Source organism: Petromyzon marinus, unplaced genomic scaffold, assembly GCF_048934315.1.
Source record: "Petromyzon marinus isolate PM22_M1 ecotype Great Lakes invasive population unplaced genomic scaffold, UKy_Petmar_22M1.pri1.0 PM_G_Scaffold_2, whole genome shotgun sequence".
Taxonomy (NCBI): Eukaryota; Metazoa; Chordata; class Hyperoartia; order Petromyzontiformes; family Petromyzontidae; genus Petromyzon; species Petromyzon marinus.
In genome coordinates, this window is record NW_027422761.1 from 5,354,439 (window position 1) to 5,426,527 (window position 72,089).

Sequence of the window (72,089 nt, forward strand, 5' to 3'; positions counted from 1 at the left end):
ATCGCTGTTCCACCGCTCTTCACACGCACACCTGCACCACGCGTCACAACGTCAGTCTGTGCTAAGATTTATTTCCGAAAAGGGACCCCCGTTTATGGCTCCCTCCAGCCAGCACCCTTCGGACAGCGCCTAACCTCCTGTCACCTGGCCGTCGCAGAGTGCGTCTATCCCCCAAGCTCGAGCTGACTGAATTGGCCCCCCTCCCCGTACCCACTCACCTCTTCAGCTGCCCCATGGGGGCTGGGGAAGATGGTCGCCTCAGGTACTTTTTCTGTCCGACCGTTTCCAGCTCCACCCTGCATGCGTCGGAAGGACGCTGAGGATGGCTGGTCTCCTCCGCCGCTCCAGAACGACTCTGATTCAATCCGCCCCTCCGGCCCCCTTATGTCTCCAAAGCCCCCCTTAACCCCCGGGTCATATGACGTCATCCTTGCGCATCCAATCGAATCCTCTTTTCGGACGTTTTGAGCACTCTGGCCGTTGGGGGGGGGGGGGGTCGCGTCATCCCCCCCCTTCCGATTGTCTCTGTGCCTGCGTTCCTCGCCGTTGACTCATCGATAATCCCCTCGCTCCCTCCAACTTAAGTCAACTCTTATCTGCCTAGGGGCTTTTCCCTCCCACCCCACTGTTTACCTTGCCGCTGGGTGCTGGCCTTGAGGTCCCACCCCCCCGTGTTGTGTAGGCTTCATCAACACCCTTTGCTATGTCAGCTGAATTTAGCTTTTATAAATATTCCTTTTGTAGCCAGACAGCCGAAATTGTGTGCACGGAGTTTTGGGTGAACATTCATTTTGAAGATACGAGGGCTTCCAGGCATGTTTATAACCATTTGCCCTCTCATTGTGTGCCACAACAGCCCGTGTGATGAATTTTTGAAACTTTTTCACTATATCATGAATAAGTAAAGACGTGCAAGTGATATATGACTGTGTATATTTCCATTCCTCTGTGCCTCGATACTGACGTGTAGATGGTGTGGATATTCTTTTTTTCTGTCTGCAGCTGATGCTGGTCTGATGGAGCAAAGGCAGTCAGCACAGCAGCTTGGTACGACAAGTCAACAATGCGACCAACGTGCATACAGCACAGATCGGACTGTAAATTTTACACAGCACCAGAGAACTCGCACAGGAGAGAAACCCTTCAGGTGCACTGTGTGTAACAAGGCATTTGCATGGCCATCAGTTCTTGAGACCCACCAGAGAACACACACAGGAGATAAACCCTTCAAGTGCACTGTGTGTGGGAAGAAATTTTCAGATTTATCTACTCTTAAAAAACACCAGAGAACACACACGGGAGAGAAACCCTTCAAGTGCAGTGTGTGTGTGAAGGCATTTTCACGGTCATCTTCTCTTAAAACACACCAGAGAACACACACGGGAGAGAAACCCTTTAGGTGCACTGTGTGTGGGAAGACATTTTCAGATTCATCTACTCTTAAAAAACACCACAGAACACACACGGGAGAGAAACCCTTTAAGTGCACTGTGTGTGACACGGCATTTGCATGGCCATCAGTTCTTGAGACCCACCAGAGAACTCACACTGGAGAGAAACCCTTCAAGTGCAGTGTGTGTGGGAAGGCATTTTCAGATTCATCTATTCTTTAAAAACACCAGAGAACACACACGGGAGAGAAACCCTTCAAGTGCAGTGTGTGTGAAGGCATTTTCACGGTCATCTGCTCTTAAAACACACCAGAGAACACACACAGGAGAGAAACCCTTCAGGTGCACTGTGTGTGGGACGGCATTTTCATGGTCATCTGCTCTTAAAGCACACCAGAGAACACACACGGGAGAGAAACCCTTCAAGTGCACTGTGTGTGGGAAGAAATTTTCAGATTTATCTACTCTTAAAAAACACCAGAGAACACACACGGGAGAGAAACCCTTCAAGTGCAGTGTGTGTGTGAAGGCATTTTCACGGTCATCTGCTCTTAAAACACACCAGAAAACACACACGGGAGAGAAATCCTTGTGCAGTGTGTGTGGGAAGACATTTTCTGATTCATCTGCTCTTAAAACACACCAGAGAACACACACGGGAGAGAAACCCTTCAGGTGCAGTGTGTGTAGGAAGACATTTTCAGATTCATCAACTCTTAAAAAACACCACAGAACACACACGGGAGAGAAACCCTTTAAGTGCACTGTGTGTGACAAGGCATTTGCATGGCCATCAGTTCTTGAGACCCACCAGAGAACTCACACAGGAGAGAAACCCTTCAAGTGCAGTGTGTGTGGGAAGGCATTTTCACGGTTATCTGCTCTTAAAATACACCAGAGAACACACACAGGAGAGAAACCTTTCAAGTGCAGTATGTGTGTGAAGACATTTTCAGATTCATTTGCTCTTAAAACACACCAGAGAACACACACGGGAGAGAAACCCTTCAAGTGAACTGTGTGTGGGAAGGCATTTTCAGATTCATCGACTCTTAAAATACACCAGAGAACACACACGGGAGAGAAACCCTTCAAGTGCAGTATGTGTGTGAAGACATTTTCAGATTCATTTGCTCTTAAAACACACCAGAGAACACACACGGGAGAGAAACCCTTCAAGTGCAGTGTGTGTGTGAAGGCATTTTCAGTGTACACACACACAGTGACACACACAGTGACACAGCGACACACAGTGACACAGTGTATACACATAGTGTACATACACACAGTGTACACACACACAGTGTATACACAATAATGTCCACGTTGTTGTAGCTGAGCTCACACACCCAAGGGAAGGAGCAATGGAAAATGAATCTAAATCAACTTAAACTCCAACTCTGTGACGTCACCACTCTACATTACCTCATCGGCGTGAAACGCCAGGGGGAGGTGTACCTCGCTAGTGACGTCATGTCACCAAGGTATTCACCCGTCCCCCGCGCTCTTGAGCGTGACGTCACCTCCGCATTGGTCACTGCCGATATCGGTCCAGTGGCAATCCTTATTTGGGCAAAGCTACGGCCAGTAACTGGTGGCTCATTAACATAATGCTCCGTTAAAGCCGTTATTTCGACGGGTTCAGCGCCCACGCCCCCATCCCTCGACATATGGGACGGCTTCATTAACATAATTTATTCAGTTACAGAGCCGCTCGTGGGAGGCAAGTGACGTCATACTACTTCCTGCTGTCGCGAGGTAACAGGAAGCTGCCGTGTGCGCGCTTGCACTGAAATCCGAGGTGAGAAATTCTCATCGTTGTGGTGGTGGTCGTTGTGGTGGTGGTGGTTGTTGTTGTTTACCAAGGTAGAGCCTCGCTCTCTCTCGTAGGGATGTCAGTTGAGTAGCAGCGAGCATGGGAATCGATGTCCAGGTTGGAACTTTACAACGCGGGGCCTAGCCACGCGGGGCCTTGCCTCCTACCCTCGCCTGATTGCGTTTACTTTAATTATCTCTCTTTAAGTTTAATTTGTCTTCACCCGGCTCGCCACTTTGTAACTTTGTTTTATTGTAAATATTCACGCAGTTTTTATGTTTTTCACCAGGCCAAGCCCGCTTGAGCTGCTATACCGCTCTTGTTATCAGAAGCGACCTGCCCACAACAACACAAGGTGAGGCTTTGTCAACGTGTGTGAATGTTTTGACTTAAAACTTTGGTGACTGCAGGAATTAATATTCTTGGTTCTTTCGGTAAAGTCACGTAGATTGAAAATCAAATAAAAATAACAGATTATAAATTAAATGAAAAATAAAAAATTGAAAATAAAGCAAAAAACCCACGACGTTTCGATCGCAACACAAGTGGTCTTTATCTTATTAAATTTAATCTGTTATTTTTATTTTCAATCTACGTGACTTTACTGAAAGAACCAACAATACGTGCGTCAATGTATCTATCGGTCAAAGACGCTAAGCGTGTGCCGCTGTTGACTCTGTGTGGAGGGGAACACCTTCACCACGGGGAGAGAGAGACAGAGACATGGATAGCCTCGGCTATGTTGATTGATCCTCGATTCATTACTTGGTGGAGTAAGGAAGAATTAATGCTGAGCAGATGAAGGTGGCCAGGCATTGTTCTGGTCACACCGCCACCTGTTTACCCATGGCAGTGTGTAACAGTGTCAAGTTTGTGTTTGCAGTAAAGTCTATTAACTCTGTTGAACACGGAGGTTATATCAAAACAATAGTTTATTTTTGTTTTCCTCTTGAACTCTTTGTAAGAATGTAAACAGGAGGTGAACACAGCACACACATTCAGCTGAAGTCGGAACTGTTCATCCCCAGCATTCAAGGACATCTGAGCCTGGATTCACACCTCTAAGTTGCGATTGAACATTAATTTATGCATTTCTGCATAACACAAATAGTATTGTTTTCAACACCCTTTGCTATGTCAGCCGAATTGAACTTTCATAAATATTCCTTTTGTAGTCAGACAGCCGAAATTGTGTGCTTAGAGTTTTGAGTTAACATTCATCTTGAAGATATGAAGGCTCTCAGGCATATTAATGACATTTGCCCTCTCATTGTGTGCCATAACAGCCCGTGGAGAGAAACCCTTCAGGTGCACTCTGTGCGGGAAGGCGTTTGCACGTTCATCAAATCTGATGAATTTGGGAAACTTTTTCACTACATCATGAATATATTAATAAGTATAGACGTGTAAGTCACGTGTGCATTCCTCTGTGCCTGACGTGTAGATGGTGTGGATATTCTTTGTTTCTGTCTGCAGCTGACGCTTCCTCTGCAAAATTGGTCTGATGGAGCAAAGGCAGTCAGCGCAGCTCGGTACGACAAGTCAACAATGCGACCAGCGTGCATACAGCACGGACCGGACTGGAAATTTGACGCAGCACCAGAGAACTCACACAGGAGAGAAACCCTTCAAATGTACTGTGTGTGGGAAGGCATTTTCATGGTCATCTGCTCTTAAAAAACACCAGAGAACACACACAGGAGAGAAACCCTTCAAGTGTACTCTGTGCGGAAAAACATTTTCAGATTCATGTAATCTTGTAATACACCAGAGAACACACACGGGAGAGAAACCCTTCAGGTGCACTCTGTGCGGGAAGGCGTTTGCACATTCATCTGATCTTAAAGTACACCAGAGAACACACACGGGAGAGAAACCCTTCAGGTGCACAATGTGCAGGATGGCGTTTACACAGTCATGTAATCTTGTAACACACCAGAGAACACACACGGGAGAGAAACCCCTCAGGTGCAGTGTGTGTGGGAAGACATTTTCATGGTCATCCACTCTTAAAACACACCAGAGAACACACGGGAGAGAAACCCTTCAAGTGCAGTGTGTGTGGGAAGACATTTTCAGATTCATCTACTCTTAAAAAACACCAGAGAACACACACGGGAGAGAAACCCTTCAAGTGCAGTGTGTGTGGGAAGGCATTTTCAGATTCATTTGCTCTTAAAACACACCAGAGAACACACACCGGAGAGAAACCCTTCAAGTGCAGTGTGTGTGGGAAGGCATTTTCAGATTCATCATGATCTTCAAAGACACCAGAGAACACACACGGGAGAGAAACCCTTCAAGTGCACTGTGTGTGGGAAGACTTTTTCAGATTAATCTACTCTTAAAACACACCAGAGAACACACACGGGAGAGAAACCCTTCAAGTGCAGTGTGTGTGGGAAGGCATTTTCAGATTCATTTGCTCTTAAAACACACCAAAGAACACACGGGAGAGAAACCCTTCAAGTGCAGTGTGTGTGGGAAGACATTTTCATGGTCATCTGCTCTTAAAAAACACCAGAGAACACACACGGGAGAGAATGCCTTTAAGTGCAGTGTGTGTGGGAAGGCATTTTCAGATTAATCTCATCTTCAAAGACACCAGAGAACACACACGGGAGAGAAACCCTTCAAGTGCAGTGTGTGTGGGAAGACATTTTCGGATTCATTTGCTCTTAAAACACACCAGAGAACACACACGGGAGAGAAACCCTTCAAGTGCACTGTGTGTGGGAAGGCATTTTCACGGTCATCTGCTCTTAAAAAACACCAGAGAACACACATGGGAGAGAAACCCCTCAAGTGCAGTGTGTGTGGGAAGGCATTTGCAAATTCATCAAATCTTCAAGTACACCAGAGAACGCACAAGCACCAGAAGATCCACAAGGAGTGGAGTCTGAAATCAGCTTGTGAAAGTCAAAGTGCCACAATAAGCCCATCCCTCATGAAACACGAACCGGAGGAAAATCCCAGCTTGCACACTTTTAAAGGTATCGAGGTGAAATATGAAGAGGTGATGTTGAAATGTGAAGAAGTGAAGGTGAAATGTGAAGAAGTGATGGTGAAGAGTGAAGAAGTGAAGGTGAAATGTGAAGATGAAGATTCAACTCCAAAATGGGACCTTCACATCGATGGAGACAACGTGAAACAGGAGGAGAATTCTGACTGTGAGGCAGAGCGAGGCAACTCCCAGCAGTTTGTGGAAGTGGAGGTGTGGGTGGACTTCCTCCGAGGCAATACAAAGTCAAGTGGAGACCCGGTAGATGTGTAAGCCTGAGATGATGTCGCTCTAATAGATGCACCTTTGTCACAGGCCTTTAATGACAGGAATGTGTAGTTAGACACTCAGCTCCTAGGTTCAACCTGCAGAGTAAGGGCGGCCAGTCTTTGTGGACCTGTGGATTGGGTAGATCTTTAACCAGGAGTGAGAGACAATAAGCCCCCAAGCATTCACTATGTTATAATTGCATTTACTCGGTGCTTGCTTAACCGCCTCAGCAACTCGGACTTTTGTGTCGTACCTCGTCTGAAACACTCGAAGGAGCATCCCCAAGTAGCAGCTGCCCCTGTGTGGCACAAGGTGGTGGCCCTGCACCGGCCTGCATGTGACCAAGAGCCTGTCAGTAGGGGGCGATGATTGATGCGTCATCTCAGTTGTGTAGTTTGTAGGCAATCTTGATTCGAAGCTTTCGTGACTGCAGGAATCCACACTCTTGAGTTCTTTCGGTAAAGTCACCACGTGGGTAGAAACATAACAGATCACGGCGTTTAGATCACAACACGAACAATCGTCATCAGGTGGGACAACCACAGCAAGAGATACTGCTGAATAGGCGCCTACTCCAGCAGTTTCTTCTTCTTGCTGCTGTGCTTGTCCCACCTGATGACGATTGCTTGTGTTGCCATCGAAACGCCGTCATCTATTTTTTGTAGTGTAATGTTTTAAATTTGCTACATTTTGACCCAGACGCCAGCATGCAACGGTCTACTCGTTTTGAATGACACAACAATAGTACGTTGTGCATACACTGTTAAGCAGACGGTGCGTATTTGTTAAATAACTTCTTGTTAATACGATGTAACGTGATGCAGTCAATTTCGCTGCAGTAATCCAATGTTAATATGCCCGTCAATGATTTAGAATGAATACTTGTCTGATTGTGTGCGTACGTGTAACATTTTGTATGAGGAACAAACATTGAATAAGTGATGTTAGGACAATGTGTGTGTGTGTTTTGGAAGTAACCTGTACAGAGAACTCGATACCCGTTGTTCTTGTGATACAGGTCAAAGGGTACTTTTGTGTTTCACGAAGCGTCTGCCTCTGCAGCAACTCATTCTCTTTGAAATAGGAAGCATGCTCGGATCATTCATCAGTTACAAGGCATACCACTTGAAAGTTACACGTATAGGAGGAGGTACATTCTCTACAACACGAATTGTAGTTTTGTCTTACGTGTTGACGTAGATTTTATCTAACTGGGACTAGAAATGCTCCTTGCTGATTCACGTCTGGATGTTCGTAACCATCGGTTGAAGCAAACCCCACTGCTGTTGTTGAGACGCTGTGCACCAATAATGGTCCAACACATTGACGGCCTTCAGGCCAGGAAAGTCACAACATTTGCACACGAAGGACGCATTCACGCAAGTACCCCATGCTCCGTTTTGAAGTTTTAAAATGAAACATCTTTGAATTGTGTTGTGTTTTGAATTAGATGATTTTATTTCTTCATTAAAAGCTTGTATCAATTTACATCTGGAAGACTTCATTGAAAAGGACATTTCGTGTGAATTTTCTCTCGTCATTAAGTAGATGGCCTTGCCGGGGGTTCAGTTCAATGCAGACACAAACAGGGTACATACACAATGTACACACACAGTTTATACACAGTGTACACACAGTGTATACACACAGTGTACACACACACAGTGTACACACAGTATATACACAGTGTACACACAAAGTGTATACACAGTGAACACACTGTGCACACACAGTATACACAAACAGTGTACACACACACTGTACACACATAGTGTACACACACACAGTGTACACACACACAGTGTACACACACACAGTGTATATACATAGTTTACACACACACTGTACACACAGTGTACACACACAGTGTATACACATAGTGTACACACACACAGTGTACACACACAGTGTACACACATAGTGTACACATACACACAGTGTACACACACTGACACACACACAGTGACAGACACACAGTGACACAGTGACACAACAACAACCGCCATTCGCCACTAAGTGGTGGTGACGTCACCACGACGCTTGTGCCAGGCACAGTGACACACACACAGTGACACAGTGACACACACAGCGACACACAGTGCACACACAGTGTACACACACAGTGTACACACACACAGTGTACACACACACAGTGTATATACATAGTTTACACACACACTGTACACACAGTGTACACACACAGTGTATACACATAGTGTACACACACACAGTGTACACACACAGTGTACACACATAGTGTACACATACACACAGTGTACACACACTGACACACACACAGTGACAGACGCACAGTGACACAGTGACACAACAACAACCGCCATTCGCCACTAAGTGGTGGTGACGTCACCACGACGCTTGTGCCAGGCACAGTGACACACACACAGTGACACAGTGACACACACAGCGACACACAGTGCACACACAGTGTACACACAGTGTACACACATAATGTACACACACAATGTACACACACACAGTGTACACACACAGTGTAGACACACAGTGTACACACACACAGTGTGCACACACAGTGTACACACACACAATGTACACACACAAGTGTACACACACAGTGTACACACAGTGTATACACACTGTACACACACAGTGTACACACAGGGTACACACACAGTGTACACACAGTGACACACACAATGACAGTGACACAACAACAACCGCCATTCGCCACTAAGTGGCGGTGACGTCACGACGCTTGTGCCAGGCACAGTGACACACACAGTGACACACACAGTGTACACACACAGTGTACACACACACACAGTGTATACACAATAATGTCCACGTTGCTGAGCTCACACACCCAAGGGAGGGAGCAATGGAAAATGAATCTAAATCAACTTAAACTCCAACTCTGTGACGTCACCACTCTGCATTACCTCATCGGCGTGAAACGCCAGGGTGAGGTGTACCTCGCTAGTGACGTCAGGTCACCAAGGTATTCACCCCTCGCCCGTCCACCGCGCGCTTGAGCGTGACGTCACCTCCGCCTGGGTCACTGCCGACATCGTTCCAGTGGCAATCCTTATTTGGGCAAAGCTAGGCCCAGTGACTGGCGGCTCATTAACATAATGTATCCGTTGAAGCCGTCGCGAGTTTATTGCGACGGGTTCGGCGCTCACGCTCCCATCCCTCGCAGTTTGGGCCGGCCTCATTAACATAATTTATTCAGTTAGAGAGCCGCTCGTGGAAGGGAAGTGACGTCATGCTACTTCCTGCTGTCGCGAGGTAACAGGAAGCTGCCGTGTGCGCGCTTGCACTGAAATCCGAGGTGAGAAATTCTCATCGTTGTGGTGGTGGTCGTTGTGGTGGTGGTTGTTGTTGTTGTTTACCAAGGTAGAGCCTCGCTCTCTCTCGTAGGGATGTCAGTTGAGTAGCAGCGAGCATGGGAATCGATGTCCAGGTTGGAACTTTACAACGCGGGGCCTAGCCACGCGGGGCCTTGCCTCCTACCCTCGCCTGATTGCGTTTACTTTAATTATCTCTCTTTAAGTTTAATTTGTCTTCACCCGGCTCGCCACTTTGTAACTTTGTTTTATTGTAAATATTCACGCAGTTTTTATTTTTGTTCTTTTGTTAGCAAGCCAAGCCCGCTTGAGCTGCTATACCGCTCTTGTTATCAGAAGCGACCTGCCCACAACAACACAAGGTGAGGCTTTGTCAACGTGTGTGAATGTTTTGACTTAAAACTTTGGTGACTGCAGGAATTAATATTCTTGGTTCTTTCGGTAAAGTCACGTAGATAGAAAATTTAATAAAAATAACAATGAAAATAAATAAAAAATATTTTTTTAATAAAGCAAAAAAACTCACGTTTTTAACACAAGCAGTCTTTATTTAATGTAATTGTATTATCTGTTATTGTTATTTTCTATCTACGTAACTTTACCGAAAGAAACAAGAATACGTGTGTCAATGTCTATCGGTCAAAGACGCTAAACGGAGTGACGCGCAAACTCCAAATATACAGCAGGCGTCAGGGTCGGGATCGAACCCACGACTTCCTGTATACCAGGTGAGGTAGTTAACATCTCACCACGGAGAGAGACACGCAAACTCCAGTTAGCCTCGGCTATGTTCGTTGATCCTCGATTAATAACTTGGTGGAGTGAGGAAGCATTCATGCCAAACAGATTAAGATGGCCAGGCGTGATTCTAGACACGCCACCGCCTGTTTACCCAGTGACAGTGTACAGTTTGTGTTTGCAGTAACGTCTATTAACTCTGTTGAACACGGAGGTTATAGCGTAACAATAGTTTACTTTTGTTTTCCTCTGGAACTCTTTATATGAATGGAAACAGGAAGTTAACACAGCACACACATTCAGCTGAAGTCGGAACTGTTCATCCCAGCATTCAAGGACATCTGAGCCTGGATTCACACCTCTAAGTTGCGATTGAACATTAATTTATGCATTTCTGCCTAACACAAATAGTATTGTTTTCAACACCCTTTGCTATGTCAGTTGAATTTAGCTCTCATAAATATTCCTTTTGTAGCCAGACAGCTGAAATTGTGTGCTCGGACTTTTGGGTGAACATTCATTTTGAAGATTCGAGGGCTTCTCGGCATGTTTATGACCATTTTCCCTCTCATTGTGTGCCATATCAGCCCTGTGATGATTTTGGGAAACGTTTTTACTACATCCTGAATATATGAATAAGTATAGTATAGACGTGTAAGTCACATGTGACTATATATGCATTCCTCTGTGCCTCGATACTGTCGTGTAGATGGTGTGGATATTATTTTTTTCTGTCTGCAGCTGACGCTTCCTCCGCAATATTGGTCTGATGGAGCAAATGCAGTCAGCGCAGCTCGGTATGACAAGTCAACAATGCGACCGGCGTGCGTACAGCTCGGATCGGACTGGAAATTTGACACGGCACCAGAGAACTCACACAGAGAAACCCTTCAAGTGCACTGTGTGTGGGAAGGCATTTACTTGGCCATCTGTTCTTCAGACCCACCAGAGAACACACACAGGAGAGAAACCCTTCAAGTGCACTGTGTGTGGGAAGGCATTTTCACAGTCATCTGCTGTTAAAAAACACCAGAGAACACACACGGGAGAGAAACCCTTCAGGTGTACTCTGTGCGGGAAGGCGTTTGCACAGTCATCACATCTTCAAGTACACCAGAGAACACACACAGGAGAGAAACCCTTCAAGTGCACTGTGTGTGGGAACGCATTTTCAGATTAATGTAATCTTGTAACACACCAGAGAACACACACGGGAGTGAAACCCTTCAGGTGCACGATGTGCGGGAAGGCGTTTGCACATTCATCAAATCTGCAAAGACACCAGAGTACACACACGGGAGAGAAACCCTTCAAGTGCACTGTGTGTGGGAAGGCATTTTCACGGTCATCTGCTCTTTAAAAACACCAGAGAACACACACAGGAGAGAAACCCTTCAGGTGCTTTTTGTGCGTGATGATGTTTTCACAGTCACCACATCTTCAAGTACAGCAGAGAACACACATGGGAGAGAAACCCTTCAGGTGCACTCTGCAGGAAGGCGTTTGCACATTCATAAAATCTTCAAGTACACCAGAGAACACAAAAGCATCAGAAGATCTGCAAGGAGTGGAGTCTGAAATCAGCTTGTGAAAGTCAAAGTGCCACAATAAGCCCATCCCTCGTGAAACACAAACCGGAAAAAAATCCCAGCTTGGACACTTTTAAAGTTATCGAGGTGAAATATGAAGAGGTGATGGTGAAGAGGGAAGAAGTGATGGTGAATAGCGAAGAAGTGAAGGTGAAATGTGAAGATGAAGATTCAACTCCAAAATCGGACCTTCACATTGATGGAGGCAACGTGAAGCAGGAGGAGAATTCTGACTGTGAGGCAGAGCGAGGCAACTCCCAGCAGTTTGTGGAAGTGGAGGTGTGGGTGGACTTCCTCCGAGACAATACAAAGTCAAGTGGAGACCCGGTAGATGTGTAAGCTTGAGACAATGTCGCTCCAATAGATGCACCTTTGTCACAGGCCTTTAATGACAAGAACGTGAAGTTGGACACTCAGTTCCTTGGTTCAACCTGCAGGGTAAGAGCGGCCAGTCTTTGTGGACCTGTGGGTTGGGTAGATCTTTAACCAGGAGCGAGAGACAATAAGCCCCCAAGCATTCACTATGTTATAATAATTGCATTTACACGGTGCTTGCTTAACCGCCTAAGCAACTCAGAGTTTCGTGTCGTACCTCGTCTGAAACATCCCCAAGTAGCAGCTGCCCCTGTGTGGCACAAGGTGGTGGCCCTGCACCGGCCTGCATGTGGACAAGAGCCTGTCAGTAGGGGGCGATGATTGATGGGTCATCTCAGTTGTGTAGTTTGTAGGCAATCTTGATTCGAAGCTTTCGTGACTGCAGTGTATACACAGTGTATACACAGTGTACACACACACACAGGGTATACACAGTGTACACATACACAGTGTACACACGGTGTACATACAGTGTATACACCCAGTGTACACACACAGGGTACACACAGTGTATGTATACACACACACAGTGTACACACAGTGGCATACACCGTGTACACACACAGTGTATACAGTGTACACACACACACAGTGTACACACACAGTGTACACACACAATGTACACACAATGTACACACACACAGTGTACACACACTGTACACACACACAGTGTACACATACGCAGTGTACACACACACAGTGTACACACACTGTACACACACAGTGTACACATGCGCAGTGTACACACACACAGTGTATACACATAGTGTACACACACACAGTGTACACACACAGTGTCTGTACACAGTGTACACACACACACAATGTACACACACACATAGTGTACACACACAATGTACACAATGTACACACACAGTGTACACACACACAGTGTATACAGTGTACACACACACAGTGTACACACACAATGTACACACAATGTACACACACACAGTGTACACACACTGTACACACATACAGTGTACACATACGCAGTGTACACACACACAGTGTACACACACTGTACACACACACAGTGTACACATACGCAGTGTACACACACACAGTGTATACACATAGTGTACACACACACAGTGTACACACACAGTGTCTGTACACAGTGTACACACACACACAATGTACACACACACATAGTGTACACACACAATGTACACAATGTACACACACAGTGTACACACACACAGTGTACACACACATTGACGGCCTTCAGGTACTTTCCAGACTGTACACCGTGCAAACATTATACAAATACACTTTTGTGTTGTTTAACGGGGGGGGGGGGAGCTCAATAATGTATATATTTTTTTGCACGGCAAGTGAGCTGTGACGTCAGATCTGTCACGTGACCCTCGTATGTGGAAGCGTCACGCATTGTAGTGTAGCGGTTAGCGTTGTCTGTGTGTGTGTCTGTGTGTGTGTGTGTCTGTGTGTGTGTAAGCCTAACGCATTGTAGTGTAGCGGTTAGCGCTACGCTACACTACGAACCCGGCGACCCGAGTTCGATTCCCGCTCACGGCCACCACCGGTGACAATTATTTGAACCGGTCCTGGGCCTCCCCTAGGTCGACTCAGCCTCTAACGAGTAACTGCTGTGGTGTGTGAACATCGCCACTGGGGAGACAAAGGCGGCCGGGTGTGGTGAATCCAAGTCCCGGGCGAAGCCGGGTAGTAACAGCTAGTCCTGGATATACCTACACAGCCTACATACAACAGAATAAGTAGTATCTCTTGACCCTGTAGTTGTATCTACTGACTGTACAGTAGTATCTACTGAGCCAGTAGTAGCTACTGACTGTTTAGTAGTATTTACTGACTGTAGTAACTACTGACCGTAGTAGTATTTACTGGCCCTGCTGTAGTGTCTACCGACTCTATAGTAGTAACGACTAACTGTATAGTAGTATCTGCTGACTCTATAGGAGTATTCACTGACTATAGTAGTAACTACTAACTCTATATCAGTATCTACTCACTCTATAGTAGTGCCTACTGACTCTAGTAGCTACTGACCGTAGTTGTATCTGCTGACTGTAGCAGTATTTGCTGACTGTAGTGGTATAGTCTGACTGTTTTAGTATCTACTAACTCTATATAGCGGTATGTACCAACTCGATAGCATTATTTACTATTACTACAGCAGTGCATACCGACTGTGGTGGATCCTGCTCTCACTACAGCAATGCATACTTACTGTGGTGGTAACTGCTATCACTACAGCAGTGCATACTGACTGTGGCGGTACTTGCTATCACTACAGACCAATTTACTCAGACAGAGACCTACAGACTCACACATAGACCCATAGACTTGCACAGAGACCAATTTACTCTGACAGAGACCCACAGACTCACACATAGACCCATATACTCACACAGAGACCAATTTACTCTGACAGAGACCCACAGACTCACACAGAGACCCATAGACTCACACAGAGACAAATTTACTCTTACAGAGACCCACAGACTCACACAGAGACCCATAGACTGATAGACTCACACAGATACCAATTTACTCTGACAGAGGCCCACAGACTCACACAGAGACCCATAGACTCACACAAATATCAATTTACTCTGACAGAGGCCCACAGATTCACACAGAGACCCATAGACCCACACAGAGACCAGTTTACTCTGACAGAGACCCACAGACTCACACAGAGACCCATAGACTGATAGACTCACACAGATACCAATTTACTCTGACAGAGGCCCACAGACTCACACAGATACCCATAGACTCACACAGATACCAATTTACTCTGACAGAGGCCCAAAGACTCACACAGATACCCATAGGCCCACAGACTCACACAGAGACCCACAGACTCACACAGAGACCCACAGACTCACACAGAGACCCACAGACTCACCACACAGGCGGTCCCCACGAGGTGGTCGTCAGCCGTGCCCGGCGGCTGAGCATTACTCACCCCCCCCCCCCCCCCCACCACGTCGCTGTCTCCACAGCTGCCGTGACGAGTGTCGCTGTCTTCCTGCTGTCTCCACAGCTGCCGTGACGAGTGTCGCTGTCTTCCTGCTGTCTCCGCAGCTGCCGTGACGAGTGTCGCTGTCTTCCTGCTGTCTCCACAGCTGCCGTGACGAGTGTCGCTGTCTTCCTGCTGTCTCCGCAGCTGCCGTGACGAGTGTCGCTGTCTTCCTGCTGTCTCCACAGCTGCCGTGACGAGTGTCGCTGTCTTCCTGCTGTCTCCACAGCTGCCGTGATGAGTGCCGGTGACTCCAGGTTGTCTCTGGCCGCTGCCGTGATGAGTGCCGGTGACTCCAGGTTGTCTCTGGCCGCTGCTGGAGCTCACAGGAACATTCTGGTGAGTCGCTTTTAGGGGGGGCTCACCGGTGCTCTGTGTACTACTATACACTGTACACTACTATACACTGTACGCTATACTATACGCTATACTATACACTGTACACTATACACTGCACACTATACACTGTACACTATACTATACACTGTACACTATACTATACACTGTACGCTATACTATACACTACTATACACTGTACACTATACACTGTACACTATACTATACACAACTATACACTACATTACTATACACTACACAACTATACACTGTACACTATACACAACTATACACTACATTACTATACACTACACAACTATACACTGTACACTATACACAAATATACACTACAATTACTATACACTACACTACTATGCACTACATTACTATACACTACACTACTATACACTCACTATACCCTACACTACTATAAACTACAGTACTATACGCTACTATGCACTATGCACTACTATACACTACAATGTAATATACACTACTATACACTACAATCGGTCCTGGGCCTCCCCTAGGTTGACTCAAAAGAGTAGCTGGTGTAGCGGTGTGTCGTAGTAAACAAAGCCACTGGGGAGACAAAGGCGGTTCGGCGTGGTGCTGGCCACCCACCCCCTCATGTGCCACAGTGCCGGCAGCTTTGATAGGTGCTTCTCTTCGCTAACAGCACTTGCCCCTATAGCCTGCCGTGGCTACACGGGGGACCTTTGTGTCTGTGTGAGTGATGACATGTGGCTCCGTGATGCCTCTGTCCGCTGGGATGCAGCTGAAGCTGGTGCCTGCGATGCTTCGTCTGCTGCAGTCGGTCGGTGTCGAGGGCGACACATTCACGTGGGAGCAGGTGGGTCCCATCACTACCACCAACACCATCATCATCTGCGTGGCTAGGAGATGTTGACTACCTCGCCTGGTGTACAGGAGGTCGTGGATTCCATCGCGACCCTGACACCTGCTGTATAATTTGGATTTGCAGGATTATCACACATGGCTACGTGCGGTGCGAAAGAAGTTCAACATAGTACAGACGTTACACTCACCCACCCACTCACCCAACCACTCACTCTACTCACCCTCTAACCCATCCACTCACCCTCTAACCCATCCACTCACTGACTAGTCCATCTCTTCCGCCCATGCCACTAAATCACTGATCCACCCACCCACTCACTGATTCTCTCACTGATCCACACACCCACTCACTCACCTACTCACTCACCTACCCACCCACTCACCCACTCAATCACTCAACCACCCACTCACTCACCTACCCACCCACTCAATCACTCAACCACCCACTCACTAACTCATCCACTCACTCACCCACTCACTTACCCACCCACCTACTCACCCACTCAGTCACCCACTCGTGTGTGTGCATGCATGCGTGTGTGTGTGCATGTGTGTGTGTGTGCGTCCCACATAGGCGCACCACTACGTGGGACAATACATCAAGCGGAGACAACTTTACGATGTAGAGAGGCCGTACCTGGTGAGGTGTGGCGGGGACCCCCTGGGGGAGGTGTTTGGTGTGGAGGGATTCTCACTCAGAGATCCCAGGTGAGGGAGATACAAAGAGGGTGGAGAGAGAGTGGGTGGGTGAGTGAGTGTGGGTGAGCGGATGAGTTATTTAGTGAGTGAGTGGGAGGGCGAGTGGGGGAGTGAATTATTGAGTGGATGGGTGAGCTGTTTAGTGAGTGGGCGAGTGATTGAGTGGGTGAATATTCTTTGGTTCTTTCACTAAAGTCACATAGATAGAAAAATTATAATAAAAAAGTGAAATAAAAATAAACAAGCACAAGAGAGAGAGGGGTGGAGAGAGAGAGAGGGGCGGGAGATAGAGCCTGCATCCAAACCCAGCCTGGATCTCCCTGTCTCTTTCTTCCAGACACTCGGTGGCAGCGCTGTTCGTGAAGTCATTCTCCATAGTGACGGCCGACAGCAGGCGAGGTGAAGTTCCCCTCACTCCCTCCTTCTCACTCCCTCCCCGGGTTCATAGCGCGACGTAGCACTAACTACTACTACACTACCGCTACCCATATACAGTCACACACTCACTCACACACTCACACATTCACTCACTCACTCTCTTCTTTTTCTTTCCCTTCAGCCGGTGTCAACGTCACCACCACCTCCACCACTTCCTCTCCATCTTGCGCTCCAACCGGTGGCGATGCTGTTGGTGTGGGTGGTGGTGGTGGTGGTGTGGGTGGTGGTGTGGGTGGTTGTGGTGGTGGTAGTGGTGTGGGTGGTGGTGGCGGTGGTGTGGGTGGTGGTTGTGATGGTGGTGGTGTGAGTGGTGGTGGTGGTGGTGTTGGTGTGGTTGGTGGTGTTGGTGGTGGTGTTGGTGTGGGTGGTGGTGGCAGTGGTGGTGGCGGTGGTGTGGGTGGTGGTGTTGGTGTGGGTGATGGTGGTGGTGTGGGTGGTGGTGTTGGTGTGGGTGGTGGTGTTGGTGTTGTTGGTGTGGTTGGTGGTGTGGGTGGTGCTGGTGGTGTGGGTGGTGCTGGTGGTGTGGGTGGTGCTGGTGGTGTTGTCGTGGGTGAGTGCGTGGTGTGCCGGAGTGAGCCGCGTAGCTGCACGTTAGTTCACGGCGACAGCGGTCACCTTGCCACGTGCCGCCGCTGCGCCTTGGAGCTGCAGCGGCGTGGCATGGCCTGCCCACTCTGCCGCAGGGAGATCCACTCTGTGGTGCACACGTTCCTGTCCTGACACGACACACACACAGACACACACAGACACACACACAGACACAACAACAACCGCCATTCGCCACTAAGTGGCGGTGACGTCACCACGACGCTTGTGCCAGGCTATGTGTACCCTGAGGCAACGTGAAGTGCAGAACGCCCGCTGGCAGGTCACGGGGCAGACCCAGGTGCCACGGGTCGACTGACTGAGATGACTGGCTGATGCACCACCTGTGCCCCCTACTGTGCCAACCTGCTGTGCTTTAGCCACCCGGCGCTCCGCTCGTTGTTCTGAGCATCGCTCCTCCGCCCTCCATTGTTGTTGGAGTGCGACTACCTCCAACTGCCCAGTAGCATCCTTCACGAGCCTATTCCACAGAGGCCGATCTTGACACCGCTGGTACCAGTCATCGGCAAGTCCACTCAGCTCCACGTCCTCCTGTACCACATCACTCCATCTCTTCTCTAACCCGTGCCGCACCCGCTTAGCCCCCTCAATCCGGCCGAACAAAAGCTGTTTCGGCATGCGGTGGCAGGGTATGCGGGCTACATGACCCAGCCATCGCAGCCTTGCCCGCTGGAGGAGCTCACCGATGGGACCTTGCCCAGATCTTTCAAGGATTTGTGAGCTCCTCACACAATCCAGTCTGGTTAAACCCAGGATGGATCGTAGGCAGGCCAGCCTAAATGTTTCTAACCGGCGAAGATGTTCCATTAGGGGGGTCCACGTTTCGCAAGCGTAGAGAAGGGAGGGAATGACCGTGGCCGAGAGGACCTGAAGCTTAGTGCGGAGCGACAGACCAGGTAGCTTCCACACAGCGTTACGCAACCGATGAAAAGATATTGCCGCTCGACTGATTCGGAGTGAGACCTCTGCTGTTAAACTGGAGCCAATCATAAGCACACTGCCCAGGTATGGGAAACTCTCCACTCTCTCCACAACTGCCCCATCACCGATTGGGAGTTGTGGGGGTGGAGTGTCCGATGGTACAAAATACACAGACACACAGACACACACACAGACATGCACAACAATAACAACAACTGCCATTCGCCACTAAGTGGCGAATCGCGTCACCACGACGCTTGTGCCAGGACATGTGCACCTTGAGGCCACGTGAAGTGTCGAACGACCGCTGGCAGGAGGTCACGGGGCAGACCCAGGTGCCACGGGTCGACTGACTGAGATGAGATACACACACAGAAACACACAGAGAGACAGATACACAGACACACAGACACACACAGACACAGATACACAGAGAGACAGAGAGAGACAGATAGATACACAGAGAGCGTTTGTTAATTTATGTCTCCTTAAGGACAATTTAATGTTCATGTTTTTACCTCAGAATGTAAAAAAAATGTTCCTCGTAATCTTCAAAATATTTTTTTGTCTACCTCAGAATGTTTATAACAAAATTAACCTCAGAATGTTATTTTTTTACCTCAATGTAAAAAAGATTTGCTTTTACCTCAGAATATAAAAAAAATGTTTACCTCAATGTAGAAATTCTATTTTTTTACCTCACTCGCACTCTTGAATGCGTTTATTGCCGTTTAATATATTAAACTTTTGCACATTTTACCTCATCGTTTCCTGTCATCACTTTACGAGTTCACCGTGTGTGTGTGTGGGGAGCGGTGGTGTGGCAAAGCAAACCCCTCCAGTGAAGGCCCCCCGTGTGGCCCTCTAACAGACTGTAGGGGCAAGTGTCTCTTAGCAGCTCGCAGCAGCTGCGACCACCGTCACGACAAAATTATCTTACATCCACGTCCACCCTCTGTGTATGTTCACACGCACGTGGGAGATGCGCTAACCCATCCCTAGCGATCTGAGCGGTGCGTCTTAAGAGTGCGAGGATTATTCTCCTGGCCGCTCTAACGCCGTTTCCACGTGACGAGCGACCGGACGGAGCTGCTTTCACTTGGTGCAGGGCAGGCCGCTCGCGTGGACCAAGATTGGCACAGCAGCTCAGTGGGGGGCCCCTTACACCCTGGTGGCAATACACTTAGTTTAGTTTTACTTAGGGTCTCTGTTAGTGTGGGTCTCTGTTAGTGTGGGTCTCTGTGAGTCTCTGTGAGTGTGGGTCTCTGTGAGTGTGAGTCTCTGTGGGTCTCTGTTAGTGTGGGTCTCTGTTAGTGTGGGTCTCTGTGAGTCTCTGTGAGTGTGGGTCTGTGTGAGTGTGAGTCTCTGTGGGTCTCTGTTAGTGTGGGTCTCTGTTAGTGTGGGTCTCTGTGGGTCTCTATGAGTATGGGTCTATGTGGGTCTGTGTGGGTCTCTGTTAGTGTGGGTCTCTGTGGGTCTCTGTGAGTCTCTAAGAGTATGGGTCTTTGTGGGTCTCTGTGAGTGTGGGTCTCTGTGGGTCTATGTTAGTGTGGGTCTCTGTTAGTGTGGGTCTCTGTGAGTCTCTTAGTGTGGGTCTCTGTTAGTGTGGGTCTCTGTTAGTGTGTGTCTGTGTGGGTCTCTGTTAGTGTGGGTCTGTGTGGGTCTCTGTGGGTATCTGTGAGTATGGGTCTCTGTGGGTGTGGGTCTCTGTGAGTGTGGGTCTCTGTGGGTCTGTGTGGGTCTCTGTTAGTGTGGGTCTCTGTGAGTCTCTGTGAGTGTGGGTCTCTGTGAGTGTGGGTCTCTGTGAGTGTGGGTCTCTGTGGGTCTCTGTGAGTGTGGGTCTCTGTTAGTGTGGGTCTCTGTTAGTGTGGGTCTCTGTTAGTGTGGGTCTCTGTTAGTGTGGATCTCTGTGGGTCTCTGTGAGTGTGGGTCTCTGTGAGTGTGGGTCTGTGTGGGTCTTTGTGAGTGTGGGTCTGTGTGGGTCTCTGTGGGTCTCTGTGAGTATGGGTCTCTGTGGGTGTGGGTCTCTGTGAGTGTGGGTCTCTGTGGGTTTGTGTGGGTCTCTGTGGGTTTGTATGGGTCTCTGTGAGTGTGGGTCTCTGTGAGTGTGGGTCTCTGTTAGTGTGGGTCTGTGTGGGTTTTTTTTATGAGTATGGGTCTCTGTGGGTGTGGGTTTCTGTGAGTGGGGGTCTCTGTGAGTGTGGGTCTCTTGTGAGTGTGGATCTGTGTGGGTCTCTATGAGTATGGGTCTCTGTGAGTCTGTGTGGGTCTCTTTGAGTGTGGGTCTATGTGGGTCTCTGTGAGTCTGGGTCTGTGTGGGTCTCTGTGAGTGTGGGTCTCTATGGGTGTGGGTCTCTGTGAGTCTATGTGGATCTCTATGAGTATGGGTCTATGTGGGTCTGTGTGGGTCTCTGTTAGTGTGGGTCTCTGTGGGTCTGTATGGGTCTCTGTGAGTGTGGGTCTATGTGGGTCTCTGTGAGTATGGGTCTCTGTGGGTCTGTGTGAGTGTGGGTCTCTGTGAGTGTGGGTCTCTTGTGAGTGTGGGTCTGTGTGGGTCTCTATGAGTATGGGTCTCTGTGAGTCTGTGTGGGTCTCTGTATGGGTCTCTGTGGGTCTGTGTGGGTCTCTGTGGGTGTGGGTCTTTTGAGTATGGGTCTCTGTGGGTCTATGTGGGTCTCTATGAGTATGGGTATATGTGGGTCTGTGTGGGTCTCTGTGAGTATAGGTCTCTGTGGGTCTATGTGGGTCTCTGTGAGTATGGGTCTCTGTGAGTCTGTGTGGGTCTCTGTGAGTGTGGGTCTATGTGGGTCTCTATGAGTATGGGTCTATGTGGGTCTGTGTGGGTCTCTGTTAGTGTGGGTCTCTGTGGGTCTGTGTGGGTCTCTGTGAGTGTGGGTCTATGTGGGTCTGTGTGGGTCTCTGTGAGTGTGGGTCTCTGTGAGTGTGGGTCTGTGTGGGTCTCTGTTAGTGTGGGTCTCTGTGGGTCTGTGTGGGTCTCTGTGAGTGTGGGTCTATGTGGGTCTGTGTGGGTCTCTGTTAGTGTGGGTCTCTGTGGGTCTGTGTGGGTCTCTGTGAGTGTGGGTTTATGTGGGTCTGTGTGGGTCTCTGTGAGTGTGGGTCTGTGTGGGTCTGTGTGGGTCTCTGTGAGTGTGGGTCTCTGTGGGTGTGGGTCTCTTGAGTATGGGTTTCTGTGGGTCTATGTGGGTCTCTATGAGTATGGGTATATGTGGGTCTGTGTGGGTCTCTGTGAGTATAGGTCTCTGTGGGTCTATGTGGGTCTCTGTGAGTATGGGTCTCTGTGAGTCTGTGTGGGTCTCTGTGAGTGTGGGTCTATGTGGGTCTCTATGAGTATGGGTCTATGTGGGTCTGTGTGGGTCTCTGTTAGTGTGGGTCTCTGTGGGTCTGTGTGGGTCTCTGTGAGTGTGGGTCTATGTGGGTCTGTGTGGGTCTCTGTGAGTGTGGGTCTCTGTGAGTGTGGGTCTGTGTGGGTCTCTGTTAGTGTGGGTCTCTGTGGGTCTGTGTGGGTCTCTGTGAGTGTGGGTCTATGTGGGTCTGTGTGAGTCTCTGTTAGTGTGGGTCTCTGTGGGTCTGTGTGGGTCTCTGTGAGTGTGGGTCTATGTGGGTCTGTGTGGGTCTCTGTGAGTGTGGGTCTGTGTGGGTCTGTGTGGGTCTCTGTGAGTGTGGGTCTCTGTGGGTCTGTGTGGGTCTCTGTGAGTATGGGTCTCTGTGGGTCTATGTGGGTCTCTATGAATATGGGTATATGTGGGTCTGTGTGGGTCTCTGTGAGGTCTCTGTGGGTCTATGTGGGTCTCTATGAGTATGGGTCTATGTGGGTCTGTGTGGGTCTCTGTTAGTGTGAGTCTCTGTGGGTCTGTGTTGGTTTCTGTGAGTGTGGGTCTATGTGGGTCTGTGTGGGTCTCTGTGAGTGTGGGTCTATGTGGGTCTGTGTGGGTCTCTGTTAGTGTGGGTCTCTGTGGGTCTGTGTGGGTCTCTGTGAGTGTGGGTCTATGTGGGTCTGTGTGGGTCTCTGTGAGTGTGGGTCTGTGTGGGTCTGTGTGGGTCTCTGTGAGTGTGGGTCTATGTGGGTCTGTGTGGGTCTCTGTTAGTGTGGGTCTCTGTGAGTGTGGGTCTCTGTGGGTCTGTGTGGGTCTCTGTGAGTATGGGTCTCTGTGAGTATGGGTCTGTTTGGGTCTCTGAGTGTGGGTCTCTGTGAGTGTGGGTCTGTGTGGGTCTCTGTGAGTATGGGTCTGTGTGGGTCTCTGTGAGTGTGGGTCTCTGTGGGTCTGTGTGGGTCTCTGTGAGTGTGGGTCTCTGTGAGTGTGGGTCTGTGTGGGTCTCTGTGAGCGTGGGTCTGTGTGGGTCTCTGTGAGTGTGGGTCTCTGTGGGTCTGTGTGGGTCTCTGTGAGTGTGGGTCTCTGTGGGTGTGGGTCTCTTGAGTATGGGTCTCTGTGGGCCTATGTGGGTCTGTGTGGGTCTCTGTGAATGTGGGTCTGTGTGGATCTCTGTGGGTCTCTGTGGCTGTCTGTGTGGGTCTCTGTGTGTCTTTCCCTCCCCCCCCCTTTATCCCCTGGCCGTCGCCTCCCCCTCGGGTGCGGCCACGCCCACACCTCATCCAATCAGGAGTCCCTGGCTCACGGATGACGCGTCACCTCCGGCTTCCGGCGCTCAGCAGCACTTCCGAGGCGTGGAGAGTCCTGGGAGTCGGCGGCTGCGTCACGTGACGACTCCCACGTGGCTGCGTGCTGCCCGCTCCGTCCGTAGTTACCGTGAAAGACTTGAGACTTGCTGTATTTAGACTATATCGTGACATATTGAGGCGTTAAAACAATCACGGTTTGTTACTTGAACGATTTCCCTTCCCGCCGTGTAATAATGGACAGTGTTTGGTAAGACTTTGTTTTGTTTTTCATCATAACGGGACACATTTTTTACATTATTCCACATGCATAGCGGGGGGTAGGGTGTGAGCTTGAGACGTTTGGAAGCCGGTAAGCATGAGCACTTTTAAGATTTCGTCAATAATGTTATCGGTGTTGCTCAAGCAAATACATTATGAAGTTTGCACACGTGTCAATAATTGATTTTTTTTTACGCGTGGAAAAATGTGTTACTTATTTTTGCAAAAAATTGCAAATGTAGTTTCTTTTCCAAGTGTTGTGAAAATTCTGCCTTTAATCTTAATGCTCTGTTGAGCACGAAGTGTCCGTGGCATAACCTGTGGTAATCTCCATATATACAAAATGCAAAGTTGTGAATGTGTGTGTTCTCTGTACTTCTCCACATGCAACAAACTGGAAATTTGCCATGTGGGTACTTTCCAGACTGTACACCATGCAAACATTATACAAATACACTTTTATTTGTGGGGGGAGCTCAATGCATTTATTTTTTGCACGGCAAGTGAGCTGTGACGTCAAATCTGTCACGTGACCCTCGCACGTGGAAGCGTCACGCATTGTAGTGTCGCGGTTAGCGTTGTCTGTGTGTGTGTCTGTGTATCTGTGTGTGTGTGTCTGTGTGTGTCTGTGTGTGTCTGTGTGTGTCTGTGTGTGTGTGTGGAAGCGTAACTCATTGTAGTGTAGCGGTTAGCGCTACGCCGCGCTACGAATCCGGCGACCCGAGTTCGATTCCCGCTCACGGCCACCACTTGTGAACACTTGTGTGTACCCAGCACGTGCCTGTCCGAGTAATAAACTCCACTCGTGATCACTTGTGTGTACCCAGCACGTGCCTGTCCAAGTAATAAACTCCACTCGTGAACACTTGTGTGCACCCAGCACGTGCCTGCTCAAGTAATAAACTCCACTCGTGAACACTTCTGTGTACCCAGCACGTGCCTGCCCAAGTAATAAACTCCACTTGTGTGTACCCAGCACGTGCCTGTCCAAGTAATAAACTCCACTTGTGAACACTTGTGTGTACCCAGCACGTGCTTGTCCGAGTAATAGACACCACTCGTGAACACTTGTGTGTTCCCAGCACGTGCCTGTCCAAGTAATAAACTCCACTCGTGAACACTTGTGTGCACCCAGCACGTGCCTGTCCGAGTAATAAACTCCACTTGTGAACACTTGTGTGTACCCAGCACGTGCCTGTCCGAGTAATAATCTCCTGAGCACGAGGCGCGAGCGACGGACCAAGACATGGACAGAAGCGAGTGGTGGCAAGGCGAGTTGGCAGATGACATCTACCGCGTCCTTCGAGAGAAGGTATCCGCCTCTCTCATCAATAGGCCTCCTACACGCAGACGCAAATCCTACGAACTGATTTACACGGCACGTACGTTCGAGTGCTCGACTCGCAGCGAGGAGGTTGCAAGTTCAATCCTGGCCAGCGGGTCGACCCGGCCCCCTATCTCTCCGGGGACTATAACACGAGCGATACGGTACCTTGTGGAAGAATAAAAGTGGCTGTGCTTTGGAGGTACGGATCTCCACACCTCGTGGTTTTTTTTCATCGTAGGCTGAGGACTACCGAATGAGTTCTTCGCCATTTTTCACTCGCTTGAACAGAGAGACAATTTTGGCCGTGGCTTTTGTCATTCTTGGTTTGCGTGACGGCGAAAGTTAAATGCTGTGGCCCACCGTAACCGGGCGCGTCGCCTCCTTAGACCCCCAGAATAATCTATTATCGTTTCAAAACACCTCTTGACCTCTTGAACCAACTCCACAGCGTCCCAACTGCCCTCCCAACCCCCGCGTCCTCGTTTTTTTTTCCCCCTCGCAGGAGCTGTCGCTGCCTCGGTTTTGCGCACGCTCGCCCCAGCTGCACCTCCGTCGCCACTTCGTCGACCTCCTGGCAACGCTGAGCGAGTGCCTGCAGCTGGGTGTGGCCACGCACCACCTGGCCATCGCAATGTTAGACGTGTTCATGGACCGCCACGACATCACCGTCCGCTGCCTCTACACCTGCTCAATCTGCTACCTCATTATAGCAGGTCGGTCAATCGGTCACGTGCCCACCCACCCACCCACCCGATCACTCGCTCATCTCTCGATCCCCCGATCACCCGCCCGATCACTCGATCACTCGCTCATCTCTCGCTCGTACGCTTCGTCGCTTGTTCACCGTCGGCATGCGTGTCCCTGACACCCTGCGCAGCCAAGTTCGAGGAGATGGATGAGCAGGTGCCGCGACTGGACTGGGTGAACCGGCTGGAGGTGATGACCAAGCAAGGGTTGAGTCTGTCCAAGGAGGAATTGCAACAGACGGAGGTAGCTGCATGCCCCTATTAATTCGGCATGCAATGTTTCACCCCAGAACCGTTCCGTGCATTGTCATGATTCAAGGTCGCGATTTGATTCAAGGAACCAATTGTTTTGTCTTGTTACTTTACAATCTTACTCTGTGGGTCTGTCGGTAAAGTCACATAGATGGAAAAATAATGCAAAAAATCACGACGTTTCGATGGCAACACAAGCAGTCGTCTTCAGGTGATTGATTGTGTTGCGATCGAAACATCAAAGACCCAAAGAGTATGAACACATCATCTCTGTTTCATGCCAACTAATTATTCTGTAGACAATTTGAATGTACAGCCCGAATTTGAATATAGAAGCGTGTCTTCTTACTAGATAACAGGAAGGCAAAAGCTGCGGAATAACATTACCACAGCAGACCTGACAAATGAACGTGGAGTGGTGCTCATTTATTTGCACGACGCTGGAACAAGTGCAGGAAATTCTCCCTTCCTATGGTGGGGCTCAGTCTCTCGATAAAACAATCACCCCGTGACGATTTGCTTGCGTTGCGATGGAAACGTCGTGATATTTTTTATTAATTTTTCAAATCTACGTGGCTTTACCGAAAGACTCAAAAGAATATGATGGTCTTCTTTGGTTCTTTCGGTAAAGTCACGTAGAATGAGAATAAAATAATAAATTGATAAAATAAAATAACACAATAATGAGAATATTATTGTGTTATTTTATCAATTTATTATTTTATTCTCATTCTACGTGACTTTACCGAAAGAACCAAAGAAGATTAATCCTTGCAAGTCACGAAAGCTTCAAATCGAAATTTAATATGATGGTCATTGCAATTACCCGTGCAGACGAAGGGGCCGAGTTGACTCCTTGACCAGACATTTGAACTGTTTTGCGAGCCATGCACCAAACCCGACTAGTTAAATAAACCCTCCAGGCAACACACAGCAGCGTGGCGGACTGAATGCTTCACGGAGTGGTGGCAGCTGTGCCGTGCCAGCCCACTCTCCCGTCTGCCTCCCCCCTGCACAGTTCCTGCTGCTGCGTACACTCGACTGGAACCTGTGCACGCCCACAGCGGCGCACTTCGTGGACTACTTCCTGTGGCTGTCGCGGCGTGAGGACGCCCCGGCTGGAGGCTCGTCCTACCGGCACGCGTACACGACCAAGTACACGGCCCACTTCCTTCAGCTCGCTCTGCAAGGTGCTCGCAGAGCTGTAGAGGAGCGTTTCGTAGGCACCGGCCTTGCAGCGCTAAGGTGACCGGCGACAGAAGGGGCAGTGCCTGAAACGTCACCGAATATATATTTTTTTTGTCCAACGTCGGAATGTTGATATTCTTAGCTCTTTCGGTAAAGTCACGTTGAAGGGAAACAATAAAATAATAAAATGATATAAAACTATAAAAATTATCACGACGTTTCGACCATAACACAAACGGTCATCATCAGGTGTGTCGGTTTGCATTAATTAATTTATTTTTAAACAGTGTTTTTATTTATTAAAAAACGTCAGCGCCACGCGCAGCGATTTGGCAGTTTATTTAGAAGGACTAGTCCATCTATGTTCTGAAAAGAGGAGGGGGGAGACGAAAAATTAATGTATCTTGTCTGAAAGCCACCGTAAGCGTGAACAGGTCTTAATTGATTGTTCACGCTTACTGTGACTTTCAGACAGCATACATTAATTTTTCGTCTCGCCTCTCCTCTTTTCAGAACATAGATGGACTAGTCCTTCTAAATAAACTGCCAAATCGCTGCGCGTGGCGCTGACGTTTTATAAATAAATAAAACAAACACGTTAATAAAATAAATAAATTGATGCGAACCGTCACTTCTTTCAAATGTTTCTTGCCGTTGGTTTTCACACCTGATGATGACCGTTTGTGTTATGGTCGAAACGTCGTGAGAATTTTTATAGTTTTATATGTTTTATTATTTTATTGTTTCCCTTCAACGTGACTTTACCGAAAGAGCTAAGAATATGAATTACTGCAGTCATGAAAGCTTTAAATAAAAATTTTAGTCGGAATGTTGTTCAAATGTTCAGGGTGCCGTTGGCCCAACGTTCCTCGTTCACTGGGTGCTTGTGCGTTTAAGCGTCTGTGTGTGTGCCTGCCTGTCATTCCTGTGTGCAGGGTAGAGGTGGCGTAGCGGTTAGCGCTACGCTGCAGCTACGACCCTGGACACCCTGGTCCAACGCCTGCTCACGGCTATCACCGGTGACGATCATCTGAACCGGTCCTGGGCCTCCCCTAGGTCGACTCGGCCTCAAATGAGTAACTCAATGTGGTGTGTAAACATCGCCAGCACTGTGGAGACAAAGGCGGCCGGGCGTGGTGCTGGCCACCCACCCCCTCGTGTGCCACAGTGCCGACCTTCATAGGTGCTGCTACTCGCTAGCAGCACTTGCCCCAACAGTCTGTTAAGGCTAAACGGAGGGTTTTTGTCTTTGTTTGTGTGTATGCAGACCACGTATTCCTGAGTTTCCGTCCATCCGTGGTGGCGGCTGCAAGCATAGCATTGGCCCGTATAGAAGTGAAGCTGCCCTCTGCGTGGACTCTGTACATGCAACACTTCACTGGCCTTGCCTGGGAGGTGATCCTGCCGTGCGTGGAGCAGCTGATTTGGTGATTTGCACGACAAAACAACACAAAGCTCTCCTAAGTGACCGTTTAAGAGACCTATTAAGGCTGAGTTGTGGCTCACGAGGTAGCAACGTGCTCTTTTCTCTCCACAATTTATGTTTACAAACCAATACCGGTTACCCGTTAAAGCCGAATTTACCCAAGGGAAATTGAATACAGGTTATGCGTCGCTGCCCAAACCATCACTGCTGCCCAAACCATCACTGCTTTAAGATTAACTGTTAGTCAAAGTGAAAGTTGTCTCCCAGATCAAATGAGGGATGTCGGTGGGACCGAGGTAGTCGTGTCGATTCAACATTCACACGGTGGAGGCCAGTATCTCCAGAGGACAAATACTGTTGTCAAGTTGGCATGACGAGAGGCTACTAAAAACAACGAGTATGCCATTTTCTTTGGTTCTTTCGGTAAAGTCACCACCACCACGTAGAGTGAGAATAAAATAATAAAATAAAATAATAAAATTCTCACGACGTTTCGGCCACAACGCAAGCGGCCGTCTTCAGGTGAATGGTACAGACCTGTTTGCGTTGTGGCTGAAACGTCGTGATAATTTTATTGTGTTATTTTATTATTTTATTCTCATTCTACGTGGTGGTGACTTTACCGAAAGAACCAAAGAAGATTAATCCTTGCAGTCACGAAAGCTTCAAATCGAAAAGAGTATGCCATTGTGCAACAGATGGCAAATATTTTAAACAATATCCATGACGACTAAATGAAGCTGATATGTGGATTCCTGTGCGTGCGAATTTCACGTCCTAGTCCATCACGGATGCCCTGAGACTCGGTGAGGCGCTCCAGCATTACCCATGGTGCCTTGTGACTCATTCGTAGATGGGCCCTTATGGTTGAGGTTTCTCATCACCTTGCTGAATTAAATAAGCAGATGAACGCTAAACGATTAGACATTCTCACAGTGCTGTTGCTGGCTTCTTAGTATTTTGGGCCTGTGCTTAGCGACCGTTATTTAAACATAACAACATTAAGTTGCACGCTCTTAATTTTTAGAGATTGGGGAGTACGGTTTTCAGATTTTGCCCCAGGGTTGTTTCCACTTATGCTATATTGAGAACAAACTACTACAAACGACAGTACTATGCGGCGGTGTTAATTACTGCAGTACATCCCATGTGTTTTTATTGATGTTAAATAATTATATTGCTGTCAAGAGCACGGTGTGATATTGGGTTCAAGGATCACAAGATGGCTTGAACCTGTCAAGATGGGCTTGAACCTAACATGATTAGACACACAGGCATGGACCTGTGTGTGTCAAGATGGGCTTGAACCTAACATGATTAGACCCACAGGCATGGACCTGTGTGTGTCAAGATGGGCTTGAACCTAACATGATTAGACCCACAGGCATGGACCTGTGCGTGTCAAGATGGGCTTGAACCTAACATGATGAGACACACAGGCATGGACCTGTGTGTCTGTTCTAACTCTACGTCCTCCCCCTGTGTTCGAACTCTTCAGTAAATACAACTTCAACAGGAAGCAGGTCATGGAGCTTCAGGAAAATCCTGCTGTCCACTCTGAGCAGCCCTTCCACTCAGCCTCAGCCATACCACGTGTGCCTCTTCACCAGTCAACTCAACAGCAGTAGCAGCAACAGCCACAGCCACTACAGCAGCAGCAGCAACAGCAGCAACAGCAGCAGCAACAGCAGCAGCAACAACAGCAACAGCAGCAACAGCAGCAGCAACAGCAGCAACAACAGCAGCAGCAGCAACAGCAGCAGCAGCAACAGCAGCAACAGCAGCAGCAGCAACAGCAGCAGCCACAGCAGCAGCCACAGCAGCAACAACAGCAACAAATGATGCAGCAGCAGCAACAGCAGCAGCAGCAGAAACCACAGCAACAGCAACAGCACCCACAACAACAACAGCAGCAGGAGCAACAGCAGCAGGAGGAGCAGCAGCAGCCACAGCAGCAGCCACAGCAACAGCCACAGTAGCAGCAGCAGCAGCCACAGCAACAACAGCAGCAGCAACAGCAGCAGCCACAGCAGCAGCAGCCACAGCAGCAGCCACAGCAACAGCCACAGTAGCAGCAGCAGCAGCCAGAGCAACAACAACAGCAGCAGCAACAGCAGCAGCCACAGCAGCAGCAGCCACAGCAGCAGCAGCAACAACAGCAGCAGGAGGAGCAGCAAAGAGACCCTTGGCAACATTTGGGATGACCACGATTTGGCCGCGCAAGCCGCGTGTCAGCAGGAACCTGGCCATCGAGCCGCACAACAGATAGATCGGCAGGCTGTGCGGTGATTGCTGTTGCGTTTTCGGCAGGGCACCGATTTCAGGAATGCAGAACACGGAGCGAGTTGTCGGTCAAAGCTCAGCTCGTCAGAGCTTTGGTCGGCAAGCTGTGGGTGGGGGTGGGGGGTGTTCAAGGAGGCTGTAGATTCATACTCTTTGGTTCTATTGGGTAAAGTCACGTAGGACAAAAATTAAATAACAAAAATCACGACGTTTCGGCCACAACACAAGCGGCCTTCATCAGGTGAAGGGACGAGACTGTCTGGAGGACAGCGCTGGAGTCAGCTGTAGATTACCGGCAACGAAAGCGTCGCAGAATCTTCGCGATGGTTGCAAATTTCAATTAATGAGGCGTCGTGCCGCACGCAATCCCGCGAATATCGCAAACCGACTTCCGCTGGTCAAGTGGCCAGCCGAACGCCGACAAATAGTGGGTCGGCCTGCAGTTAAAAGCCACGCTGTTGGGGCCCGGCTCCGCTCTGGCCATTTTATGTTTGGCCATGAATTCAAATGGCCAAAGAGACATAGTAAGAATTGTCTTCAAGCCTAAGTGAGCATTGGTTGATGCTTATTTTCACGGGAGTTTCTCAGCTAATGAAGGTATTTTTTAAGGACATGTCTGTGAAGCGATCGTTGCCGTTCCACAAAGCGGTACTTACTGCGTCAATCCCGGAGGAATAATTGGTCGCGAAAGCCTACGTGTTAAACTGGAATAATTGTAGAATCCACCTCTGTGTGCGAATTGAACTGGCGACTATCTGGTTATAGGTTGGACACTTTTATCACTGCGCTACACTGAACAACATTACCAAATACACTGAACATAATGTGCCATCTGTTTAGCCGTTAAAATAATTGAGGAGAAAAAAATAACCATGCGTGGAATTTGTACCAATCTCATGTCTCTGTTGCGGGGCATAGTGTTAGCCCAAAGCCACCCAGACACTTCCATTAAACAGTGCGAACTGTGTCTGCTACTTGTTTTTATATATTGCGACCTTGTCACTTATGCATCTCTCAGAAAGAATGTGTATTAATGAAATTACGTGTAATTGTAGGGATGGCAAAGTCAAGTTCGCAGTTTTCTGCATCGACATGTGAAAGATGCTGCTACGGACAGGTGTACTGCTGTAATTTCATTGTGGATAATTATGTACACTTTAAATGGGCACATTTAATCCTGTGTGTGACTGGGTGACAGCATTTAGATTCAGAATTATCTCTTGCATGTGAGACAAGGGAATCATTCATTGTTTTAGACTATTAATTTAGAAAAAAATTATGTTACTGATAAAACTGTCTTCCTGCTCAAACGATCATGGCATGATATTCGTATTTATGGTCCTGATCCAGTGTTGGTAATTCCTTTAATATCACCAACAAATAGTATTTAAACCTGTAATTGACGAAAAAATCCGATCATAACAGCGCAGGTTGTAAAATCATGTTTTACTTGCAAATAAACACGAACGGTTTCTTCTTAAGCAGTGCATTGTGGTTCTCTTACCTTTGGTCACTGTCAAAATAAATCTGAGCAAATCTGACCGACTGTCAGGTAGCACCAATACAGAGATGGGTAACTCTAGGCCCATGTAGTCATTGATCAGACTCATCAGTGTGGTATCATCACCAATACAGAGATGGGTAACTCTAGGCCCATGTAGTCATTGATCAGACTCATCAGTGTGGTATCATCACCAATACAGAGATGGGTAACTCTAGGCCCATGTAGTCATTGATCAGACTTATCAGTGTGGTATCACCACCAATACAGAGATGGGTAACTCTAGGCCCATGTAGTCATTGATCAGACTCATCAGTGTGGTATCATTATCACCAATGCTCACTGCAGTGAAGACTGCCTCTGGCAAGCCACACATGTAGAGTTGCCACTTTCACACCGCGGGGTCAATTAGCTGGGCTAATTCAAAGCAGCTCGAGAAAAACACAATACAAACTCAGCGTCTGATGCCACGATACTGCTAAGGCAAGATGAGCCCATCATAATAGTAACACTGTGTGTCTGTGTACACCATGTTAATTACACTGTGTGTGTACACCATGTTAATCACACTGTGTGTGTGTACACCTATGTTAATCACACTGTGTGTGTGTACACCTATGTTAATCACACTGTGTGTGTACACCATGTTAATCACACTGTGTGTGTACACCATGTTAACCACGCTGTGTGTGTACACCTATGTTAATCACACTGTGTGTGTGTACACCATGTTAATCACACTGTGTGTGTACACCATGTTAATCACACTGTGTGTGTACACCATGTTGATCACACTGTGTGTGTACACCATGTTAATCACACTGTGTGTGTACACCATGTCAATCACACTGTGTGTGTACACCTATGTTAATCACACTGTGTGTGTACACCTATGTTAATCACACTGTGTGTGTACACCTATGTTAACCACACTGTGTGTGTACACCATGTTAATCACACTGTGTGTGTAGACCATGTTAATCACACTGTGTGTGTGTACACCTATGTTAACCACACTGTGTGTGTACACCTATGTTAATCACACTGTGTGTGTACACCTATGTTAATCACACTGTGTGTGTGTACACCTATGGTAATCACACTGTGTGTGTGTACACCTATGTTAATCACACTGTGTGTGTACACCATGTTAATCACACTGTGTGTGTGTACACCTATGTTCATCACACTGTGTGTGTACACCATGTTAATCACACTGTGTGTGTACATTTATGTTAACCAAATGCCAACGTTGGCTCAGCGTTGCATGTTTACTGGGTTTGAATTAAAATGTTGTGTTCTCGATGGAGTAATTTCTGCCCTTCTAAATTTTTCAACGCTTTTACCGAACTTGATTCCTCTGTCTGTCGTGGTCAAATTCTTGTAATAAAAATGTAGTCTACTACATTTAATACAGGCTATGACAATTCATATCCTGTATTAAAATCGGCATCAATTAATCAATTCATTGCCTCCTTTCCAGCAATTAAAAATAAGATTTATGGACGGCATCTTTAAAAATGTTTGTGCAGGTGGGAAAAACGCCGCGGTCCCTAAACTGCGGAATCGTCTCGCGCGACGAGCAGGCGCCGCGTGTCTGAGGCGCGCCTGCTCCGTGTGCGTGGTGTTAACGAGTTACGGACAGCATCACACACACAAAAAAAAGTAGCACGTTGAAGATTAATTTATAAAGTAAACAATCAATTAAACGGCTCTTTTAAAGCAATTACAATTTTTTTGTATGGACGGATTATTTAATTTAATGTTTTTTTTGGCTAGGTCAATGAAACGCCGCGGTCCCTAAATTGTGGATTCGCCTCGCCGGGGAAGTAGGCGCCACGTCCTTCTCTCACGGCGGTGAGTTATAAACTATTTAATGATTGTTATTATTATTAATCTTTAAAGCTTGTGATCAAAACATCGTCCACTTCCCGTTGCCCACTCGACTTCGTCTTCCTCTTCTTTACCTTTTAGCGCACTTTAAAATAAGAAGGCGTTGTTTAAGAATAAAACGTTGTTGTTGTTGTTATTGTGTGTAAGGCGTTTCCAGGGTAGTCCTCGACTTACGACGGAGTTGCGTTACAGCCACCAACACCGTAACTCGAAAATATCGTCCTTAGCCTATCCGGGAGTCTTACAGAATGGTGATAATTTAGCAAAAACAGAGAAAATTTACAGTAGTACTGTATAAACTATATACCGCATGTATTTATTAAAATACTGTATTGCACAGTGAAATGTAAAGTTAAACAAACAAGGTTAATTCTTAGACTATGAGCTGCAATTTAATATAAAGTTTTTTCCAGGAAACAATCCTATCTAAGCTATAACAACTTTAAACATGCATTGAACGTAGCGTATCGTATGTTGTACTGTACTCGCCAAGATTCGTACCTCGCACGTCGCTGCGTTTGCCTGCCGCGCGAAATTTAAAATATTTTAACAATTTTGTCTTATCGTAAGATCGTAAGATCGAAATAGCGTAAGTCGGGGATCGTCGTAAGTCGGGGATCGTCGTAAGTCGGGGACCGTCGTAAGTCGGGGACCTCGTGTGCTGCCCTGCAGGCTGTCACCACGTGTGATGTCACCACCACGTGTGTTGTCACCACCTCGTGTGTTGTCACCACCACGTGTGATGTCACCACCACGTGTGATGTCACCACCACGTGTGATGTCACCACCACGTGTGATGTCACCACCACGTGTGATGTCACCACCACGTGTGATGTCACCACCACGTGTGATGTCACCACCACGTGTGATGTCACCTCGTGTGCTGTCACCACCACGTGTGATGTCACCACGTGTGCTGTCACCTGTTAATGAACTCCGCGTTCAAATCCAATTAAAATTAGTTTTATACATTTGTGGCGGCCCATTGTAAAACCTCAACACACTGAGATGTCTCAGAATATTGAAGTCAGCAACCCCCCCCAAAGTCAAAATCCTGGCTCCTAGCCCACTGACCCTCCTCCACCTACAACACGTGGAGATCCCTTTATACAGCAGTGGCTTGGCAAAGAGTTGCAAATCATTATTGTTTTATATTTTTATTATTTTATTGTTTCCCTTCTACGTGGTGACTTTACCAAAAGAACCAAGAATATAATAAAACAATAGTAATATAATAATACAATATTATAATAACATTTAATATATAATATAAAATATATCATATATAATAATTAAATATTTTAATTAAATATTATTATAGTAATATAATAATATAATAACACATTTTGATTTAAAGCTTTCGTGACTGCAGGGATTCATATTCTTGGTTCTTTCAGTAGAGTCACCTGCACGTAGAAGGGAAACAATAAAATAATGAAAATATAAAACAATAAAATTGTTCTTGCTGTGGTTTTTCTTGCTGTGGTTTTCACACCTGATGATGATTGCTTGTGTTGCAGTCGAAACGTCGTGATAATTTTATTGTTTTACATATTTTTTATTGTTCCCTTCTACGTGGTGACTTTACCGAAAGAACCAAGAATAATATAATATAACAATAATAGGGGTTATTCCTCTTTTTTTTCTGGCAATAAAAAGAAAGCCGTCCCTTGGTGTGGACCAATCAGTTTGAAGGACAATGCATCAAATATTATCATAGTCTTCTTTGGTTCTTTCGGTAAAGTCACGTAGAATGAGAATATTATTGTGTTATTTTATTTTATCAATTTATTATTTTATTCTCATTCTACGTGACTTTACCGAAAGAACCAAAGAAGATGAATCATTGCAGTCACGAAAGCTTTAAATCGAAATATTATCATAGTATTTGTGTTTTGTTTACATTTTGACTGCAGGTGTTGTGGTTAATGCAGTAACATGAATCCTTGTTAAAAGGTTTCAGTTTTGTTGCCAGAAAAAAAGGGGAAACCCCCCTCCCCCTATTATTGTTATTATTGTTATTATTATGATGATGCAGTGATCACCTTTGTGTTGGGTGGTTTTGACTGTAGCCGCGGCGAGGATGACCCAGAGTCTGCGTGAGGATTTTATGGTCCTCCTGCATAGACCCAGATGTTGATGAGGCCTGTCAACCCCCCTGCCAGCACCACCACCACCACCATCACCACCACCATCATCACCATCATCACCACCACCATCACCACCCTCACCATCACCACCATCATCACCACCCTCACCACCATCATCACCACCATCACCACCACCATCACCACCATCATCACCACCATCACCACCATCACCATTACCACCACCCTCACCATCACCATCACCTCCATCACCACCACCATCACCACCCTCACCACCACCACCACCACCCTCACCACCACCATCACCACCATTACCACCACCATCACCCTCACCATCACCACCACCACCATCACCACCATCATCACCACCATCACCACCATCACCACCACCATCACCACCATCATCACCACCATCACCATTACCACCACCCTCACCATCACCATCACCTCCATCACCATCACCATCGCCACCACCATCACCACCCTCACCACCACCACCACCCTCACCACCACCATCACCACCATCACCACCACCATCACCACCCTCACCACCACCATCACCACCACCCTCACCATCACCACCACCATCACCCTCACCACTGTTGTATACGGCCCCTTTTTCCACAATTAATATCCATAAGAATATTTACGGATGCATACACATAGATTTATTTTTCCCTTCTTTCGTGACAAACAATATATTTTTTTAATAATGAATAAACCCGTAAGCCAGAAAAACGAAAAACCAGATGTCGGTCATAAACAGGCCATATATATAAAGAAATAATAAAACTCTCAAGGCGAGGATGTAACAGCTATCGGCGAAAATCGCCAGATGAACAAGAGTTTGATGGGCCCCTTAGGAAAGGTCCCTCCGAGGTCAGAACACCAAGAGAGTAGACATGGAGACGCCAACAGGGTAAATCGTATACAATTTTTTTGTTTCTTATTTGTCAGTAAAACAAAAATATATAATTAAAAGGCAACAACAAGAATAAGATCAAATTAACGGTCCTAACGCTCACTCCAATTAAGACCAGGCCACCAGATACATCAGTGAATTATTATCCGATAATTAATTCGCTATCAAATGATTTTCACCTTTAATACTTACTGTTAAAACAAAGCTTGGAGACAAATACCGAGTCACATCAAAGGTTTTCGAGAAGGAATGAGACAACAGGCAAACTTGCGAAAGAGTTTAAACAATATTCCAAGCAACCCCGACCACCTTTGTCTCTTGCAACGCGGAGAAGCAGGAATTACACCTTATCACGAGGGGCCATCTGGAAAAGCCGGTCGGGTTTGATGAGGAGGCACACCCCACCCCACACACGGCAATCAGGCAGACAAAGTTTTAAAGAAATTGCAATATAACATTAATAATAACGTGTTCACCTTACACGACATTCCATTATAGAACCTTACAGAACCAAGGGATATGGATTCCAACAATCAAGAAACGGACTTCTTAAACTCAGGATGATAATTATTTTTCTTTTTAATAATTCCATCATAACAATTCGAACCTCGGTAAAACCGAGAGGTGTCGGGAGGACGTAGTTACAAACACGAGTCTTGGCAAATATGGGAGCAAATGGTATTTGAGAAATATAAGTCGAAAGTATAAAGAGATAGGTGCTCCCGACCACCTTTGTCTCTCCCGAAGAGCGCGAGAGAGGAATTTCACGCCAGGGCAAACAGATCGTTATCGCAGGAACCATCTGCCACACACGGGACTTAGTAGTGGCCCCACCCCACCCTGCACACGGGCAGCAAAAGAGCGAGCGTGCTTTAAGTTAAATAAACTGTCACACATTTATAAACACAAAGTGACGAAAATTAAAAAAAAACTAAGTAAGAGCCAAGGTAACGGGGTGGATTAGGCTGTTAGAATGTGGAGTCGAAATGATATTTGCAAAGTATAGAGAGATGGGAAGATCCCGGCCACCTTTGTCTTTCCCTGCAGCACGTGATAAAATGCATACGCTCGGAAGAGCATCTTCACTTGGAAACAAATCAAATACTATGAATCACAAGCATGATCATAACTGTGTATGATAAGATACCAACTGTGATGTGAAATGTTAAACTTAAAAAAAAATCGTAACCATTTCTTTGTGCGTCGAAAACGTGTACGAAAAGGGGGGGGGGAACCCGCCCCTCTCTCTGGGTGGATGGAGTAGACAACCAGACGCCTTCAAGATGAATCGAAGTGTCTGTTGTCTGGATGTTTATGGCTTGAGGAAAGACCCGAACAGAACCGTGTCATAAATGACACACACACAAACATACACACTGACACACGAACCCCCCCCCCCCCCCACCACCGACACACGAACCCCCCCACCGACATACGATCAGATCAAAGATAGCTCCGCCTCGTGAGGGGGAGCCGAGAAGGAGAGAGATTTTTGGCATAAAAAGGAGCCGTTTCAGCATTGAAATCAACTCATCAGCCCTCGGGGGCAGCTCAACAGAAGAAGACTCATCTCAACTCAGCTCAACAGAAGAAGACTCATCTCTACTCATCTCAGCAGAAGACCCGCTCAACTCATCTCAGCAGAAGACCAGCCATCACCGACGCCGGAGACGCCTCTACAACTCGCCGAATTGGCGAGTGTCGCCGATTGGCGACCCGCTGCCGCTGTTAGCGGCCAGCGCCACCACGAGCGAATCGTGAGCCTGCAATCTACAACCGCCGACGACGGAGCACCAGCGTGCCAGCTGCTCGCAGACGCACTGCGCGCATTACCTACCGTCCGCGTACAACCGCGCCGCTGCGGGCATGCTTCTATCGCCATCTACCAGACGGTCATCGCAGCTACAACAACGTATCTACTCGTTCACCAACATCCGTCGAGTCCGAACCAACTACTGAAAGAAGAATCAACTGATACGTATGATACACTGCCCCCCACTACACGACAAACCAGACGTCTGCTTGACGCAAAGAATCGATTCTGAACATTGGCCTACTCTTTCACCACTCATACCATTCAACACACACACGGGTCATTAACAAAGCCTAAAACCTCAAGCCATTGAATTATCCGTGATTGTGGAAACATCGCAATGACCGAGTGAATAATCCATCGTTTTTAAGAGTGTTCATAATTTTCCTCTGTAATATTGTGCTGGGGCTGTACTTCTAACCGCATAAATTACCAACTGACCCATTAACAAGGATTAATTCTTGGCACCTCACCACGGAGCGCCCTCGCGGGGGTGAAGAGCGGGTTCAACCGGTTCCCTGTCAAGGGTCTGGCCACAATTAATTAAAAGATTTTCCCGAGATAAGGATCTCAAAAGGAAACATCGCCACCCATTGAGTTGCGTTGAAAAGTCGATTAGAAATACTTGAGTCGTTCGTTAATATTTTTCTTTCTACATAATCTTGCTGGTATCCACGAATGAAATAACGAATTCAAACGCATATTTGTGCCTCCAAGAATAATACTGGTTGGAGTGCCCTTTCAACGAGTAGCGTTGCATAATAATCAGTCATCCTATTGTTAACAACGTGACAATAATTGCATTAAGGGCCGCGCATGATCAATGACCGAATGCTGTGTTGTGTGACAATTCAAGTAACGAAGCATTGCGGCCATCGAGTGGTGTTGATAAGGCAATTAGAAGTATTTCAGTCGAACGCTTTAAATTCATAATCGTTATGAATCAATGAACGAACATCAACGTGGTACTGTGCTGACGATTTCAAGCATAATAACTTCGCATATCAGAATGTATTAAGGATTGGATACGAATCAAAGACCAAGTGCCGTGTTGTGTAACAATTCAAGCATACGAGTTTGCATATTATAAAGTTAAGGTTTGATAGAATAGTTCGCATGTTTTTAATCTCTCTCTCAACAACCGATCGATTGCGTTACGCGTCGGGAATTAACCACAGGTGCCGCTATCGAGGTGAAACAACGCAATCGTGATGGTATCATGTTAACGCTGTGTTGAAATTCCAAAATCCCGAGATTGAGTTTTTATATTATCCAAAAATTAAAGTTAGCTAGAAATAAAATTGACTAAAGCAGAAGGTTTGTGTGTGATTCTTCCTGAAATTCTGCATAATATTGTTCTGCGTATGAGATCTGAATCCTGGGGACCTATCATAAGCACGCTATCACCACACATAATCCATAACACACATAATTCATAATGTTCAATCGAGAGTAATCGTATCCTTATCGATAATACGGAATTAAAGAGCAGAGTCGAATCGACTCTCTCATTCACGCTCACAACGCCTGCGTCACTGCATACGATTAATTGCGTTATTCCAATTCATAACACAATCCTCGTCACCGAGGCCCGACCTGATAATCCATAACGACCTGCATTGTCCTAACCACGCCCACTCGCATAAATTAATACGATTATCTCTCGAATCAGCATAATTTATGCGCATAATTACACGAATTAACATAATTTCCGATAAATTATGTAAATCTCAAATTTCATTTAATTTTCATTATTTTCATCAATTTTCATAACACCTATATATACAACATATTGGGGGCGTCGTCCGGGATCTCTCGCAGACAGTTTATGCTTGAACTAAGGAACAAATCACTGTTGTATTAACCAAGGTATTATGATCTATATATACAACAGTGTACTATAGTGTAGTGTTTACTGTAGTGTAGTGTGTACTATAGTGTAGTGTATACTATAGTGTAGTGTGTACTGTAGTGTAATGTATACTATAGTGTAGTGTATAGTGTAGTGTGTACTATAGAGTAGTGTATACTATAGTGTGTACTATAGTGTAGTGTATACTATAGTGTAGTGTGTACTTTATACTATAGTGTAGTGTGTACTATAGTGTAGTGTATACTATAGTGTAGTGTATAGTGTAGTGTGTACTATAGTGTAGTGTATACTATAGTGTACTGTATACTTCAGTGTAGTGTGCACTATATACTATAGTGTAGTGTGTACTATAGTGTAGTGTGTACTGTATACTATAGTGTAGTGTGTACTATAGTGTCGTGTGTACTATAGTGTACTGTAGTGTGGTGTGTACTGTAATGTAGTGTGTACTGTAGTGTGGTGTGCACTATAGTGTAGTGTGTACTACAGTGTAGTGTGTACTATAGTGTAGTGTGTACTATAGTGTAGTGTGTACTATAGTGTAGTGTGTACTGTAGTGTAGTGTGTACTATAGTGTAGTGTGCACTATATACTATAGTGTAGTGTGTACTATAGTGTAGTGTGTACTGTATACTATAGTGTAGTGTGTACTATAGTGTCGTGTGTACTATAGTGTACTGTAGTGTGGTGTGTACTGTAATGTAGTGTGTACTGTAGTGTGGTGTGCACTATAGTGTAGTGTGTACTACAGTGTAGTGTGTACTATAGTGTAGTGTGTACTATAGTGTAGTGTGTACTATAGTGTAGTGTGTACTGTAGTGTAGTGTGTACTATAGTGTAGTGTGTACTATAGTGTAGTGTGTACTGTAGTGTAGTGTACTGTATACTACAGTATAGTGTGTACTATAGTGTAGTGTACTGTATACTACAGTGTAGTGTGTACTATATACTATAGTCAAGTGTGTACTGTAGTGTAGTGTGTACTGTAGTGTGTACTATAGTGTAGTGTACTGTATACTACAGTGAAGAGTGTACTATATGCTGTAGTGTAGTGTGTACTATAGTGTAGTGTGTACTGTATACTATAGTGTAGTGTGTACTGTGTACTATAGTGTGTACTATAGTGTAGTGTGTACTGTATACTATAGTGTATACTATAGTGTAGTGTGTTCTATAGTGTCGTGTGTACTGTAGTGTAGTGTGTACTGTAGTGTGGTGTGTTCTATAGTGTAGTGTGTACTGTAGTGTGTACTATAGTGTAGTGTACTGTATACTATAGTGTAGTGTGTACTATAGTGTAGTGTGTACTATAGTGTAGTGTGTACTGTATACTACAGTGTATTGTGTACTATATACTATAGTGTAGTGTGTACGATAGTGTAGTGTGTACTGTATACTATAGTGTAGTGTGTGCTGTATACTATAGTGTATACTATAGTGTAGTGTATACTATAGTGTACTGTATACTACAGTGTAGTGTGTAGATATATACTATACTGTAGTGTGTACTATAGTGTAGTGTGTACTGTATACTATAGTGTACTGTAGTGTGTACTGTATACTATAGTGTAGTGTGTACTGTATACTATAGTGTATACTATAGTGTAGTGTATACTATAGTGTACTGTATACTACAGTGCAGTGTGTACTATATACTATACTGTAGTGTGTACTATAGTGTAGTGTGTACTGTATACTATAGTGTAGTGTATACTATAGTTTAGTGTATACTATAGTGTGTACTGTATACTATAGTGTAGTGTATACTGTATACTATAGTATAGTGTGTACTATAGTGTAGTGTATACTATATACTATAGTATAGTGTGTACTGTAGTGTAGTGTGTACTATAGTGTATACTATAGTGTAGTGTATACTATAGTGTAGTGTGTACTGTAGTGTAGTGTGTACTATAGTGTGTACTGTATACTATAGTGTAGTGTATACTGTATACTATAGTATAGTGTATACTATAGTGTAGTGTATACTGTATACTATAGTATAGTGTGTACTGTAGTGTAGTGTGTACTATAGTGTATACTATAGTGTAGTGTATACTATAGTGTAGTGTGTACTGTAGTGTAGTGTGTACTATAGTGTATACTATAGTGTAGTGTATACTATAGTGTAGTGTGTACTGTAGTGTAGTGTGTACTATAGTGTGTACTGCAGTGTATAGTGTAGTGTGTACTGTATACTATAGTGTATACTATAGTGTATACTATAGTGTAGTGTATACTATAGTGTAGTGTGTACTGTATACTATAGTGTATACTATAGTGTAGTGTATACTATAGTGTAGTGTGTACTATAGTGTGTACTGCAGTGTATAGTGTAGTGTAATAACGCGGGTTTGTGACGGTGTCAGGGCCGCTGACGGCAGGGGGCAGTGCACACGTGGGCGTGAGGAGATCACGTGCGTAGTTAATGTGGCGCTGCACTCTGATGTTGTAGGTAGAAAACATTAAAAAGTCTATTTAATTAAGTAGAACGTGTTGTCTATTTAAAATTGCGCAATTTGATGTGACGTCACATTTCTCAAACCCCCCACCCCCCCCCTTGTCACACATCGTCACAAATGTCTGACCCCCCCCCCCCCCTAGGTGCGTGACGTCATTTACGGACGGCCCCTAACTGTCAACAGCCTCCACACGGAACAGGCAGTGACGTCACGCGTAACAGACCCAACATAGTGACGTCACGCGTAACAGACCCAACAGCAGGACGTCACGTGTGTACAGGACCCGACACGGCAGTGACGTCACGCGCGCACCGGACCCGACACGGCAGTGATGTCATACATCGCTACGCATATATAAGGTGTAATACAGTTTAGTGACGACGCCTAGCTCGCTGCTTTCTCGGCACTTGACGTTGATGGCACACCCGCCTTAGCGCAGTGTCAGTGGATTCACTCGAGGAGGAGGGTGCAGCCCCTCGTGCTACTGCTGGTCCGTCGTGCTCCCCACCTGCCCCTGGTCCATCATGGCCCATGCACCTCCTACGTACATCGTGCTCAATTCTACGCTAATTCCTTTGTCAAAGCGTTTTGCTTCCTCCCACAGGCGTCCTGGGCTTGGCTGTTTTCACTCCAACGCTGTCCTCGTGACAGCACGGTCCCCTTCACCTGATGAAGGCCACTTGTGTTGTGGCCGAAACGTCGTGATTTTTTGTTATTTTATTTTTTGTTGTCTTTTACGTGACTTTACCGAATAGAACCAAAGAGTATGGAGGGTGGAGCTCTGTAGACCCCCTCTAAAGGGGATTCCCAAGCTGCCTCTTCCACGTTGGTCAGATGTCTTGAAGGCGGTGGCAGTACCACGCGGTTTACTCCACCACACGCGATCTCTTGATTCATTCACTGTGGTGATGGACCCGTGGATACTGCTCTAGATGAGACTGTCTGGAGGACAGCGCTGGAGTGAAAAAGCCACGCTCAGATCGCGACCTTTAAGCTGTGTGAGAAGAAACAAAGCGCCTTAGAGACGCGGCATCTGAGCGTGGCTTTGTTCACTCCAGCGCTGTCCTCCAGACAGTCTCGTCCCTTCACCTGATGAAGGCCGCTTGTGTTGTGGCCGAAACGTCGTGAGAATTTTATTGTGTTATTTTATTTTATCAATTTATTATTTTATTCTCATTCTACGTGGTGGTGACTTTACCGAAAGAACCAAAGAAGATGAATCCTTGCAGTCACGAAAGCTTTAAATCGAAAAATAAAATGTTTCGCTCCGGATGAACGGCCGCAAATTATTATCTGCGTTTTGATTTAGCGTGCCGATCTTAAAGGTGCATTGAGAAATGTGATACTCCGACCGATGCTCCTGTTGTTTGTGGAGTAACTCATGTAGCCAGCTATGGCTCTAGGATTTGGTGTTACATGTTGTTTATGTAGTTTATTGTTATAAATTCGGTCACAGTCCCTATGATCACTGTTACGTGGCATTTATGGCTTTATTTTGGTGATTTCGAAAAGTTTTTTGGTTTGACTATGTTTTTGTTTATTGTAGTACGGAGTTAGACTGATGGCCTCAATCTAAGTTGTCTTTTCTAGATTTAAAGCTTTCGTGACTGCTAGGATCCATACTCTTTGGTTCTATTGGGTAAAGTCATGTAGGTGAAAATAAAATAACAAAAAAATTAACAATTAATTGTCTTGTGGTTGTTGTTGGTGTTTGACTTGCATCCCACTGGGATTTTTTGCACACAGCGTTGGTGTTCGGTGCAATTTCAGGAATATTTTTGATGTTTTTTTTTCCCTGGATTTTCTGTTTGCACAGTCACACAAAGTCACTTTAAGATGTTTTTCTTGTTCGTGTTTTTGTTTTTTGTGTTTGTTGTGGTTGCACCCGATTCAAGAGCCGAATGGCTCACAGGGCTATACCAAACTAAATGAAACTATGAACTAACTATGAGAACTCCACCACGACTTCGGGCAGTGGGCCCGAGCTCGCCACGACGTAAGGGGCCGTGGGCAATTAGACGCAAGCCGAAACATAACATGTACAAAATGTTTAAGATATATTTTTATTTTATTTTTAATGATAGAATATGGTATTGTCATCAGTATGACATAAGTATACCGAGTTTGCAGTCGATACCACATTGGGAAGTGGGTTAAAATTGAGTTACAAGATTTGAAGATACAACGACAGAAAGCGTGTACAATTGGAATCATTGAGAGTATTCTTTGGTTTTTCCGGTAAAGTCACGTAGAAATAATAAAATAAGATAATAGTGTATGACGTTTTGATTGCAACACAAGTAATCATCATCAGGTACAGAAGAGCTAAATTTACGAGAGCGAGGAGACACGTAACCGCAGATATATGTACAGACACAGATACAACAGGGGATACAGCGAGAGAGAAACGTGGGAGCACACTAAATATAATTCCTGCAGTCACGAAAGCTCCAAATTCAAGTATCATTGAGAGTATTCTATATGAATAAAGCACTCTACCTAGCGTGTACCTGCATGTGTAGTAGTACCCCAGTAATTACTACCCTGTAATGGGGTCATTTGTATGGGGTAAGCGTAAAAGGTCGGGTAAAGGTAGGCTCGTTGTTTTTAACCTTTAACCTTACCTGCTGAAGGGTAAAAGGTAGGTAGAGTGATTGTATTGTGGTAAGGTAAAAGGTAGGGAAAAGGTAGGCTCGTTGTTTTTAACCTTTTTCCTTACCTGCTGAAGGGTAAAAGGTAGGTAGAGTGATTGTATTGTGGTAAGGTAAAAGGTAGGAAAAAGGTAGGCTCGTTGTTTTTTTACCTTTTACGTCACGACAACTTAAAATGTAGCAATGTGAGAGATCCTCGCCACGCGGTTGGCTAGGAGATGTTAACTCCCTCGCCTGGTCTACAGAGGTCCGTGGGTTCGATCCCGACCCTGGCGATACCTTCTGCTGCTGCTACTGAATGTTTGAAGTCTGTATCTCTCTGTCTCGCTCCCAGGTGCCCCTCGGACCACGAGGATGGAGGAGGAGATGAGGAGGGCCGGAGGTGGCGACCATCAGAGAGGAAGGGGAGGAGGAGGAGGTGGTGGAGGTGGTGGAGGTGGTGGAGGAGGTGGTGGAGGTGGTGGAGGTGGTGAAGAAGCTTGGGCGAGGATGTGGGCTGGTTGGGGAGGGTGGTGTGGACTTACCAGAGAGGGGGCCTGGTGGCACTATGATGGCAGTGGTGGTGGTGGCTATGGTGGTGGCTATGGTGGTGGTGGTGGAGGTGGCTATAGTGGAGGTGTCTATGGTGGTGGTGGTGGTGGTAGTGCCACGATCTGTGACGTGCTACAGAGACCCCAGCAGGTGCAGAGGGGATACGTGGAAGGAGGTGAAGGATCTGGAGGAGGTGAAGGATCTGGAGGAGGTGAAGAAGCTTGGGCGTGGATGTGGGCTGGTTGGGGAGGGTGGTGTGCACTTGCCAGAGAGGGGGCCTGGTGGCGCTATGATGGCAGTGGTGGTGGTTGCTATAGCGGAGGTGTCTATGGTGGTGGCTATGGTGGTAGCTATAGCGGAGGTGTCTATGGTGGTGTCTATGGTGGTGGCTATGGTGGTAGCTATAGCGGAGGTGTCTCTGGTGGTGGCTATAGCGGAGGTGTCTATGGTGGTGTCCATGGTGGTAGCTATAGCGGAGGTGTCTCTGGTGGTGGCTATTTGGTGTCTATGGTGGTGCCACGATCGGTGACGTGCTACAGAGACACCAGCAGGTGCAGGGGGGAGACGTGGGAGGTGAAGGATCTGGAGGAGGTGAAGCAGCTGGAGGAGGAGGAGGTGAAGGAGAAGGTGAAGGAGCTGGAGAAGATGAAGGAGGAGGTGAAGAAGAAGGAGCTGGAAGAGGAGGAGGAGGAGGTGAAGGAGCTGGAGGAGATGAAGGAGGAGGTGAAGGAGGAGATGAAGGAGGAGGTGAAGAAGGAGGTGGAGGAGGAGGGGGTGGAGGAGGTGGAGGAGCTGGAGGAGGTGAAGCAGCTGGAGGAGGAGGAGGTGAAGGAGCTGGAGGAGATGAAGGAGGAGGTGAAGGAGGAGATGAAGGAGGAGGTGAAGGAGGAGGTGGAGGAGGAGGGGGTGGAAGAGGTGGAGGAGCTGGAGGAGGTAAAGCAGCTGGAGGAGGAGGAGGTGAAGGAGCTGGAGAAGATGAAGGAGGAGGTGAAGAAGCTGGAAGAGGAGGAGGAGGTGAAGGAGCTGGAGGAGATGAAGGAGGAGGTGAAGGAGGAGATGAAGGAGGAGGTGAAGGAGGAGGTGCAGGAGCTGGAGGAGGTGGGGGGGTTGGGGGCCACCACCACCGTGGGAGGACAAGAAGGAGAGCGCCAACAGCAGAAGCAGGTGGTGAGTGTGGTGGTGGTGAGTGTGGTGGTGGTGAGTGTGGTGGTGGTGAGTGTGGTGGTGGTGAGTGTGGTGGTTAGTGTGGTGGTGAGTGTGGTGGTGACCTACCTGATGTTCATCTTCTCTCTCTGCCCCCTCTGTCCCCACTCCCCTCCCAGCTGACTCACCGCCCGGTGAGGAGTCAACGCAGCCTGACTCAACCTGGGGTCAATCTCCCCCCCTGGGGGAGTCGCTCCCAGGCGGTGTATCGCCAGGCTCCTGTCAGTCACCCCCAGCTTGTGAGCCGCCCACAGCTGGCTCAGCAGTTGAGTCACCCCTGGATGATGAACCCCCAGATCCAGTACCACTGGGTGATCCACCCCCCACAGCTGACTCACCCCCCCCAGCTGACTCACCCCCCACAGCTGACTCACCCCCCACAGCTGACTCACGCCCCCCAGCTGACTCAACCATGCCAGGTGATTTACCTACAGCTGACTCACCCCCCCAGCTGACTCACCCCCCCAGCTGACTCACCCCGCCCAGCTGACTCACCCCCCCAGCTGACTCACCCCCCCCAGCTGACTCACCCCCCCAGCTGACTCAACCCCCAGGTGACTCACCCCCCCCAGCTGACTCACCCCCACAGCTGACTCAACCACGCCAGGTGATTTACCTACAGGTGACTCACCTCCCCCCAGCTGACTCACCCCCCTCAGCTGACTCACCCCCCTCAGCTGACTCACCCCCCCAGCTGACTCACCCCCCCAGCTGACTCACCCCCCCCAGCTGACTCACCCCCCCCCAGCTGACTCACCCCCCCCAGCTGACTCACCCCCCCCAGCTGACTCACCCCCCCCAGCTGACTCACCCCCCCCAGCTGACTCACCCCCCCAGCTGACTCACCCCCCCAGCTGACTCACCCCCCCCCCAGCTCACTCACCCCCCCCAGCTGACTCACCCCCCACAGCTGACTCACCCCCCTCCCAGGTGACTCACCCCCCCAGGTGATTTACCCACAGCTGACTCACCCCCATTGGGTGGTGTGGGATTGTCAGATGGTTCCTGCCATGGCCAGGACACGGCGCTCACCACACAACGTGAAGATGTAACGTGTACAGCCTGGGGTGTCAACAAGCCTGGAGTGTGGTACGTGTTGTGATGTTAGTAAAGTTTTACTAAATATAGAAATGTAACATACAATCTGGATTGAGGTTGAATATTTTGTGATGTTATAAAAGTTTTACTAAATATGGAAATGTAACATACAATCTGGATTGAGGTTGAATATTTTGTGATGTTATAAAAGTTTTACTAAATATGGAAATGAAACATACAATCTGGATTGAGGTTGTATATTTTGTGATGTTATAAAAGTTTTACTAAATTTGGAAATGTAACATACAATCTGGATTGACGTTGTATATTCTGTGATCTTATAAAAGTTTTACTAAATATGGAAATGTAACGTACAATCTGGATTGGGGTTGTGTATTTTGTGATGTTATAAAAGTTTTAATAAATTTGGAAATGTAACATACAATCTGGATTGGCGTTGAATATTTTGTGATTTTATAAAAGTTTTACTAAATATGGAAATGTAGCGTACAATCTGGATTGAGGTTGTATATTTTGTGATCTTATAAAAGTTTTACTAAATATGGAAATGTAACGTACAATCTGGATTGGGGTTGTGTATTTTGTGATGTTATAAAAGTTTTACTAAAAATGGAAATGTAACATACAATCTGGATTGGCGTTGTTTATTTTGTGATGTTATAAAAGTTTAACTAAATATGGAAATGTAACATACAATCTGGATTGGCGTTGTTTATTTTGTGATGTTATAAAAGTTTAACTAAATATGGAAATGTAACATACAATCTGGATTGAGGTTGTATATTTTGTGATGTTATAAAAGTTTTACTAAATATGGAAATGTAACATACAATCTGGATTGGCGTTGTTTATTTTGTGATGTTATAAAAGTTTAACTAAATATGGAAATGAAACATACAATCTGGATTGAGGTTGTATATTTTGTGATGTTATAAAAGTTTTACTAAATATGGAAATGTAACATACAAACTGGATTGAGGTTGTATATTTTGTGATGTTATAAAAGTTTTACTAAATATGGAAATGAAACATACAATCTGGATTGGCGTTGTGTATTTTGTGATGTTATAAAAGTTTTAATAAATATGGAAATGTAACATACAATCTGGATTGGTGTTGTATATTTTGTGATTTTATAAAAGTTTTAATAAATATGGAAATGTAACATACAATCTGGATTGAGGTTGAATATTTTGTGATGTTATAAAAGTTTTACTAAATATGAAAATGTAACATACAATCTGGATTGAGGTTGTGTATTTTGTGATGTTATAAAAGTTTTAATAAATATGGAAATGTAACATACAATCTGGATTGGCGTTGTTTATTTTGTGATGTTATGAAAGTTTTACTAAATATGGAAATGTAACGTACAATCTGGATTGGCGTTGTATATTTTGTGATCTTATAAAAGTTTTACTAAATATGGAAATGTAACGTACAATCTGGATTGGGGTTGTGTATTTTGTGATGTTATAAAAGTTTTACTAAAAATGGAAATGTAACATACAATCTGGATTGGCGTTGTTTATTTTGTGATGTTATAAAAGTTTTACTAAATATGGAAATGTAACATACAATCTGGATTGAGGTTGTATATTTTGTGATGTTATAAAAGTTTTACTAAATATGGAAATGTAACATACAAACTGGATTGAGGTTGTATATTTTGTGATGTTATAAAAGTTTTACTAAATATGGAAATGAAACATACAATCTGGATTGGCGTTGTTTATTTTGTGATGTTATAAAAGTTTAACTAAATATGGAAATGAAACATACAATCTGGATTGGGGTTGTGTATTTTGTGATGTTATAAAAGTTTTACTAAAAATGGAAATGTAACATACAATCTGGATTAGCGTTGTTTATTTTGTGATGTTATAAAAGTTTAACTAAATATGGAAATGTAACATACAATCTGGATTGAGGTTGTATATTTTGTGATGTTATAAAAGTTTTACTAAATATGGAAATGAAACATACAATCTGGATTGGCGTTGTGTATTTTGTGATGTTATAAAAGTTTTAATAAATATGGAAATGTAACATACAATCTGGATTGGTGTTGTATATTTGGTGATTTTATAAAAGTTTTAATAAATATGGAAATGTAACATACAATCTGGATTGAGGTTGAATATTTTGTGATGTTATAAAAGTTTTACTAAATATGGAAATGTAACATACAATCTGGATTGAGGTTGTGTATTTTGTGATGTTATAAAAGTTTTAATAAATATGGAAATGTAACATACAATCTGGATTGGCGTTGTTTATTTTGTGATGTTATAAATGTTTTAATAAATATGGAAATGAAACATACAATCTGGATTGGCGTTGTGTATTTTGTGATGTTATAAAAGTTTTACTAAATATGGAAATGAAACATACAATCTGGATTGGCGTTGTTTATTTTGTGATGTTATAAAAGTTTTACTAAATATGGAAATGAAACATACAATCTGGATTGGCGGTGTGTATTTTGTGATGTTATAAAAGTTTTAATAAATATGGAAATGTAACATACAATCTACATTGGTGTTGTATATTTTGTGATTTTATAAAAGTTTTAATAAATATGGAAATGTAACATACAATCTGGATTGAGGTTGAATATTTTGTGATGTTATAAAAGTTTTACTAAATATGAAAATGTAACATACAATCTGGATTGGCGTTGTTTATTTTGTGATGTTATAAAAGTTTAACTAAATATGGAAATGAAACATACAATCTGGATTGGTGTTGTATATTTTGTGATTTTATAAAAGTTTTAATAAATTTGGAAATGTAACATACAATCTGGATTGAGGTTGAATATTTTGTGATGTTATCGTTTTACTAAATATGGAAATGTAACATACAATCTGGATTGAGGTTGTGTATTTTGTGATGTTATAAAAGTTTTAATAAATATGGAAATGTAACATACAATCTGGATTGGCGTTGTTTATTTTGTGATGTTATAAAAGTTTTACTAAATATGGAAATGTAACATACAATCTGGATTGGCGTTGTTTATTTTGTGATGTTATAAAAGTTTTACTGAATATGGAAATGAAACATACAATCTGGATTGGCGTTGTGTATTTTGTGATGTTATAAAAGTTTTAATAAACTCCTCTTCAACAAAAGACCGGACCCACACACCAAAAAGTTAGACGTTAATAAAGTCGTAATTAATCGCAGTAACAGTTCTATTTCCGATGGTCTGAAATCCGTTTTAGCTAAAGGTCTAAACTTTGCAGTCACACCTAAACACATACCAGTTAATGATATAATTGCCCAAGTAGACGTTGCTCTCAGGGGCCTGGGTCACATCGCTGCAGACGTAGCAAGATCTGAAATCGCTGCAACCCTCAAAAACGCTAAGATGCCAGATAGCAACCTCAGCAAAGATGAGCGTTTTGAATTATATAAATTAAAAAAGAGGAATGATATTGTAGTTCTCTCAGCTGACAAAGGCAATGCTACTGTCATCATGGATAAAATAGAATACAACAACAAAATTAAAGAATTACTCGACGATGGTAGTTATACAAAAATAAAAAGAGATCCCACCAACAGCCTCGTCACACAAACCAACAAAATAATTTCTGATTCAACCGCATTAATTGATCAATCTAAACAGTTTTCGTTGAAACCTTCTGCTGCCAGGCCACCAAGATTATACGGCTTACCAAAAATACATAAAGTTGATACACCTCTTCGTCCCATAGTCTCTACTATCAGCTCCCCCACCTACAAACTAGCTCGTTTTTTGTCTGAAATCCTGCGTCCTTTCACTGGAAAGACCACCTCTGCGGTACAAAATTCTACTCACCTGGTATAAACAATCAAGGGTATTTCCCTGTCCCCAGACGACCTGCTTGTCAGTTTTGATGCAGTTTCCTTATTCACCAAGGTTCCTGTACCTGACACCATTGCAATCATTGAAGACTTGGTTCATCAAGGACTAAACACTGAGGTACCCCCCCTGGTGAGACACTGTTTAACCAATACATACTTCACTTGGAATGGAACTTTCTACAAACAAACTGAGGGCACCCCAATGGGCTCCCCCCTTTCTCCAGTTATAGCTAACATTTTCATGGAGAAATTTGAGACTGACGCCATCCAGACTGCCACTCTGCGCCCAACCTTATGGAAGAGGTACGTGGATGACACTTTTGTCATCTGGCCACATGGCCGGCCTGCTCTAGACCAATTCTTCGACCACATCAATTCCATACACCCAGCCATCAGATTTACCATGGAAGTCGAAATAGATGGCAAGATACCTTTTTTGGATGTCCTAATTAAAAAGAGACCTGATGGTTCAATGAGCCACTCTGTCTACAGGAAAGCTACCCATACGGATGCTTATCTGAAACCGGATTCCCACCACCATCCATCACAGAAGAATTCTCTCATCAAGACTCTGTATCATAGAGCCCAATGCATATCCGACCAGGAACACATAAGCAGTGAACTCAAGCACGTACACCAAGCTCTTAGGGCTAATGGTTACTCCGACTATACAATCCGCAAAGCTATCACTCAAACCATGAAGAAGAACCCTCTTGAGGAGCCTTTCAAAACCATCACTTTACCCTACATTGCTGGGATCACAAAAAAGATCTCCAAAATCTTGAATAAACACAAGATCCAGGTCCGTTTCAACACATTACATAAAATCCGTGATCTGGTTCCGTCTGTAAAAGATGTGATTCCGGACATACAATACCCTGGTGTCTACAAACTAAGTTGCCTCTGTGGTAGTAGTTACATTGGAGAAACCAAACGCCATGTCTCGGACCGCATTCATGAACACAAAGCAGACCTTAAACACGGTAGGACCAACACCTCGGCCGTGGCAGATCACTGTTATAATTCAGTAGGCTCACATGACATTGACTTTTCCAAGACAGAGGTTCTTTGTAAGCCATCTGGCTACCATGAGAGATTCGTTCATGAGGCTATCCACATATACAAGCACAGAGACAATTTCAACTGAAAAGATGGATTCTAGCTTAGCAATCATTGGAAAGATTTGATTAACCATTTCAGGTCTTAATTGATTGTTCACGCTTACGGTGGCTTTCAGACAGCATACATTAATTTTTCGTCTCCCCCCTCCTCTTTTCAGAACATAGATGGACTCGTCCTTCTAAATAAACTGCCAAATCGCTGCGCGTGGCGCTGACGCTTTTTAAATAAATAAATGCGCTGTTTGAAAATAAATAAATTTATGCAAACCAAAACACCTAAAGACGACCGTTTGAGTTATGGTCGAAACGTCGTGAGAATTTTTATTGTTTTATATATATTTTATTATTTTATTGTTTCCCTTCAACTTGACTTTACCGAAAGAGCTAAGAATAAGAATTACTGCAGTCACGAAAGCTTTAAATCAAAATTTAACCCCCAACCTTAGCCGCAACATATATTTGTTTAATTGTCTACTTGACCTCCGCCCTTCCTCTCTTACCTAAGTTTTGTTCTTCTAATCATATTTGCAGGTGTATGGAACCAGAACGCTTTTGGAACTCACAGGAATACCTCTGACGCATGAACAAATCAGCTCCAGAGCAGATTTGTGCTCCCAAAAGGAAATAATGAAAATGAGATGTGTGTGTGCGCTTGTCCAATCAAATTCCCCAGGAGTTTAAAAGCGATAACTTTAAGTCATAGATCGATAGTCATTACAAGTGCAGTAGTAAACACAAGTTTAGAACACGGTGGCAGCCAATCATCCCACTGCTAATGTACCAAGGGTAGGTTATATCACACATATATAAGCATGCCAACCTTGGATGGTACATTACAACTCAACCATTACAACTATTTATTATTTTACCAGGTAAGGCCCAGTGAGCTATATAGCTCTATTTCAGAAGCGACCTTGCTATCTCAAATTAAAGCTCAACGAATTAAGATTGTACGTGCAAATTTGTAGCAGCCAAAAACTAAACATTAATCTTGCCTTTTTAAAGCTTTCGTGACTGCAGGAATTCATCTTCTTGGTTCTTTCGGTAAAGTCACCACGTAGAATGGAAATAATAAAATAATAAAATAATAAACATAAAACATAATAAAATTAAATTCTCACGACGTTTCGGCCACAACACAAGTAGCCTTCCTCAGGTGAAGAAACAGAACTGTCGGGAAGACAGCGCTTAAGTTAATGTTTTATTTTTATTATTTTATTATTTTATTCCCATTCTAGGTGACTTTACCGACAGAACCAAGAAGATTAATCTCGCCATCCCGATTGCTTGGGTTGCCGATTGAAAGCGTCCCAAACATTACGAATAACGCCTGGCCTACGTAACATCGGCACCAACGTCACGTGGCAATATGCCCGCAGGAGCTCATCGTTCAAACAGGCGTCTGGCTTTAACGAAAGACTCCTTGAAAACAAAGCTCCATGAGTGTCCCGGTCTCATGACGGTTCCCATTGCGCACAGTGTGTGTGTGTGTGTGTACACACACGTACACACACACTGTGTGTGTACGTGTGTATACACACAGTGTGTACACACGTACACACAGTGTGTACACACGTACACACTGTGTGTGTGTGTAGTGGGGGGCAAAGGCGGTGCATTGGCCAGTCATCTGAGTCAGTCAACCCATGGCATCATCCCATCAATTTTTTTTTAATTTATTATTTTTATTTGTTATTTGTATTAATTTTTTTTTTAATCTTTTATTTTGTTTATTTTGTTTTCTATCTACGTGACTTTACCGGAAGAACCAGGAATATGGTAGCACATTCTCTATTTGTTGCAGAGGTTCAAAGTTCAAATCCGACAGGCACACCTGGCTACCCCAGTAACATTCACCACAATATGCGCTGTTCTGCTTCACGGCGGATGTCAAACAGAGTATTGTGTCATTCACAACGCACAGGTCATTGCATGTTGGTGTCACGGTCAAAATTGTGGTTAATTCCAGACATTATCCGGAAACTCCACAATGTAGATGACGCGTCAATGATCGCCCCCTACCGACAGACTCATGCCACGTGCAGGCCGGTGGAGGGCCACCTTGTGCCACACAGGGGCAGCTGCCACTAGGGGGCGCCCTTCGATTGTTTGAGATGAGGTTCGATACGAAACACCGAGTTGCTGAGGCAATTAGGCAAGCGACTTATGAGTGCAAATATGTTGTTTATAACGTAGTGAATGCTTGGGAGCTTAATTGTACCTCGCTCCTGCTCACAGATTTACCCAGCCCACAGATCTTACATATAAAAAGCTAATGGTCAGTGAGGTCAGCAGCACTGTAGGTCATGGTGTCAAGGACATGGGCCTGCATTCGCTGGGCCACTGCTATATAGTCCAGCGGATGTTCTTGTTTGGACCCGGCGTGAATCCATGATGTTGTCTGTATGCACAGATGCCAGAACAGCATGTTGGCAATGACAAGCCCACAGGCTGCACAGAAGTCTAACAGCCTCCTACCGTTGTTATTGAGTTGATCTGGCCCATGCCTTCCAATCGCTCCAGACCAGGTGCCAGCATCATCACCAACTCGGGCATTGAAGTCACCCAACAGGATGACTCTATCCCGAGGGGCCACTTTTAGCTAACACCTGTGACAGGAGGTCATAGAAGGAATCTGAATCCTCGGGCTTGCCTGCATCCCACCACTGATGTTCGTCTTCGGTGGGGGCGTAAGCAGCCTCCTGTTGATGGGGAGGCGAGCCCAAAGTAGCCTGGGGCTTACAGCTTCCCACACCTCGCCGCCACCTTCCCACGCCGCCTTCATTCTTTTTTTCAGAATAAGAGCCACTCGTTGTTTTGCATTCTCCTGCCCCGAGTGGAGGACTCTGCACCCCTCATGATGACTGGAGTCAGAGCCGGTCCACTGGATCTCCTGAATGCCACAGAGATCCAGGCGGTACCGGTCCAGCTCTGTACAGAGTAGCAGCCTCTCCTCCACGTGGCCACTCTCAGTGGCTTTTTGCCATTTCTAGAGGAACCCCAAGGGTAAGGATTCAGGCATTGCTCCTCACAATGTTATCGTCTGGCATCACAACCAACAACACACCTGTCTTTGAATTGCAAGTAACTTTAATGAACACAACGCAGTACACACACGGTACACACACACAGTGTACACAGACACGGTACACACACACACAATACACACACACGCACAGTACACACACACAGTATACACACACAGTACACACAGTACACCCACAGTACACACACAGTACACACACGGTACACACAGTGTACACACACACGATACACACACACACAATACCACACACGCACAGTACACACACACAGTACACATGCACGCACAGTACACACACACAAACAGTACACACACACACGCATGGTACACACACACGCACGGTACACACACACACACACACGGTACACACACACTCACAGTACACACGCACAGTACACACACACGGTACACACACACACGGTACACACACGCACGGTACACACACACACGCACAGTAAACACACACACACGGTACACACACACACTACACACACGCACAGTACACACACACAGTACACACACACACAGTACACACACGTACGCACGGCACGCCCACACTCCTTCCGTCACGTGACTAAGGTTGACGCGCCGCCCCGTCTCCCGAGGTGACCTCTTGGCTCTCTCGTCTCTCCTCTACACGTAGATTCATTTCTTACTCTTACCTAGAAACGTCATTGTCTGTCTGTCTGTGTGGACGCAACTTGCGAGGAATTGTACTCACAAACTGTGGGGTTTACGTTTCAAATAAAGTGCCCAGATACCACGCGATAAGCCCCGTGGTGAGCCAGTGCTATTGCTATTTCCAATCTGTCAACATGAAAGTAGTTAAATTAACAATTTATTACTAATCTCCATATATACCAAAGGCAAAGTTGTGAATGTGTGCGTCTGTTCAAATTGTTTAGCGTACTTCCCGACACGCACCAAGCTTGAAATTTGCCATGTGGGTAATTTCCAGACTGTACACCGTGCAAACATTATAAAAATAGACTTTTGTATATTTTTTTGGGGGGGGCGCGCAATAATGTATAAGCATGAAAACACCACGATACATAGGACTTACTTTGATTAGAATCTTGGAATTGATTGTGTACATGTTGAAATTGTTAAATGAGCATTTTGAGCACACTGCTGTTTTCATAAATATTCATGATTCTGAGAATTTAAGTGTAATTTTGAGCATCATAATGACAATATTGGAATTGTCATCATGAATGGGGGGTTCAATTATTTTTTATAACAATAGGAATGCGGTTTTGAGCATGACTATTGATATTTCGGACTCATTCATGACAATAGATTGATGATTTTTTTTGCTCATCAATCAGGATACTATATTCTTAGTTTTTTCGGTAAAGTCACGTTGAAGGGAAACAACAAAATAATAAAATATATATAAAACAATAAAAAATTCTCACGACGTTTCGACCATAACTCAAACGGTCGTCTTCAGGTGTGTTGGTTCGCATTTTTTATTGTTTTATATATATTTTATTATTTTGTTGTTTCCCTTCAACGTGACTTTACCGAAAAAACTAAGAATATGAATTACTGCAGTCACGAAAGCTTTAAATCAAAATGTAATCAGGATACTGTTAATGATGTGCTTGCCCATAAATTGTTGAAATGACTAGAAATGCAAGTTGTGTATACTCTCCAACCCCATTCCTCTACCTACCCATTCCCTTGACGGGTTCCGTGCCCACTTAAACCCATGACGATGGCGGTGATGATTCCACCTCTCGCTGTAACAATCAAAGCACCTCCAACTTCTGAATGCAAAGTTGCTGGTTGGTGCAACGCCAAAACACATCGTCAACGCTGCTCCCAAGCCCGCCCTACGTTAGTAACATCGTTAGGATCAACAAAAGTGGCACGCGGTAGGCTACACGACTCGGAGAACAACGTCAGACTTCAAGACTTGCATCGCCAGCATCATCATTCTTCCTCTCCACAAGTCATCGCACGTCAATATTCAACATGCTGCACACACGTGCAAGTCACCTCTCGACCCCCCACCTGCACAGTTAACGCGATCAGACCCGGGGGTCAAATTAAAATTGTGTCGTCTTTGGTGACGTATTACAATCGGTGTAATTTTAATGATGCACGTACAGCAACTGCTGTACGTACATCAAATTATATCATTGACAACGGGGTCCGCTTTTGCGGTATCTGCGTGCGGTCTTTTAATTATATAGATACGTAGTCAGTTCATTAGTATGGGGTTCCTCGATAAGGAATTGTAATTGTAAAATGTATTACTTAATAATACGCTTCCAGGCCGCACTTAGCTTGCAGCAGTCAGAGCAGTTAACAAGTTGTCGAGAGGCAACTTGTTAAAAATTTAATTTAACGTAGGTATAAAATAAAATAAATTTGATTTATTAAAACATTTAATTTAATTTAACGTAGGTATAAAATAAATGTAATTTAAATAAAATAAATGTAATTTATATTTAAAAAAATTTAAATAAAATAATTTCATTTATAAAAATGTTTATTTAACGTAGGTATAAAATAAAATTTATTTAAATAATGTCATTTATTTTAAAAATGATATTAAACGTAGGTATTAAATAAATGTAATTTAAATAAAATACATTTAATTTATTAAAAATTTGAATTTAATTTAACGTAGCTATGAAAAAAATAAATTTAGATTTATTACAAATTTTAATTAAATTTAACGTAGGTATAAACATTTATTTAAATAATGTAATTTATTTTAAAAATTTTATTAAACGTAGGTATTAAATAAATGTAATTTAAATCAAATAAATTTAATTTATTAAAAATTTCAACTTAATTTAACGTAGCTATGAAAAATAAATAAATTTTGATTTATTACAAATTTCAATTAAATTTAACGTAGGTATGAAATAAATTTAAATTAAGAACTCATTCATTTATTTAAAAAATACGTAGATATAAAACAAGTTTAAATCAACTTAATAAAAAATGTAAATTAAATTTAACGTAGGTATAAAATAAAATGTAATTAAATTAAATAATAAATAAAAAAAAATTCTACCTCCGTGACTTTACCGAAAGCAAAGAGTGTGGACCCACGTGACATCAAGGCTGTCCTAGTCTAGGCAAGGCCTCAGGGTGTACCGGGCCTTTCACAACAGCAGCAGCAACAACGGTTCTCTTGAGAAAATGCTTTAAAAAAAAGTCAACTTAGCTTGCCTTGACACTCGCGAACTTTAATGATTAAAATAATTAAAACAAAACTAAACACTCACACGCACATGGGCGCGCGGCGTTCGGCGTGTAGGGAATTAAAAATGGTAGCGTCCTTCCCGCGATCTGATTGGTCGCCGCGTGCCCAAGTGGGGAGGGGGGGAGGGCCAGCGATCCGATTGGTCGAGAGGCAAACCTGGGAGCATCTTGGGCGATGATGCGCAGCGATTGGTCAACGGTTGTCCTATGCTAATTTTGGTATGCTAATTAATTTTAATCTGTATGCTAATGCGGTACATTTATCCATACTCATTAAGTTTAATGTTTATCCTAAATTAGTTAAAAATGTATGCTCGTTTAGTTAACATTCTATGATAGTATCGTTATATTTTTTAGCTATTATAACAGCAGTGCATACTGGCTGTGGTGGTACCTGCTATGATTACAGCAGGTATACTGACTAGTGGTACCTACTTTCACTACAACAGGGCATACTGTGGTGGTACCTGCTTTCACTACAACAGTGCATACTGACTGTGCTGGTACCTGCTAAGGTTACAGCAGTGCATACCGCTTTTATGCTTTATCACGTGTCGTGAATGTGATAGTTTCATCCCAGAATTGGTGTCCTTGACCGGCATAGAGCTAACATTTCACTTTGCCTTAGAACCTGAGGTGGCACAGCATTAGCAATTCCAAGTTCTTCAGGTGACCAATAGCAACGAATAATGTGGCAAGCATTTGAAATGAGTGGGTTATGACGTACTGTACTTCACTCTTATCGACCACTAACATAAGTCTGTGTTACTGGCGTTGTGCTGCCTTGGCTGGTACCAACTTCTTCTTTGACCACGTGGACCACGCGGATGAATGGTCTACGCGAGTCGAGCGACCGATGGAGAAGACCTATGGGGGCACGCGGCGGGAGACTCTCAGGCGAAATCGTGGAAGTCGCGTGACAGAAGCCACGCGTGGAGGATAGACGCATGCTGGCGAGACGTCGTCTTCAGTTTAATTTAAGTTTCACATGTCAGGTGTAGAGCCCTGTGAGCCGTGCGGCCCTTGACTCGGGTGCAACCGCAACAAACAAAAACGTGAACATATTCATGTTGTGGGTCACTGTTGACGTGGGTCCCTACTGACGAGGTGAGTGTCGATATTCATGTTGTGGGTCACTGTTGATGATGTGGGTCCCTACTGACGAGGTGAGTGTCCATATTCATGTTGTGGGTCACTGTTGACGATATGGGTCCCGATTGAAGATATGGGTCCGGATTAAAGAGGTGAGCGTCCCTTTTGATGTGGGTCTCTATTGACGAGGCGAGCATCCCTGTTGACGATGTGGGTCCCTGATCACGATGTGTGTCCGTGTTAACGATGTTAGCATTGAATTGGTCCTCGTCTAATAGCCTATATGTTCTACCATGTGTAAACCCATACAACAATAAATGTTACAATACATAGCATGTATAAGAATTCAAATTCATGTCAACCACCACTCACCCTCCCCTCGACTCACTCCCACGCTCAGCCCTCCACTAGGGTACCCCCCCCGCCCACACCGGTGGCAGAGGGCCTTGTTGGACCCAAGACACCTCTCCTTCTTCTTCTTTGGTTCTTTCGGTAAAGTCACGTAGAATGAGAATAAAATAATAAATTGATAAAATAAAATAACACAATAATATTCTCACGACGTTTCGGCCACAACACAAGCGGCCTTCATCAGGTGAAGGGGGCGAGACTGTCTGGTAGGACAGCGCTGGAGTGAGAGAGCCACGTTCAGATCACGGCTTTTAAGCTGTGTGAGAGGAACAAAGAGCCTTGACAAAGGAATTAGCATAAAATTTAGCATTGAAATGGCTGAATGATTAGCTTGTGACTGGTCACAGAAATAGCTATGTTAAAAGTTAAAGCATACACATCCGCAGAGGCACCCATTGTTAAAAGGAATTAGCATAGAATTTAGCATTGAAATAGCTAAGTTAAGGCATATACATCCGCAGAGGCACCCCTTGACAATGGGATTAGCATATAATTTAGCATTGAAATGGCTGAGTGATTCGCTTGTAACTGCTACAGAAATAGCTACGTTGAAGTCAGAGCATACACATTCACCGAGGCACTTAGTACAAATCAAACAGGAGAATTTAGCATTGAAATAACTAGGCGAATTTAGCATTGAGATAACTGGGTGATTTGCTAGTGACTGGTCACAGAAATGACTACACATCTGAGCTATTCACAGTACTATATAGTGAACCAATAAAAAACTAAAATATAAATTACCTTCATGTTATCAATAAACTCTATATTCTCCAATCAGCTAAGCTACCAACCATAAGTCGTTATATATCACAATGCTATATGGCGAAAAAATGGGCGGATTCTTACCCTCAAATTTCCGTAACCACGGATAGCTACGGGCCCCGTTCAGACGGACGAGTTCGTCCATGGTCGGAACAGAGGAGGGGGAGAGAGACAGCTGCGAGGCCCTAGTATACGCCATGTTGTAAACCATACCATTAACCGTGGTGTGAGAGGTATTAAGAGGCAATGCTGGCGAAAGAGCTGCGGTCTGAAGGTCATCGTAAAATTACAATTAATTAAGAACAGAAATGATTTAACACATCTTTCCAGTGGTTACTAAGCCTGAATCCATCTTCTCGGTTGAAATTGTCTCTGTGCTTGTATATGTGAATGGCCTCATGAACGAATCTCTCATGGTAGCCGGTTGGTTTGCAAAGAACCTCCGTCTTGGAGAAGTCAATGTCATGTGAGCCCACTGAATTGTAACAGTGATCTGCCACGGCAGAGGAGTTCGTCTTACCGTGTTTCAAGTCTGCTTTATGTTCGCGGATGCGGTCCGAGATATGTCTTTTGGTTTCTCCAATGTAGCTACTACCACAGAGGCACTTTAGTTTGTAAACGCCCGGGTACTGTATGTCTGGAAGAGCATCTTTTACAGATGGAACTAAATCACGGATTTTGTGTACTGTGTTGAATCGGACCTGGATCTTGTGTTTATTCAGGATTTTGGAGATCTTTTTAGTGACCCCTGCAATGTAGGGTAAGGTGATGGTTTTGAGTGGCTCCACAAGAGGATCCTTCTTCATGACTGGAGTGATGGCTTTGCGGATTGTGTAGTCGGAGTAGCCATTAGCCCTGAGAGCCTGGTGTAAGTGCTTGAGTTCACTGGTAATGTGTTCCTGGTCGGAAATGCATTGGGCTCTATGGTATAGAGTCTTGATGAGGCAGTTCTTCTGGGATGGATGGTGGTGGGAATCCGGTTTCAAGTAAGCATCTGTATGGGTAGCTTTCCTGTAGACAGAGTGGCTCATTGAACCATCATGTCTCCTTTTAATTAAGACATCCAGAAAGGGTAGTTTGCCATCTTTTTCGACCTCCATGGTAAATCTGATGGCTGGGTGTATGGAATTGATGTGGTCGCGGAATTGGTCTAGAGCAGGCTGGCCATGTGGCCAGATGACAAAGGTGTCATCAACGTACCTCTTCCATAAGGTCGGGCGTAGAGTGGCAGTCTGGATGGCGTCAGTTTCAAATTTTTCCATGAATACGTTGGCTACAACCGGAGATAGGGGGGAGCCCATTGGGGTGCCCTCAGTTTGTTTGTAGAAAGTTCCATTCCAGGTGAAGTATGTGTTGGTTAAGCAATGTCTCACCAGGGGGGGTACATCAGTATGCAGTCCTTGATGAACCAGGTCTTCAATGATAGCGATGGTGTCAGGTACCGGGACTTTGGTGAACAGGGACACCACATCAAAACTGACAAGCAGGTCGTTTGGGGACAGGGAAATGTCTTTGATTGTCGATACCAGGTGAGTAGAATTTAGTACCGCAGAGGTGGTTTTTCCAGTGAAAGGTCGCAGTATATCAGCCAGAAAACGTGCCAGTTTGTAGGTGGGGGAGCTGATAGTAGAGACGATGGGACGAAGGGGTGTATCTTCTTTGTGTATCTTTGGAAGGCCATATAATCTTGGTGGTCTGGCAGCAGAGGGTTTCAACAAGAACTGTTTGTTCTCATCAATTAATGCTGTTGAATCAGAGATAATTTTGTTCGTTTTGGTGACCAGGCTGTTGGTGGGATCTCTTTTTATTTTTGTATAGCTGCCATCGTTGAGTAGTTCTTGAATTTTGTTGTTATATTCTGTTTTGTCCATGATGACAGTGGCATTGCCTTTGTCGGCTGAGAGAACGACAATATCATCCCTCTTTTTTAATTGAGATAATTCAAAACGTTCGTCTTTGCTGATGTTGCTAGGTGGCAACTTAGCGTTTTTGAGGGTTGCAGCGATTTCAGATCTTGCTACGTCTGCAGAGATGTGACTCAAGCCCTTGAGTGCAACGTCGACATGGGCAATGATATCATTAACCGGTAAGTGTCTCGGTGTGACAGCAAAGTTTAGACCTTTAGCTAAAACGGATTTCAGACCATCAGAAATGGAACTGTTACTGCGATTAATTACGACTTTGTTGACGTCTATCTTTTCGGTGTGTGGATCCGATTTTTTGCTGGAGAGGTGATTGAATTTGGAAATCAAATTGTCCCTACATTTGTTCGACATAGTGGCAGCCGAAGAGGTAGTCATATTGTCTACATGTTCCCAATCCGATGTAGACATTGTTGCTGTCAATTTTAAGTGTGATTTGTAGAGTGTCTTGTCTAACTGATCGAGTTCGGTGTGTGTAAGTCTGATTTTTTCCGAGATAAGAGCGAAGCTAGTTCTAGCTAGAATTCGTTTTGCATTGAGAGAAGTTGCAACAGCAGAGGTTAGTGTAAATGCGGTTGGTATTACCTTAGAGTCGCGGCATCTCTTCAGAAAGGTGAGAGACTCGATTAGTTGAGCCTTCTTATCCCGAAGTCTGTTGAATGATCTTAAGGATGTGTGGAATCCCTCCCCGTAGAGGCGGTTAAATTTCGATTTAAAACTTTCGTGACTGCAATGATTCATCTTCTTTGGTTCTTTCGGTAAAGTCACGTAGAATGAGAATAAAATAATAAATTGATAAAATAAAATAACACAATAATATTCTCACGACGTTTCGGCCACAACACAAGCGGCCTTCATCAGGTGAAGGGGGCGAGACTGTCTGGTAGGACAGCGCTGGAGTGAGAGAGCCACGTTCAGATCACGGCTTTTAAGCTGTGTGAGAGGAACAAAGAGCCTTGACAAAGGAATTAGCATAAAATTTAGCATTGAAATGGCTGAATGATTAGCTTGTGACTGGTCACAGAAATAGCTATGTTAAAAGTTAAAGCATACACATCCGCAGAGGCACCCATTGTTAAAAGGAATTAGCATAGAATTTAGCATTGAAATAGCTAAGTTAAGGCATATACATCCGCAGAGGCACCCCTTGACAATGGGATTAGCATAGAATTTAGCATTGAAATGGCTGAGTGAGTCGCTTGTAACTGCTACAGAAATAGCTACGTTGAAGTCAGAGCATACACATTCACCGAGGCACTTAGTACAAATCAAACAGGAGAATTTAGCATTGAAATAACTAGGCGAATTTAGCATTGAGATAACTGGGTGATTTGCTAGTGACTGGTCACAGAAATGACTACACATCTGAGCTATTCACAGTACTATATAGTGAACCAATAAAAAACTAAAATATAAATTACCTTCATGTTATCAATAAACTCTATATTCTCCAATCAGCTAAGCTACCAACCATAAGTCGTTATATATCACAATGCTATATGGCGAAAAAATGGGTGGATTCTTACCCTAAAATTTCCGTAACCACGGATAGCTACGAGCCCCGTTCAGACGGACGAGTTCGTCCATGGTTGGAACAGAGGAGGGGGAGAGAGACAGCTGCGAGGCCCTAGTATACGCCATGTTGTAAACCATACCATTAACCGTGGTGTGAGAGGTATTAAGAGGCAATGCTGGCGAAAGAGCTGCGGTCTGAAGGTCATCGTAAAATTACAATTAATTAAGAACAGAAATGATTTAACACATCTTTCCAGTGGTTACTAAGCCTGAATCCATCTTCTCGGTTGAAATTGTCTCTGTGCTTGTATATGTGAATGGCCTCATGAACGAATCTCTCATGGTAGCCGGTTGGTTTGCAAAGAACCTCCGTCTTGGAGAAGTCAATGTCATGTGAGCCCACTGAATTGTAACAGTGATCTGCCACGGCAGAGGAGTTCGTCTTACCGTGTTTCAAGTCTGCTTTATGTTCGCGGATGCGGTCCGAGATATGTCTTTTGGTTTCTCCAATGTAGCTACTACCACAGAGGCACTTTAGTTTGTAAACGCCCGGGTACTGTATGTCTGGAAGAGCATCTTTTACAGATGGAACTAAATCACGGATTTTGTGTACTGTGTTGAATCGGACCTGGATCTTGTGTTTATTCAGGATTTTGGAGATCTTTTTAGTGACCCCTGCAATGTAGGGTAAGGTGATGGTTTTGAGTGGCTCCACAAGAGGATCCTTCTTCATGACTGGAGTGATGGCTTTGCGGATTGTGTAGTCGGAGTAGCCATTAGCCCTGAGAGCCTGGTGTAAGTGCTTGAGTTCACTGGTAATGTGTTCCTGGTCGGAAATGCATTGGGCTCTATGGTATAGAGTCTTGATGAGGCAGTTCTTCTGGGATGGATGGTGGTGGGAATCCGGTTTCAAGTAAGCATCTGTATGGGTAGCTTTCCTGTAGACAGAGTGGCTCATTGAACCATCATGTCTCCTTTTAATTAAGACATCCAGAAAGGGTAGTTTGCCATCTTTTTCGACCTCCATGGTAAATCTGATGGCTGGGTGTATGGAATTGATGTGGTCGCGGAATTGGTCTAGAGCAGGCTGGCCATGTGGCCAGATGACAAAGGTGTCATCAACGTACCTCTTCCATAAGGTCGGGCGTAGAGTGGCAGTCTGGATGGCGTCAGTTTCAAATTTTTCCATGAATACGTTGGCTACAACCGGAGATAGGGGGGAGCCCATTGGGGTGCCCTCAGTTTGTTTGTAGAAAGTTCCATTCCAGGTGAAGTATGTGTTGGTTAAGCAATGTCTCACCAGGGGGGGTACATCAGTATGCAGTCCTTGATGAACCAGGTCTTCAATGATAGCGATGGTGTCAGGTACCGGGACTTTGGTGAACAAGGACACCACATCAAAACTGACAAGCAGGTCGTTTGGGGACAGGGAAATGTCTTTGATTGTCTGTGCGAGTCCGTGGGTCCATGTGTGGGTCTGTGGATGCGTCAGTCTACATTGGGGAGCCTTTGTCTTTGCAGTTTGGGGACTAGTGCAGCACTAGTGTGTAGTAGTGTATAGTGTAGTGTATAGTGTATAGTAATGTATAGTGTAGTGTATAGTATAATACTGTTTAGTGTAGTGTATAGTGTAGTGTATAGTAGTGCATATTGTAGTGTAAAGTAGTGTATAGTCGTGCATATTGTAGTGTATATTGTAGTGTATAAGTGTAGAGTGTAGTGTATAGAAGTGTATTGTATAGTAGTGTATATTATAGTGTAAAAGTATATAGTGTAGTGTATAGTAGTGTAGTGTATAGTAGTGTATAGTGTAGTGTATAGTGTATAATAGTGTTTAGTGTATAATAGTGTATAGTGTATAATAGTGTTTAGTGTATATAGTGTAGTGTATAGTAGCATAGTGTATAGTGAAGTGTATAGTGTAGTGTATAGTTTAATATACTAGTTATCACGTGACTAGTGTAGTTAGCCAGGTGCTGACCAGCAGGCTAGCTATACTAGTTAGCATGTGACTAGTGTAGCTAGCCAGGTGGTGACCACACTCGTGCGTGCATCTCCACTCGTCCGTGTTTGCAAGTAAGCGCTCGTGTGTATGTGCACCCGCGTGTTTGTTCGTGTCTGTATGTACGCACATTGTTGCACATGGTTCGCTCGTGTGGGTGTGTAGTGGAACGCACTGCTCATGAAAACATTGCCTCGTAAATGATGCGGCACAACAGGAGGGCACTGCAGGGATGAGGCTCTCCAGTCTTGGTGCTGTGAATTAAAACAGCGCCAGAGTAGAGTCCCGTCCCTGTGACGGAGTGAGAGTGATCAGCGGACAGCCACCATGATTGCCAGGTAAGGGGAGACTTCACCCGGAACTCGCCTCCACACGTGTTCCCTGTGAACATTGTCGCAATAAACGTACGATCAGGAATCTTTACAATATCTGACCTTTGTTGTTCCGCAAGAATATTAACGCTCAAACTCGTATCGAACTCTTCATGAATTCACTCGGTCAAATAGTTCAGGTACTGGGCAAAGCATTTCACCACCCGGTATGCAACAGTTAAACAATCTACTCCAAATCAACACCCAAATGTCAAATTATCATCCACCATTGACTTCCACATCGATGGAAGCCATTTGCCACGGCGTCCAAGCCATTAAACACCGGAACAACAAACGTGCCATTCAAGTACATCTTGAAACCCATTATCTGAAGTAGTTTGTATTAAACAATAACTAAATAATAGAAACACGTTTACAATATTGAGCGAAGTTATAGTCACGGACTTTTTCCAACTTTAGCTCAACAGGACCACAAAAGCTCAGATATGTGGTGCATAATAAATGAATCAATCTGATTGAAATCATCAAACACTTTCCGATTTAAACATCACCTTATAAAATAACATTTTAAATATAAGCACACAACTTTATCTATCTGTGATGAGCGCTGCACTTTCCGTTGTTTTCATGCAGGGGGCGCTGCAAACCTACGCACCCCTGCATGGGCGACGGAGGCGCAGGGACAAACGTTCGATTACGTTGGAATCGATCTGCAGACGGCGGTCTTCTCGCACGGCCAGCTCCGTGTCGCCTTATCTCGATCGCGCATTCCCAAACAGGTGAAAGTCCGCATTGAACCCAACCCCCGGCAAGGCCATCTACTTAACATCTACTTAACGAGAAAATTCACATGAAATGTCCTTTTCAATGAAGTCTTCCAGATGTAAATTTATACAAGCTTTTAATGAAGAAATACAAATTATCTAATTAAAAACACAACACAATTCAAATGTTTCATTTTAAAACTTCAAAACGGAGCATGGGGTACTTGCGTGAATGCGTCCTTCGTGTGCAAATGTTGTGACTTTCCTGGCCTGAAGGCCGTCAATGTGTTGGACCCTTATTGGTGCACAGCGTCTCAACAACAGCAGTGGGGTTTGCTTTAACCGATAGGTAACTAACATCCAGACGTGAATCAGCAAGGAGCATTTCTAGTCCCAGTTAGACAAAATCTACGTCAACACATAAGACAAAACTACAATTCGTGTTGTAGAGAATGTACCTCCTCATAAACGTGTATCTTTCAAGTGGTATGCCTTGTAACTGATGAATGATCCGAGCATGCTCCCTATTTCAAAGACAATGAGTTGCTCCAGAGGCAGACGCGTCGTGAAACACAAAAGTACCCTTTGACCTGTATCACAAGAACAACGGGTCTCACCCGAGTTCTCTATACAGGTTACTTCCAAACACACACACACACTTTGTCCTAACATCACGTATTCAATGTTTGACCCTCAGACAAAATGTTACATGCACGCGCACAATCAGACAAGCATTCATTCTAAATCATTGACGGGCATATTAACAACATAGAATTACTGCAGCGAAATTGACTGCATCACGTTACATCGTATTAACAAGAAGTTATTTTACAAATACGCACCGTCTGCTTAACAGTGTATGTACAACGTACTATTGTTGCGTCATTCAAAACGAGTAGGCCGTTGCATGCTGGCGTCTGGGTCAAAATGTAGCAAATTTAAAACATTACGCTACAAATAATAGATCACGGCACTTCGATGGCAACACAAGCAATCGTCATCAGGTGGGACAAGCAAGCAGCAAGAAGAAGAAACTGCTGGAGTAGGCGCCTACTACTTCAGCAGTTTCTCTTGCTGTGGTTGTCCCACCTGATGACGATTGCTTGTGTTGTGATCTAAACGCCGTGATCTGTTATGTTTCTACCCACGTGGTGACTTTACCGAAATAACTCGAGTGTGGATTCCTGCAGTCACGAAAGCTTCGAATCAAGATTGCCTACAAACTACACAACTGAGATGACGCATCAATCATCGCCCCCTACTGACAGGCTCTTGTCCACATGTAGGCCGGTGCAGGGCCACCACCTTGTGCCACACAGGGGCAGCTGCTACTTGGGGATGCTCTTCGAGTGTTTCAGACGAGGCATGACACAAAACTCCGAGTTGCCGAGGCGATAAAGCAAGCACCGTGTAAATGCAATTATTATAACATAGTGAATGCTTGGGGGCTTATTCTCTCTCACTCCTGGTTAAAGATCTACAAAACCCACAGGTCCACAGAAACTGGCCGCTCTTACTCTGCAGGATGAACCTAGCAACTGAGTGTCCAACTTCACGTTCTTGTCATTAAAGGCCTATGACAAAGGTGCATCTATTGGAGCGACATCATCTCAAGCTTACACATCTACCGGGTCTCCACTTGACTTTGTATTGTCTCGGAGGAAGTCCACCCACACCTCCACTTCCACAAACTGCTGGGAGTTGTCTCGCTCTGCCTCACAGTCAGAATTCTCCTCCTGCTTTACGTTGCCTCCATCGATGTGAAGGTCCCATTTTGGAGTTGAATCTTCATCTTCACATTTTACCTTCACTTCTTCGCTCTTCACCATCACTTCTTCCCTCTTCACCATCACTTCTTCACATTTCACCATCACCTCTTCACATTTCACCTCGATACCTTTAAAAGTGTCCAAGCTGGGATTTTCTTCCGGTTCGTGTTTCATGAGGGATGGGCTTATTGCGGCACTTTTACTTTCACAAGCTGATTTCAGACTGCACTCCTTGTGGATCATCTGATGCTTGAGTGTTCTCTGGTGTACTTGAAGATTTGATGACTGTGAAAATGCCTTCCCACACACCCTGCACCTGAAGGGTTTCTCTCCCGTGTGTGTTCTCTTTGTGTGTTTTAAGAGTGCACACTCTGCAAGTTGTCATGGCGGTTTGGTCGGTCGGGGCGCTCGCTTGTTGTTAGGTGAACATTATTCTCCCGCTTTTAAAGTTTAATTTCGAACAAATCTCAGCCATGTCTGGCTCAGCGGACTTCATCCTGCCTCAGAAATGCACGCCGGGTATTTTCGCTGGCAGTTTTTAGGTTTTATTTCGGACAAATCCCCTCGACCCGAGCCCCCAAGCGCTCTCACCCAGCGTCACTGCCCGGAGAGAAGACCGTTTTCCCGCTGGAGGCGCTAGGCCGCACGGCATCTCATCGGGGTTCGGGTTTCTTCACTCCTCAATGTCACGTCGTGGGTGTGATCTCGACCCTGACGCCTGTTGCTGTATATTTGGAGTTTGCGGTGTCTCTCTCCCCGTGGTC

General features: G+C 45.1%; 1 protein-coding gene and 1 pseudogene across 2 annotated transcripts; both read left to right on the top strand.

Moving 5' to 3' along the window:
- The first annotated feature begins 249 nt into the window (after positions 1-249).
- Positions 250-25,492, top strand: LOC142912369 (uncharacterized; annotated as a pseudogene).
- On the top strand, positions 25,486-30,939 carry LOC142912335 (cyclin-J-like). 2 transcript variants are annotated; one of them, XM_076060500.1, is made up of 6 exons: positions 25,486-25,586; positions 26,104-26,314; positions 26,479-26,591; positions 27,618-27,789; positions 29,055-29,214; positions 30,712-30,939. In XM_076060500.1, the coding sequence occupies exons 1-6, from the start codon at positions 25,521-25,523 to the stop codon at positions 30,839-30,841; spliced, it is 852 nt and encodes a 283-aa protein (XP_075916615.1). In that variant the 5' UTR covers positions 25,486-25,520; the 3' UTR covers positions 30,842-30,939. The 2 variants fall into 2 exon arrangements, with proteins under 2 accessions (XP_075916615.1, XP_075916616.1); XM_076060501.1 differs by having other exon boundaries at positions 27,618-27,844; positions 30,712-30,796.
- Positions 30,940-72,089: the final 41,150 nt, after the last annotated feature.

Coding starts and splice junctions, on each gene's coding strand:
- LOC142912335 (XM_076060500.1), top strand. CDS start 25,521: ATGGACAGAAGCGAGTGGTGGCAAGGCGAGTTGGCAGATGACATCTAC. Junction 26,315..26,478: donor CTGCTACCTCATTATAGCAG/GTCGGTCAATCG, acceptor CACCCTGCGCAG/CCAAGTTCGAGGAGATGGAT. Junction 27,790..29,054: donor CCTTCAGCTCGCTCTGCAAG/GTGCTCGCAGAG, acceptor GTGTGTATGCAG/ACCACGTATTCCTGAGTTTC.